At 44.0% G+C, this 72,089-nt stretch overlaps 1 long non-coding RNA gene across 1 annotated transcript; it reads left to right on the top strand.

The window, feature by feature from the left end:
• The first annotated feature begins 33,798 nt into the window (after positions 1–33,798).
• On the top strand, positions 33,799–71,503 carry LOC137379867 (uncharacterized). Its single transcript, XR_010976929.1, has 3 exons — positions 33,799–33,909; positions 57,349–57,442; positions 71,262–71,503. It is a non-coding gene; the product is annotated as an uncharacterized lncRNA (long non-coding RNA).
• Positions 71,504–72,089: the final 586 nt, after the last annotated feature.

The raw sequence follows: 72,089 nt of genomic DNA, 5'->3' as shown, positions 1-72,089 counted from the left end.
TTCCAGTTAAGTTCAGCACATATATTAATTTGGAACAACAATGCATGGGAGTGATTTCAAGGTTCTAATCTGATCCACAGGTGCAGATGGTGTATAAAACTACTCTAACTTCTCCTTCACACTTTCAGGATTCCCAGAAGTGTGGGAGTTTTGATTCTAAAAATAGGTTACACTAGAACAAATTAATATTTTTAATTTCTATAGGATTCCGTCCTAATGGCCATTTCTCTCTGTCTCTTACTCTCCCTTATAATGTTCTTCAGTAAATATGTCTGTGTCTTCACACAGTGAGAAAGTCAGGGATACTACTGGGAGATGGGGCTATCCCCATCTTCTTGAGCTCTGAAACCAGTCATGTTACATATTCTAAAATCATCTTCACAGTAGGGAGGATAAAAAGGTTTAAGTTCGAGGGAAAAACATTAAATTTCGCAAATATTTTACGATTGTTAAAGCAACATTTTCACTTAGCATAAGCCTGCTTGCAATGCGAAAAGACCAATTGACTTAAAACACCATCTGTGTTTTCTCTCGGAAGATGCTCAGTCTTACTCGGGTACAGTTCCAGTGGCACTGCCTGCCTTCCAGTACCTTGCCTAAATGGCTACTTTTCCCATGGGAGTCTTGACAGTGAATATTGGTAAGTTACAGCATTACATGTCTTTGGCAGCCTTCCATCTTGTGAGATGATAGTTTGCGTCTTGGTGGTCAAAACTGCTAAACATCACCTGGTGCGGCTCAGGGGCCTCACTCTGGCAATGACAATCTCTGCTGCATTTGCTGCAGATGAAGACAGTGGGATGAGAACGTGCAGGATTCGGTGGCCTCTGTTTTCTCTGGGCCCTCTCCCCAGCCAGTACAGCTTTCTGTTTTTCCTTACCTCTTCGAATGCCCCTCTAGTGATCACAGCTGTCAGCAACTGTCTCCCAATTGTCTGTGTCAATGATCGTCATCTGCATGTCTCGCTTGAAGGTGTAGGTCGTACCCAAAGACCGTCTGTATGGTGAACTGGCCACTGGTCATGACCTGCTGGACATCCATGCCTCCACTACAAGGACACTTGCATTGCATGCAAGCCAGGACATATCCCTACCTGGCTTTTCTGTACAAGTAATTCCCAACAAGAATCACTGGCTAACAGATAAGAAGAGGACTATTTTTCCTTCCCTAACCCAAAAGCACTGATGCCAGTTGTAGCTCCTACAATAACTCCTACCTTGGCTGTGGTCAGATAACTCAGCATATACCAGGATTATGATATTTGATCTGTATGGCTTTTTGCCTTTAAAGAAGCACAAAAAAATTGACACACAAAAAGACCGATTGATCCAATTAGCCTGTCCTATGTAGTGTGATGACCTATATATCACAATTGGCATGCAAGGAGAATATTATGAGTGAGAAAATGAACTGATGAATTGAACTGAAAATGGACATCTTTTGCTGCAAGACAAGATGGAGCAAGAGCTCAGGTGACCTGTCCTGTACTGCGAATACACATGGTAACTGTTGGAACCCTGAACAATACGTCATGTCTGGTCAATTATTGAAGAAAGCATTAGAAATGTAAATGGCCCATTCAATGTACATGGCTACCTCTCTCCCAACAAGTTGGGCTAACAATGACTTTGCAGACATGGTGACCCCAGACTCAAACTCAGAATAATGGGTGTCAAAAAACACCACTTTATTAAGATGGCACAGAGATGAGCAACATCCAAACCCATTGTTTAACAATGGTCACACCATCAAACACCATTCATTGGGATAGTTTCTTAGAACAGCACATTCTGGAGCCAACCAGAGAGCAGGCTATATTAGACCTGCTATTGTGCAACGAGATAGGATTAAATAATGACCTCACAGTGAAGGTGCCCCTAGGCAGCAGTGATCATAATATGATTGACTTTTACATTCAGTTTGAGGGAGAGAAGAGTGGGTCTAAGACTAGTATTTTAAACTTAAATAAGGGCAATTATGAGGGCATGAACACACAGCTAGCTTACGAGAACTGGAAAATTGGGTTAAGGGATAGGTCAATAGAAATGCAGTGGCAAATATTTAAGGGGATATTTCAGAATACACAGAATAGATACTTTCCAATGAGAAAGAAATATTCCAAGGGGAGGACCCACTGTCCGTGGTTAACTAAAAAAGTTAAAAATAGTATCAAACTTAAAGAAAAAGCACATAATTGCGCAAAGATGGGTGGCAGGTCAGAAGATAGGGCAGAATATGAAAAACAGCAAAGATTGACTAAAAGATTAATAATGAGGGAAAAATTAGAGTGCGAGAGAAAGCTGGCCAGAAATATAAAAACAGATAGTAAGAGTTTCTATAGATATTTTTTAAAAAGTTAACAAAGTGAGCATTGGTCCTATAGAAAGTGAGTCTAGAGAATTAATAATGGAAAATAAGGAGTTGGCAGATGAACAGGTATTATGCATCGGTCTTCACTATAGAAGATACAAATAACATCCCAGAAATAGCTGTAAATCAGGAAATGGAAGGGAAGGAGGAACTTGTTGGAGCTGCGGGCTGACAAGTCCCTGGGTACTGATGGAAGTTCATCCTAGGGTCTTAAAAGAAGTAGCTAGTGAGATAGAGATAGTTGATGCATTGGTTTTAATTTTCCAAAATCCCCTAGATTTGGGGAAGGTTCCATTCGACTGGAAAATCGTGAATGTAACTCCTTTATTCAAAATGGGAGGGAGGCAGAAAACAGGAAACTACATGCCAGTTAGCTTAACATCTGTCATAGGAAAATTGTTAGAAGCTATTATTATAGACGTTATAGCAGGGCACTTTGAAAAATTCAAGCTAATCAAGCAGAGTCAACATGGTTTTGTGAAAAGGAAATCATGTTTAACCAATTTACTGGAGTTCTTTGAAGAAGTAACAGGTGCTGTGGATAAAGAGGAACCAGTGAATGTACTGTACTTAGATTTCCAGAAGGCAATTGATAATGTGCCACATCAATGGTTGTTGCGGAAAATAAAAGCTCATGGTATAGGAGGTAACATATTGGCATGGATAGAAGATTGGTTAGCTAACAGGAAACAGAGAGTAGGCATAAATTGGCCATTTTCTGGTTGGCAAGATGTAACAAGCGGTATGCCACAGGGATCAGTGCTGGGGCCTCAACTTTTTACAATTTATATAGATGACTTGGATGAAGGAAGTGAAGGTTTGGTTGCTAAATTTACTGATGGCACAAAGATAGGTAAGAGAGTAAGTTGTGAAGAGAACATAAGGAGGATACAAAGGGATATAGATAGGTTAAATCCGAAGAAGGGTCACTGACCCGAAACGTTAACTCTGCTTCTCTTTCCACAGATGCTGCCAGACCTGCTGAGTGGTTCCAGCATTTCTTGTTTTTATTTCAGATTTCCAGCATCCGCAGTATTTTGCTTTGATACAGATAGGTTAGTGAGTGGGAAAAGATCTGGCAAATGGAGTTCTTCTTTCTTCTTCTTTGGCCTCCTTGTCTCGAGAGACAATGGGTAAGCGCCTAGAGGTGGTCAGTGGTTTGTGAAGCAGTTTGTGAAGCAACGCCTGGAGTGGCGATAAAGGCCAATTCTAGAATGACAGACTCTTCCACAGGCGCTGCAGATAAAATTGGCTGTCGGGGCTGTTACACAGTTGGTTCTCTCCTTGCGCTTCTATCTTTTATCCTGCCAGCAGATAAGTCTCTTCGACTTGCCACTCTTTAGCCCCACCTTTATGGCTGTCCGTCAGCTCTGGCGATCACTGGCAACTGACTCCCACGACTTGTGGTCAATGTCACAGGACTTCATGTCGCGTTTGCAGACGTCTTTAAAGCGGAGACATGGATGGCCGGTGGGTCTGATGCCAGTGACAAGCTCGCTGTACAATGTATCGTTGGGAATCCTGCCATCTTCCATGCGGCTCACATGGCCAAGCCACCTAAAGCGCCGCTGGCTCAGTAGGGTGAAAATGCTGAGGCTGTTGGCCACCTCGAGCACTTCTGCGTTGGAGATACGGTCCTGCCACCAGATGCCAAGGATTCTCCGGAGGCAGCGAAGATGGAATGAATTGAGACATCGCTCTTGGCTGACATACATTGTCAAGGCCTCGCTGCCGTAGAGCAAGGTACTGAGGACACAGGCTTGATACACTCAGACTTTCATGTTCCGTGTCAGTGCACCATTTTCCCACACCCGTTTGGCCAGTCTGGACATAGCAGCGGACGCCTTTCCCATGCGCTTGTTGATTTCTGCATTGAGAAGACAGGTTACTGGTGATAGTTGAGTCTAGGTAGGTGAACTCTTGAACCACTTCCAGAGCGTGGTCGCCGATATTGATGGATGGAGCATTTCTGACGTCCTGTCCCATGATGTTCGTTTTCTTGAGACTGATGGTTAGGCCAAATTTGTTGCAGGCAGCCGCAATCCTGTCAGTGAGTCTCTGCAGACACTTTTCTGTGTGGGATGTTAATGCAGCATCGTCAGCAAAAAGGAGTTTCCTGATGAGGACCTTCCGTACTTTGGTCTTCGCTCTTAGGAGGCAAGGTTGAACAACCTGCCATCTGATCTTGTGTGGAAGAAAATTCCTTCTTCTAAAGACTTGAAAGCATGTGAGAGCAGCAGGGAGAAGAAGATTCCAAACAGTGTAAGTGCGAGAACACAGCCCTGTTTCATGCCACTCAGGATAGGAAAGGAGTCTGATGAGGCACCGCTATGCTGAATTGTGCCTTTCTTATTGTCATGGAATGAGGTGATGATACTTAGTAGCTTTGGTGGACATCCGATCTTTGCTAGTAGTCTGAAGAGACCACGTCTGCTGACGAGATCAAAGGCTTTGGTGAGATCTATGAAAGCAACGTAGAGGGACATCTGTTGTTCACGGCATTTCTCCTGTAGCTGGCGAAGGGAGAACAGCATGTCAATGGTGGATCTCTCTGCTCGAAAGCCACACTGTGCCTCAGGGTAGACACGCTCGGCCAGCTTCTGGAGCCTGTTTAAAATGACGCAAGTGAAGACTTTCCCCACTATGCTGAGCAGGGAGATTCCACGGTAGTTGTTGCAGTCACCGCGGTCACTCTTGTTCTTATGATGATATTGGCATCGCGCATGTCCTGTGGTACTGCTCCCTCATCCCAGCACAGGCAAAGCAGTTCATGGAGTGCTGAGAGTATAGCAGGCTTGGCACTCTTGATTATTTCAGGGGTAATGCTGTCCTTTCCAGGGGCTATTCCACTGGCTAGAGAATCAATGGCATCACTGAGTTCCGATTTTGTTGGCTATACGTCCAGCTCATCTATGACTGGCAGAGACTGGACTGCATTGAGGGCGGTCTCAGTGACAACATTTTCTCTGGAGTACAGTCCTAGGTAGTGCTCCACCCAGCAGTCCATTTGCTTGCGTTGGTCAGTGATTGTGTCCCCTGATTTAGACTTTGGAGGGGCGGGGGGGGTGATCTTCTTGATGGTTGGCCCAAAAGCTCTCTTAATGCCATCATACATTCCTCTGATGGTTCCGATGTCGGAGGCCAGCTGAATATGACTGCATAGGTGTTGCCAGTAGTCATTTGCACAGCGCCTGGCTGTTCTTTCTGCAGCGCTTCTGACTATGTTAAGTGCGACGGATGTTAACTCACTTGGGGCTTTCTTTTTTTTTTATTCATTCATGGGATGTGGGCATCACTGGCCAGGCCAGCATTTATTGCCCATCCCTAATCACCCTTGAGAAGGTGGTGGTGAGCTACCTTCTTGAACCGCTGCAGTTCATGTGAGGTACGTACTCCCACAGTGCTGTTAGGAAGGGAGTTCCAGGATTTTGACCCAGCGACAGTGAAGGAACGGCGATATAGTTCCAAGTCAGGATCGTGTGTGACTTGGAGGGGAACTTGCAGGTGGTGATGTTCCCATGCATCTGCTGCTCTTGTCCTTCGAGGTGGTAGAGGTCGTGGGTTTGGAAGGTGCTGTCTAAGGAGCCTTGGTGCATTGCTGCAGTGCATCTTGTAGATGGTACACACTGCTGCCACTGTGCATCGGTGGTGGAGGGAGTGATTGTTTGTGCATGGTGTGCCAATCAAGTGGGCTGCTTTGTTCTGGATGGTGTCGAGCTTCTTGAGTGTTGTTGGAATTGCACCCATCCAGGCAAATGGAGAGTATTCCATCACACTCCTGACTTGTGCCTTGTAGATAGTGAACAGGCTTTGGGAGGTCAGGAGATGAGTTACTCTGACTTATTCCTAGCCTCTGACCTGCTCTTGTAGCCACGGTATTTATATGGCAACTCCAGTTCAGTTTCTGGTCAATGGTAGCCCCTAGGATGTTGATAGTGGGGGTTTCAGCGATGGTAATGCCATTGAATGTCGAGGGGACATGGTTAGATTCTGTCTTGTTGGAGATGGTCATTGCCTGGCACTTGTGTGGCGTGAATGTTACTTGCCACTTATCAGCCCAAGCCTGGATGCAGTCCAGGTCTTGCTGCATTTCCACACGAACTGCTTCAGTATTTGAGGAGTCACGAATGGTGCTGAACATTGTGCAATCATCAACGAACATCCCCACTTCTGACCTTATGATTGAAGGAAGGTCATTGATGAAGCAGCTGAAGATGGTTGGGCCTAGGACACTAGCCTGAGAAACTCCTGCAGTGATGTCCTGGAGCTCAGATGATTGACCTCCAACAACCACAACCATCTTCCTTTGTGCTCGGCATGACTCCAACCAGCAGAGAGTTTTCCCCCTGATTCCCATTGACTCCAGTTTTGCTAGGGCTCCTTGATGCCATACTCGGTCAAATGCTGCCTTGATGTCAAGGGCAGTCACTCTCACCTCACCTCTTGAGTTCAGCTCTTTTGTCCATGTTTGAACCAAGGCTGTAATGGGGTCAGGAGCTGAGTGACCCTGGCGGAACCAAAACTGAGCATCACTGAGCAGGTTATTGCTAAGTAAGTGCCACTTGACGACACTGTTGATGACACCTTCCATTACTTTACTGATGAGTGAGAGTAGACTGATGGGGCAGTAATTGGCCGGGTTGGACTTGTCCTGCTTTTTGTGTACAGGACATACCTGGGCAATTTTCCACATTGCAGGGTAGATGCCAGTAGCTGTACTGGAACAGCTTGGCTAGGGGTGCGGCAAGTTCTGGAGCACAGGTCTTCAGTACTATTGCCGGAATATTGTCAGGACCCATAGCCTTTGCAGTATCCAGTGCTTTCAGTCGTTTCTTGATATCACGCGGAGTGAATTGAATTGGCTGAAGTCTGGCATCTGTAATGCTGGGGACTTCAGGAGGGGGCCGAGATGGATCATCAACTTGGCACTTCTGGCTGAAGATTGTTGCAAATGATTCTGCCTTATCTTTCGCACTCATGTGCTGGGCTCCCCCATCATTGAGGATGGGGATATTTGTGCAGCCACCTCCTCCAGTTAGTTGTTTAATTGTCCACCACCATTCACGACCGGTCTGTGGCAGGACTGCAGAGCTTAGATCTGATCCATTGGTTATGGGATCGCTTAGCTCTGTCTATTGCATGCTGCTTATGCAGTTTGGCATGGAAGTAGTCCTGGGTTGTTGCTTTCCCAGGTTGACACCTCATTTTGAGGTATGCCTGGTGCTGCTCCTGGCATGCCCTCCTGCACTCTTCATTGAACCAGGGTTGGTCTGCTGGCTTGATGGTAATGGTAGAGTGGGGGATATGCCGGGCCATGAGGTTACAGATTGTGGTTGAGTACAATTCTGCTGCTGCTGCTGGCCCACAGTGCCTCATGGATGCCCAGTTTTCCACTGCTAGATCTGTTCGAAATCTATCCCATTTAGCATGGTGATAGTGCCACACAACACGATGGACGGTATCCTCAATGTGAAGGCGGGACTTCGTCTCCACAAGGACTGTGCAGTAGTCATTCCCACCAATACAATCACAGACAGAAGCATCTGCGGCAGGCAGATTGGTGAGGACAAGGTCAAGTATGTTTTTCCCTCGTGTTGGTTCCCCCACCACCTGTTGCAGACCCAGTCTAGCAGCTATGTCCTTTAGTACTCAGCCAGCTCGGTCAGTAGTGGTGCTACCAAGCCATTCATGGTGAAGGATATTGAAGTCCCCCACCCAGAGAACATTTTGTGCCCTTACCATCCTCTGTGCTTCCTCCAAGTGGTGTTCAACATGGAGGAGTACTGACTCATCAGTTGAGGGAGGGCAGTAGGTGGTAATGAGTAGGAGGTTACCTTGCCCATGTTTGACCTGATGCCATGAGGCTTCATGGGGTCCAGAGTCGATGTTGAGGTCTCCCAGGGCAATTCCCTCCCTGCTGTCGACCACTGTCCCGCCACCTCTGCTGGGTCTGTCCTGCCGGTGGGACAGGACATACTCAGGGATAGTGATTGCAGTGTCTGGGGCATTGTCTGTAAGGTATGATTCCGTGAGTATGACTATGTCAGGCTGTTGCTTGACTCGTCTGTGGGACAGCTCTCCCAACTTTGGCACAAGCCCCCAGATGTTAGTAAGGAGGACTTTGCAGGGTCGACAGGACTGGGTTTGCCATTGTCGTTTCCGGTGCCTAGGTCGATGCCGGGTGGTCCGTCTGGTTTCATTCCTTTTTATTGACTTCGTAGCGGTTCGGTCCAACTGAGTGGCTTGCTAGGCCATTTCAGAGGGCATGTAAGAGTCAACCACATTGCTGTGGGTCTGGAGTCACATGTAGGCCAGACCAGGTAAGGACAGCAGATTTCCTTCCCTAAAGGACATTAGTGAACCAAACGGGTTTTTACAACAATCGGCAATGGTTACATGGCCATCACTGGACTAGCTTTTAATTCCAGATTTATTAATTAAATTCAAATTCCACCTTCTGCTGTGGTGGGATTCGAACCCATGTCTACCAGATCATCAATACCCTGGGTCTCTGGGTTACTAGTCCAGTGATAATACCACTACACCACCACCTCCCTTAGCAGCTATGAAAGGTTCCAGCTCTTCAAAGTGAGATTGAAACCAGTCTGCATTCTGCTTCTCACGTTTGCCATAGGTGGTCATTGCTGAGTCATAGATAGCATCTCTGATGTGGGCCCACTTGGTCTCTGCATCCCCTGTAGGAGTGTCTTGAAGGGCTTTTTCAAGTGAATTTAGAAACTTATGTAACCGCTCTGGATAAGAAATTCTGTTAGTGTTGATGCGCGGGCGGCACTTCTGCTTGGAGTGATGCAGCTTCTTTGGTTTGAGTCTAACTTTGCTGCACACCAGGGAGTAGTCAGTGTCGCAGTCCGCACTATGGAAGCTGCGTGTGATTTGGACACTGGTTATAGAGGGTCGCCTTGTGACGATGAGGTCCAGCTGGTGCCAACGACGTGATCTTGGGTGCGTCCATGAAACCTGGTGACAGGGTTTAGTATGAAAGAATGAGTTGGTGATGCAGGGGTTGTGATAGGTACACAACTCAAGCAGTCTATGTCCATTCTCATTCATCCTTCCAATACCACAGCACCCAAGGCAGGAGGGCCATGAGTCATGATTGGCCCCAACCCTGGCGTTAAAGTCCCCCAGCAGGAATAAATGTTCAGTATTGGGAATGCTACTAATGATATTATGGAGTTCCTCATAGAACTGGTCTTTAACTTCAGGTGGGGAGCAGAGTGTTGGAGCATAGATGCTGAGTAGTTGTACCGGACCAGAGGCGGTGAGCAGTCGGATGGACAGTATGTGTTCCGAGCCATTTGAAGGTGGCTCTATCATGCTGAGCAAAGAGTTTCTGATGGTGAAGCCCACTCCATGCTGTCTTGGTTCTTCAGGATCCCTACCCTGCCAGAAGAAGGTGTAGTCTTGCTCTCTTAGTGATCCGCTCGCAGGGAGGCGAGTATAATGTGAAAATGTGAAATTGTCCATTTGGCAGGAAGAATACAATAGAAGCATATTATCTAAATGGTGAGAGATTGCAGAGCTCTGAGATGCAGAGGGATCTGAGTGTCCTAGTGTATGAATCACAAAAGGTTAGTATGCAGGTACAGCAAGTAATTAGGAAAACTAATAGAATGTTATTGTTTCTTTTGAGGGGAATTGAATCGAAGCATAGGGAGGTTATGCTTCAGTTATACAGGGCATTGGTGAGACCACATCTGGAGTACTCTGTACAGTATTGGTCTCCTTTTTTAAGGAAGGATGTAAACATGTTGGAAGCAGTTCAGAGAAAGTCTACTAGACTAATACCTGGAATGGGTGTGTTGTCTTACGAGGAAAGGTTGCACAGACTAGGCTTGTATCCCCTGGAAAGAGAAGCAGAGTTAACTTTTCAGGTCAGTGACCCTTCTTCGGAACCTTCTTCTTCCGAAGAAGGGTCACTGACCCGAAACGTTAACTCTGCTTCTCTTTCCACAGATGCTGCTAGACCTGCTGAGTGGTTCCAGCATTTCTTGTTTTTATTTCAGATTTCCAGCATCCGCAGTATTTTGCTTTTATTGTATTCCCTGGAGTTTAGAAGAGTAAGAGGCGACTTGATTGAAACATATAAGATCCTGAGGGGTCTTGACAGGGTGGATGTGGAAAGGATATTTCCTCTTGTGGGAAAATCAAGGACTAGGAGTCACTGTTTAAAAATAAGGGATCACCCATTTAAGACAGAGATGAGGAGAAATTTTTACTCTCAGAGGGTCATCAGTCTTTGGAACTCTCTTCCTCAAAAGGCGGTGGGAGCAGAGTCTTTTAATATTTTTAAGGCAGAGGTAGATAGATTCTTGATAGCAAGGGCATAAAAGGTTATCGGGGGTAGGTGGGAATGTGGAGTTGAGGTTACAATCAGATCAGCCATGATCTTGTTGAATGGCGGAGCAGGCTTGATGAGCCAGTTGGCCTACTCCTGCTCCTAATTCGTATGCTCCTATCGTCATGAAAATACAATGAGAGAGAAACTTGGGACACCCGACTGAAACCAAGGGCTGAATTTTATTAGCGTGCTGCACATCTCGGTGGCGCCCTTTGAAGTTGGCGGCCTGCCCGCACTGAGCAGCCACTGCAGAGCCCCCGCGATATTACGTGTGGGGGCTCATTTAAATGGAAGGGGCAGAGCGCCCGCTCCCAATGACGTAGAGGGAGCAGCTGCCGCATCCCCAGCAACAGCGTCCGGCGCCACCATGCAGGCACTGGCCCATTTTTAAAGAACTTCAAGCCCTTCAGGAGAGATTTAAATATTTAAAGGTTTGATAAAAATTTCAATAAAAGTTTAATTTAATTTTGAATCCCCTCTCCCACCACCACCACCCCCCCCACCACTGAGTACTCAATACATAAATTGATCTATCCCCCACAAAAAAACTTTTTGAAATTCCGTACCTTCCCCCCTGAATTTCAGCATCTTTGACCTTCAACACCTTCCCATCCTCCCCACAACCAATAGGAATAGTTTTCCCCACTCCCCCGCCCCACCCTGATAACTTTAGTCTTCCCCCTCCCTCACTTGTGTCTCGCCTCGGAACTCCAAGTTCCGAAGAACAAAGAACAAAGAACAAAGATAATTACAGCACAGGAACAGGCCCTTCGGCCCTCCAAGCCTGCGCCGATCCAGATCCTCTCTCTAAACATGTCGCCTATTTTCTAAGGTTCTGTATCTCTTTTCTTCCTGCCCATTCATGTATCTGTCTAGATACATCTTAAAAGACTCCATCGTGCCCGCATCTACCACCTCCGCTGGCAATGCGTTCCAGGTGCCCACCACCCTCTGCGTAAAGAACTTTCCACGCATATCCCCCCTAAACTTTTCCCCTTTCACTTTGAACTCGTGTCCTCTAGTAATTGAAACCCCCACTCTGGGAAAAAGCCTCTTGCTATCCACCCTGTCTATACCTCTCATGATTTTGTACACCTCAATCAGGTCCCCCCTCAACCTCCGTCTTTCTAATGAAAATAATCCTAATCTGCTCAACCTCTCTTCATAGCTAGCGCCCTCCATACCAGGCAACATCCTGGTGAACCTCCTCTGCACCCTCTCCAAAGCATCCACATCCTTTTGATAATGTGGCGACCAGAACTGTACGCAGTATTCCAAATGTGGCCGAACCAAAGTCCTATACAACTGTAACATGACCTGCCAACTCTTGTACTCAATGCCCCGTCCGATGAAGGAAAGCATGCCGTATGCCTTCTTGACCACTCTATTTACCTGCGTTGCCACCTTCAGGGAACAGTGGACCTGAACACCCAAATCTCTCTGGACATCAATTTTCCCCAGGACTTTTCCATTTACTGTATAGTTCACTCTTGAATTGGATCTTCCAAAATGCATCACCTCGCATTTGCCCTGATTGAACTCCATCTGCCATTTCTCTGCCCAACTCTCCAATCTATCTATATTCTGCTGTATTCTCTGACAGTCCCCTTCACTATCTGCTACTCCACCAATCTTAGTGTCGTCTGCAAATTTGCTAATCAGTCCACCTATACTTTCCTCCAAATCATTAATGTATATCACAAACAACAGTGGTCCCAGCACGGATCCCTGTGGAACACCACTGGTCACACGTCTCCATTTTGAGAAACTCCCTTCTACTGCTACTCTCTGTCTCCTGTTGCCCAGCCAGTTCTTTATCCATCTAGCTAGTACACCTTGGACCCCAAGCGCCTTCACTTTCTCCATCAGACTGCCATGGGGAACCTTATCAAACGCCTTACTGAAGTCCATGTATATGACATCGACAGCCCTTCCCTCATCAATCAACTTTGTCACTTCCTCAAAGAATTCTATTAAGTTGGTAAGACATGACCTTCCCTGCACAAAACCATGTTGCCTATCACTGATGAGCCCATTTTCTTCCAAATGGGAATAGATCCTATCCCTCAGTATCTTCTCCAGCAGCTTCCCTACCACTGACGTCAGGCTCACCGGTCTATAATTACCTGGATTATCCCTGCTACCCTTCTTAAACAAGGGGACAACATTAGCAATTCTCCAGTCCTCCGGGACCTCACCCGTGTTTAAGGATGCTGCAAAGATATCTGTTAAGGCCCCAGCTATTTCCTCTCTCGCTTCCCTCAGTAACCTGGGATAGATCCCATCCGGACCTGGGGACTTGTCCACCTTAATGCCCTTTAGAATACCCAACACTTCCTCCCTCCTTATGCCGACTTGACCTAGAGTAATCAAACATCTGTTCCTAACCTCAACATCCGTCATGTCCCTCTCCTCGGTGAATACCGATGCAAAGTACTCGTTTAGAATCTCACCCATTTTCTCTGAGTCCAAGCATAACATTCCTCCTTTGTCCTTTAGTGGGCCAATCCTTTCTCTAGTTACCCTCTTTCTCCTTATATATGAATAAAAGGCTTTGGGATTTTCCTTAACCCTGTTTGCTAAAGATATTTCATGACCCCTTTTAGCCCTCTTAATTCCTCGTTTCAGATTGGTCCTACATTCCCGATATTCTTTCAAAGCTTCGTCTTTCATCAGCCGCCTAGACCTTATGTATGCTTCCTTTTTCCTCTTAGCTAGTCTCACAATTTCACCTGTCATCCATGGTTCCCTAATCTTGCCATTTCTATCCCTCATTTTCACAGGAACATGTCTCTCCTGCACGCTAATCAACCTCTCTTTAAAAGCCTCCCACATATCACATGTGGATTTACCTTCAAACAGCTGCTCCCAATCTACATTTCCCAGCTCCTGCCGAATTTTGGTGTAGTTGGCCTTCCCCCAATTTAGCACTCTCCCTTTTGGACCACTCTCGTCTTTGTCCATGAGTATTTTAAAGCTTACGGAATTGTGATCACTATTCCCAAAGTAGTCCCCTACTGAAACTTCAACAACCTGGCCGGGCTCATTCCCCAACACCAGGTCCAGTATGGCCCCTTCCCGAGTTGGACTATTTACATACTGCTCTAGAAAACCCTCCTGGATGCTCCTTACAAATTCTGCTCCATCTGGACCTCTAACACTAAGCGAATCCCAGTCAATGTTGGGAAAATTAAAATCTCCTATCACCACCACCCTGTTGCTCCTACATCTTTCCATAATCTGTTTACATATTTGTACCTCTATCTCACGCTCGCTGTTGGGAGGCCTGTAGTACAGCCCCAACATTGTTACCGCACCCTTCCTATTTCTGAGTTCTGTCCATATTGCCTCACTGCTCGAGTCCTCCATAGTGCCCTCCTTCAGCACAGCTGTGATATCCTCTTTGACCAGTAATGCAACTCCTCCACCCCTTTTACCTCCCTCTCTATCCCGCCTGAAGCATCGATATCCTGGGATATTTAGTTGCCAATCATGCCCTTCCCTCAACCAAGTCTCAGTAATAGCAATAACATCATACTCCCAGGTACTAATCCAAGCCCTAAGTTCATCTGCCTTACCTACTACACTTCTTGCATTAAAACAAATGCACCTCAGACCACCAGTCCCTTTATATTCATCATCTGCTCCCTGCCTGCTCTTCCCCTTAGTCACACTGACTTCATTATCTAGTTCCTTACAGGCTTTTGTTACTACCTCCTTACTGTCAACTGACCTCAATTGGTTCCCATCCCCCTGCCACATTAGTTTAAACCCTCCCCAACAGCGTTAGCAAAAGCACCTCCAAGGACATTGGTTCCAGTCCGGCCCAGGTGTAGACCGTCCAATTTGTAATAGTCCCACCTCCCCCAGAACCGGTCCCAATGTCCCAAAAATCTGAACCCCTCCTTCCTGCACCATCTCTCAAGCCACGCATTCATCCTGACTATTCTTTCATTTTTACTCTGACTATCACGTGGCACTGGTAGTAATCCTGAGATTACTACCTTTGAGGTCCTACTTTTTAACTTGGCTCCTAACTCCCTAAACTCTGCATGTAGGACCTCATCCCATTTTTTACCTATATCATTAGTGCCTATGTGCACAATGACAACTGGCTGTTCACCCTCCCCCTTTAGAATGTTCTGCAGCCGATCTGAGACGTCCCTGACCCGTGCACCTGGGAGGCAACATACCATTCGGGAGCCTCGTTTTCGACCACAGAACCGCCTATCTACTCCCCTTACAATCGAATCCCCTACGACTATAGCCTTTCCACTCTTTTTCCCGCCCTTCGGAACAGCAGAGCCAGCCACGGTGCCATGGACCTGGCTACTGCTGCCTTCCCCTGGTGAGCCATCTCCCTCAACAGTATCCAAAACGGTATACTTGTTTTGGAGGGAGATGACCGCAGGGGACTCCTGCGCTGCCTTCCTGCTCTTTCTCTGCCTTTTGGTCACCCATTCCCTTTCTCCCTCAGCAATCCTAATCTGCGGTGTGACCAATTCACTAAACGTGCTATCCACGACCTCCTCAGCATCGCGCATGCTCCAAAGTGAGTCCATCCGCAGCTCGAGAGCCGTCATGCGGTCTAACAAGAGCTGCAGCTGGACACACTTACTGCACGTGAAGGAGTCAGGGTCATCAGCCATGTCCCTGAGCTCCCACATTGAGCAAGAGGAGCATGATACGGGTCTGAGATCTCCTGCCATTTTTAATCTTAAGTTTAAACTTAGTTAAATGAAAAAGGAACGAAAAGTTTTTACCAATCACAATAAAACCAGAGAAATCGAAAAAGCCTTACCTTATAAACACCCCACCGAGTCCTTTTTTTTGGTTAGAGGAGGAGGGCGGGTGGGAGACACTACAAGTGTGGTGTCTCGGGTTCAGAAACCGCCCAAGTATATAGTGTTTTACTTACCCAGCAGCCCCCTGGCCTCCGCCGAAAAACAAAAGGAAATTAAATTTACTTTCAAACGGACTTTCCCAGCTGCTCACTCGCTCACACGCTGCTCCCGAAAAAGCTGCTGCACTGAAAGAAAAAAAGCTGCTGCACTGAAAGGTGCGCAAGTTGTGGCCAGTGGCCGTAAAATCAGTGTGGGATGGCCACTAGCGACAGGTCGGTACATTTGCCTGCTTATTACCCTCATATGAATATTTTAATGAAGGCCCCGCCGCTTGGCAGCAGGGGGCCGCACCAAGGCATTGCCGCTGCCACTAATATCCTGCGGGGCCTTCTCGGCAGTGTGGTTTGTGGCGGGCCGCTCCCGCTAGCAGTTTACAGGCCTCCCTACCACAACCCACGCCGTCGAGAGGCTAGTAAAATCCAGCCCCAAGTCTCTGATGAGGAGTTTTTAATAAGAGACATTTTCTGTGCAGAAAGCCAGTAATCAGAAGGAATAGAGACCCAGACCAGCAAGAAGAAGCACCCTGCCAGAATACCATCTTTAAACTACTGTTACGACCAGGTGAAAGAGGTGTCCACGAGTCCCTTTGAGCCTTCAACTGGTCTTACTGTAACAGGATTTAATTTTAAACACACCGTGTTTTGAGCTCCCCCTTGGTGAATCCTTGTTCATTGCTTTCAATTATAAGGCAAAGAAATGAGCACAATAGACTTTCTTAGGTTTGAAGAAGAAAGGTGAAATTTTGTTAATCTTAAACTAAAAACTCTAATCCAGTTAATGCCTACGGATACACGCCGTGCCCCACACTAGCATGCACACATGATATGCACATGCAAATAGAGACAGAAAAGAGCAGAAGAAAAATAAAATAGAGAGATTTGAGGCAATCTCTGAAGAGGGGTTTTGTTACTGTGCTTCGAGCTCGCTGTAGTCCTTGCTTGTAGCTAGATCTTGCTTTTCATTGGGGCCCAGTATTCTTCTTAAACCTTGTTCACTGTCGGAGACTTTTCTCTCTTGGGGTTCATATGCCTTCAATGGGAGACAGTTTTCAGTTCCATGGGAAAGAGATGGAAGCAGACAGGAGAGGCTGCGGCAAGCTAGCCATGAGAAGTCTTGTCAGTCCAGGAGCGAACAGCTTTCTGAATTCCAACACTGTTTCTGCAATTTAAAACTCCCCTAGCTGGCCAGCAGGTGGTCACGTGACCGTGGTTTGACCAGGTCTCTTCTGTGTATTGGGACATCTTAGCAGTCAACTAGCTGCTCCACCTTCAACATCTGGTAATCAAAAGTCCACTGTGGATTGAATGTGTCAGGGCATGGTCTTCTGTCCCTTTTAAGCACTGACTGTAAATATGCAAATATCAAGGGTCTGGTGTTGCTTTCTTTTAAAAAGCAGGTTCTTTCTTTACTTCAGTAAAAGTTAAAAAAATTAATGGTCATGTGGCGAAACAAATATGCCTCATTCTTGGCAGGTGGGAGCCGACACTACCTCGAGGCAAGGACAAACGGTGACCTTGAAATTCCCGATTTGAGCAATTGTAACGGGATGTCTGCTATTTTATTGTAACTGAGATTTAACCAAAGAAGTTTGCAGCTAGGCATCCGTCCACTGGAAACTTTACACAGTTTGACATCAGAGAATCAGGAAAAAGGAGAAACAGGCCTTCACCATTTTTTTTAACTCTACTTCCCAGGGAAACAAACAAGGTTTCACAATGAACTCTTTGTTAACACCATCAGACCTGAATGCATGCTATCTTTTAATCTCTATCTTTTCTTGTGCATGTGCATTTGTGCGTGTGCATGTGAGTGTGTGTGTATATGTGGGTGAAATTGTGAATTTTCAGGTATTGTTTGATAAACATTTATCTTTCTTTAAACCTACGAGAAAACTGGTCATTTGTCTGTTTATTGACCATTAAAACGCTCAATGGTTAAAACACAATTCTAATAAAAACACACGGCCTTCGGTCAATTGAGAGGTGAAAAGTGGAAGTCATCCCTATCATTTCCCACCTGTCCGTAACACAAAATAGACATTCCATATCCACACAGAGCCGTACAATCTCCTTGGAGAAGTTAAAAACAAATCAAAGACCCAGGCCAATTAAGGGGGAAAAAAGTCTGGAAAATTTCTTTCCGAACCATTCAGGTGATCAAAACCACGAGATCACATTGACTCTGGTTTATATAACAAGAAAACTACCTCTTGTATGAGGTGTCTCCTCCTCACACAGAAACAGTTCCAGATCTACATTCACTGCAGGAGCCAAGAACCTGGTCCACAGGCCCACTATTCTTTGGGAGACGAGAAACCATCCACCAAACTAGTTCTTCCTTTACGTAACTTGTAAGTGTGACCACTGGTCCATGCTAAACAATCCAGGTGAAATAATTGATCCACATAAACACAAAGTCAAGTCTTTGTTATTTTATAAACCTCGGTCAAATCACTCATGAGTCTATGCTATTTAAAGTATAAAACACATCTCTTTGAGCCTATCTGGATAACTATGGTGCTTTAAACTAGGAATTAATCTAGTGGCCCTCCTCTACATCAATTCCAAAGCCTCAATATCCCCCATCATGTGAAGTGACCACAACTGGACACAGTATTCTAACTGAAACTGGCTGAGGTATAGAATACAAAAGCAGGGATGTAATGCTGGAACTGTATAAAACACTGGTTAGGCCACAGCTGGAGTATTGTGTACAGTTCTTGTCACCACGTTATAGGAAGGACATAATTGCTCTGGAGAGAGTACAGAGGAGATTTACAGGAATGTTGCCAGGGCTTGAAAGTTGCAGCTATGAGGAAAGACTGGATAGGCTAGGGTTGTTTTCCTTAGAACAGAGGAGGCTGAGGGGTGACTTAATTGAGGCGTCCAAAATTTTGAGGGGCCTAGATACAGTAGACAGGAAGGACCTGTTTCCCCTAGTGGAGAGGTAAATTACCAAGGGGCAAAGATTTAAGGTAGAAGAATTAAAGGGGACATGAGGAAAAACTTTTTTACCCAGAGGGTGGTGGGTGTCTGGAATTCACTACCAGGAATGGTGGTGGAGGCAGAAACCCTCAATTCTTTTAAAAGGTACCTGGACATGCACCTGAAGTGCTGTAAACTGCAAGGCTATGGATCAGGTGCTGGAAGGTGGGATTAAATTGGGCAGCTAATTTTTTTCCCCGGATAGCACGGACACGACGGACTGAATGGCCTCCTTCTGTGCCATAATTTTTCTATGGTTCTATGAAACCTAACCAAGGTTTTGAACAAGGACAAAATGGTATTCTTAGTTTTGTACTGAATTGTTCAGTGAATACAACCTAGAGTCCTGTTTGTTTTAGCTATAGCCTCATAGCATTGGCCATGAACCTTTAGACATTGGTGCACTGTAATACCTTGATCTTTCTCTTTCACTACTGACTTGAGTTCTGCTTCCTGTGGGGTATATGTATATTGAGCAATAGGTTTGCCCGCATACATCACTCTAACTATTCTATGTTACACAGAGGGGGCTAGAAATTTAGTTGTTCCAATTTTTAGCCACGGGGATCGTGATTAGTGACCTGTCCACGCCTGTTTAGATTGAGATGGGGAGTATGCAAATTTGGTGTACCCACTTCAGCAGCATGATTCTAACAACTGGATGAGCAGGCCTCGCGCTGCTGTCTTCTTCCTAATGCTGCCAGCTGCCTCTGCAGTGTTGATTCAAAAGCTGCCCCCGCGTGTGCCCTTCTCCTCACAGAACACTGCACTGGAAGCGGCTGCTGGTGGAGGGCATCCAACAAAAGTGGCGCTAGGCCTCTGTACCATGCAGCACAAGTTTGTACCCAATGTATCAAATACAGGCTTATTCCCCCAACACATTACGATCTGTGGCAAGAGGAAAACAATTTACGCAGCAAGTTGTTATGACCTGGAATGCACTGCCTGAAAGAGTGATGGAAACAGATTCAATAATAACTTTCAAAAGGGAATTAGATAAATATTTCAAGTAGAAAAATCTTGCAGAGCTATGAGGAGACAGCAGAGTGGTGCAACTAAAGGTACAGCTCTTTAAAAGAGTTGGCACAGACATGAAGGGCCAAATAGCCTCCTTCTGTTCTGTATCATTCTATGGTTCTTTGATTTTATGATGCTAGTATATGTTGTATTTTAATTAAGATATGTGCTAGTGTTACGACTTGAGAGATCCACAAACTTGCAAATCATTCCCCCAACATCTACACCTAGGTTACTAGCACATATTGGGAGGATGCAAATTTTAAATTTGAGGCATTGGGTGAATTAAGAGCCAATGTAAATCAGCAAGGATAATGCAGATGGGTAAATGGGACATAAAGGGCAGAATCTTGCCACCTCGTCCCTGCTGGAACGGCAGGACCATTTTCGGGTCTGGAATCCGACTTTCTGGATAGTGTGCATGGCAGTTGTTCTTTACCAGAGAAAAACAATTGTCATTCCACCTCAGGGTTCCCCAATAATTAGGGACGGCGGACGGATGATAAGTCAAATCAGTCAAAGGAAGAATTTCAATTTAAAGGTACCCTGGCATGTGTCAGATAAGCTCACCAGCACTTAACCTTTTCAGGCTGCAGCAACCACAGAAATGGAGAGGAGACTTGGGAAGGCTGCCCTCTCGCTCTTAGCTGGAGGTCCTGCTGCAGGATCTGAGAGACTGCATTGAGGGGAGCCCAAGAATGGCAGAAAGAGGACAATTTTTCCAGCCAAGCAGACATGGACCAAGTGGCCAAGGAAGTGAGCAGCAGAGGTGTGGTCCCTCCAATCTGCAGACAGTGCACCAATAGGATTTAGGACCTCAGGAGGGCAGGGAAGGTGAGTGACAAAACACTTTCTGCTGCCAACCCCAACACTGACTTTCCCAGCATTCTCCTGCACAGGACAACACACCTTGCAGCTGCACTCATTCCTGTCTCTCCAGGCATGTCATATACCCATTTGAGCAGCCAACATTCACACTCAACATCTGCCTAATGCCCTCTCACACCCATGCCTCAAAGTCACCCTCCACAAATTGTGTCCTTCCCTCCTCTCCACAGAAGCCATTATGATCACTCATATCTCTGCTTTCTCTCCTTGCAGAAGAAAGCACACAACTTGGCAAGAGGCAGAGACCCAGGGGGCATGGTCCTCCAGTGACAGGCACCATCTTGGCCATTGGGTAATGTGTGCCCACTTGCTCCACTGGGATACTGGTCTTGTTCCAGGAGGCTGCAAATGTCAGTAGTGACCTCCTAAAACAGCATGAGTCTCCTGAAGTACTGGTGCTCAGACATGTTGAAAGAGCTGATCGTCTGCTGTAGACCCTGTGTTGGGGGTCTCCCCTCCTTCCAGCCAGATCTCAATGTCCATCCCATCTGCCCTGTGGAGGTGCATGTGGCTGAGGAGAAGACAGCTGATGATGCTGCTGTTGTTTGTCCTGTTGCTGCTGGAGCTGTTGACAGTGATGTGGCCTCTGGTCTTGACTCTCAGCGGAGGTGGAAGGTGGAGTTGCACAAGCTGCGCCATGCCCTGCTGAAGACTGAGAGCAGAAAAGTGCAGCTGAACGTGAATGAAGTGGAGGACAGCTGAAGTGTCTTCCAAGAAGTTGGCAATTGCCTGTCAAGCAGTGATAGCACTTTCCCGGAGAAGAAGTGCTGTGAACAGCAGTCTCTCAATAGCCATGGCTGGAGGTCTTCAGTGTAACTGATCAAAGTCTCCTTTTTTTTCATTCATTCATGGGATGTAGGTGTCACTGGCCAGGCCAGCATTTATTGCCCATCCCGAATTGCCCTTGAGAAGGTGGTGGTGAGCTGCCTTCTTGAACCGCTGCAGTCCATTTGGGGTAAGTATACCCACAGTGCTGTTAGGAAGGGAGTTCCAGGATTTTGACCCAGCGACAGTGAAGGAACGGCGATATAGTTCCAAGTCAGGATGGTGTGTGACTTGGAGGGGAACTTGCAGGTGGTGGTGTTCCCATGCATTTGCTGCCCTTGTCCTTCTAGTTGGTAGAGGTTGCGGGTTTGGAAGGTACTGTCTACGGAACCTTGGTGCATTGCTGCAGTGCATCTTGGAGATGGTACACACTGCTGCCACTGTGCGTCGGTGGTGGAGGGAGTGAATGTTTGTGCATGGTGTGCCAATCAAGTGGGCTGCTTTGTTCTGGATGGTGTCGAGCTTCTTGAGTGTTGTTGGAGCTGCACCCATCCAGGCAAGTGGAGAGTATTCCATCACACTCCTGACTTGTGCCTTGTAGATGGTGGACAGGCTTTGGGGAGTCAGGAGGTGAGTTACTCGCCTCAGGATTCCCAGCCTCTGACCTGCTCTTGTAGCCACTGTATTTATATGGCTACTCCAGTTCAGTTTCTGGTCAATGGTAGCCCCTAGGATGTTGATAGTGGGGGATTGAGCGATGGTAATGCCGTTGAATGTCAAGGGGAGATGGTTAGATTCTGTCTTGTTGGAGATGGTCATTGCCTGGCACTTGTGTGGCGCGAATGTTAATTGCCACTTATCAGCCCAAGCCTGGATATTGTCCAGGTCTTGCTGCATTTCTTCACAGACTGTTTCAGTATCTGAGGAGTCACGAATGGTGCTGAACATTGTGCAATCATCAGCGAACAACCCCACTTCTGACCTTATGATTGAAGGAAGGTCTATGATGAAGCAGCTGAAGATGGTTGGGCCTAGGACACTACTCTGAGGAACTCCTGCAGTGATGACCTGGAGCTCAGATGATTGACCTCTAACAACCACAACCATCTTCCTTTGCGCTCGGCATGACTCCAGCCAACGGAGGGTTTTCCCCCTGATTCCCATTGACCTCAGTTTTGCTAGGGCTCCTTGATGCCATACTCGGTCAAATGCTGCCTTGATGTCAAGGGCAGTCACTCTCACCTCACCTCTTGAGTTCAGCTCTTTTGTCCATGTTTGAACCAAGGCTGTAATGAGGTCAGGAGCTGAGTGGCCCTGGCGGAACCCAAACTGAGCGTCACTGAGCAGGTTATTGCTAAGCAAGTGCTGCTTGATGGCACTGTTGATGACACCTTCCATCAGTTTACTGATGATAGAGAGTAGGCTGATGGGGCGGTAATTGGCCGGGTTGGACCTGTCCTGCTTTTTGTGTTTAGGACATAACTGGGCAATGTTCCACATTGCAGGGTAGATGCCAGTGTTGTAGCTGTACTGGAACAGCTTGGCTAGGGGTGCGGCAAGTTCTGGAGCACAGGTCTTCAGTACTATTGCCGGAATATTGTCAGGGTCCATAGCTTTTGCAGTATCCAGTGCCTTCAGTCGTTTCTTGATATCACGCGGAGTGAATTGAATTGGCTGAAGTCTGGCATCTGTGATGCTGGGGACTTCAGGAGGAGGCCGAGATGGATCATCAACTCGGCACTCCTAGCTGAAGATAGTTGCAAATGCTTCAGCCTTATCTTTCGCACTGATGTGCTGGGCTCCCCCATCATTGAAGATGGGGATATTTGTGGAGCCACCTCCTCCAGTTAGTTGTTTAATTGTCCACCACCATTCAGGCTGGATGTGGCAGGACTGCAGAGCTTAGATCTGATCTGTTGGTTATGGGATCGCTTAGCTCTGTCTATCGCATGCTGCTTACGCAGTTTGGCATGCAAGTAGTCCTGGGTTGTAGCTTCACCAGGTTGACACCTCATTTTGAGGTATGCCTGGTGCTGCTCCTGGCATGCCCTCCTGCACTCTTCATTGAACCAGGGTTGGTCTCCTGGCTTGATGGTAATGGTAGAGTGGGGGATATGCCGGGCCATGAGGTTACAGATTGTGGTTGAGTACAATTCTGCTGCTGCTGAAGGCACACAGCGCCTCATGGATGCCCAGTTTAGCATTGTTAGGTCGGTTCGAAATCTATCCCATTTAGCACGGTGGTAGTGCCACACAACACGACGGACGGTATCCTCAATGTGAAGGCAGAACATCGTCTCCACAAGGACTGTGCTGTGGTCACTTCTACCAATACTGTCATGGACAGAAGCATTTGCGGCAGGCAGATTGGTGAGGACGGGGTCAAGTATGTTTTTCCCTCGTGTTGGTTCCCTCACCACCTGCCGCAGACTCAGTCTAGCAGCTATGTCTTTGAGGACTCGGCCAGCTCGGTCAGTAGTGGTGCTACCGAGCCACTCTTGGTGATGGACATTGAAGTCCCCCACCCAGAGTACATTTTGTGCCCTTGCCACCCTCAGTGCTTTCTCCAAGTGGTGTTCAACATGGAGGAGTACTGAGTCATCAGCTGAAGGAGGGCAGTAGGTGGTAATCAGTAGGAGGTTACCTTGCCCACGTTTGGCCTGATGCCATGAGACTTCATGGGGTCCGGAGTCGATGTTGAGGACTCCCAGGGCAATTCCCTCCCTATTGTATACCACTGTGCCGCCACCTCTGCTGGGTCTGTCTTGCCGGTGGGACAGGACATACCCGGGGATGGTGATGGCAGTGTCTGGGACATTGTCTGTAAGGTATGATTCCGTGAGTATGACTATGTCAGGCTGTTGCTTGACTAGTCTGTGGGACAGCTCTCCCAACTTTGACACAAGCCCCAAGATGTTAGTAAGGAGGACTTTGCAGGGTCGACAGGGCTGCGTTTGCCGTTGTCGTTTCTGGTGCCTAGGTCGATGCCGGGTGGTCCGTCCGGTTTCATTCCTTTTTATTGACTTCATAGTGGTTCGGTACAATTGAGTGGCTTGCTAGGCCATTTCAGAGGGCATGTAAGAGTTAACCACATTGCTGTGGGTCTGGAGTCACATGTAGGCCAGACCAGGTAAGGACAGCAGATTTCCTTCCCTAAAGGACATTAGTGAACCAGATGGGTTTTTACAACAATCGACAATGGTTTCATAGCCATCATTAGACTGGCTTTTTTTAATTCCAGATTTATTAATTAAATTCAAATTCCACCTTCTGCTGTGGTGGGATTTGAACCCATGTCCCCAGGGAAATACCCTGGGTCTCTGGGTTACTAGTCCAGTGATAATACCACACCGCCACCGCCTACCCCCCGCCAGTTTCAGTGAGGAAGCATTTCCTGCTGTGGAATCACCTCGGTGACCCTAGTGAATTGCTGACAGGTTGGGAAACAGGTTCCATGACTGGGAAATCTAGGATTCAGGCTGAAGCAGCTCATAATTGGTTTCTTAAAAACATCGACTTCTTAATTACTCACTTATCAGATCCAAGCGGGTTCCCCACCTTCCTTCAATCCTGCCCCATTGAAAGCCAGAAGACGGTGTCGCAGCCCCAGGACATTGCTGCAGAAGTTCCTCAGGGTCTTGTCCTAGGCCCAATCATTTTCAGCTGCTTCATCAATGACCTTGCCTCCATCAGAAGGTTAGAAGTGGGGATTTTCGCTGAGGATAGCACGATGTTCAGTACCATTCACAACTCCTCAGAAAATGAAGCAGTCAGTGTCCATATGCAGCAGGATCGGGACATTATTCAGGCTTGGGCTGATAAGTGGCAAGTAATATGTGCCACACAAGTGCCAGGCAATAACCATCTCCCTTTGACATACAATGGCATTACCATCGATGAAACCACCACGATCAACATCCTGGGGGTTACCATTGACCAGAAACTGAACTGGAGCAGCCACATAAATACTGTAACTACAAGAGCAGTTTAGAGGCTGGGAATTCTGTGGCAAGTAATTCACCTCCTGACTTCCTGTTACAAACAGGTGAGAAAGAGGTCTAGGGCTCCCTTTCAGCCTTCACCTGGTCTTACTGTAACAGGGTTTATTTTTAAACACACTGTGTTTTTAGCTCCCCCTTGGTGAATCCTTGTTCAGCGCTTTTCAATTATAAAGTAAAGAAACAGGCTTTCTTAGGTTTAAAGAAGAAAGGTGAAATTTTATTCAACATAAACTTTAATTCGGTTAATGCCTACTGATATATGACGCGCCATGCTGGCATGCATACGAGATACACAGATGCAGATAGGGACAGAAAGAGCAGAAGAAAATTAAAGTGGAAAAGTTTCAGGCACTCTGTAAAGAGGGTTTTTTTTGTTCTTGTGCTTTGAGCTCACTGAAGAGTCCTTGATTGTCGGTAGATCTTGCATTTCGTTGGGGCCCAGTATTCTTCTTAAACCATGTTCACTGTAGGAGACTTTTCTCTCTTGGTGTTCATGTGTCTTCAATGGGTTTTGGAGTTCCGTAAGAAAGAGATGAGAGCAGACAGGACAGGAGAGGAGGTCTTTTCAATCCAGGAGCAAAGAGCTTTCTGCCAGTTCAAACACTGTCTCTCCAATTTAAAACTCTCAGTTCAAACTCTGCAACAGCCAGTCATGTGACTAAGCTGGTCTATTCTGTGTATTGTATTGGTGCAGAGGATAGCTCCTTTGTACAACGCTGTCTGTTCATATGCAAAAATATCTTTCCAGCCAGGGGCCTGGCAACCTCTTGTAATAGGCCTTCTCTTCTTCCCAGTAACAATTTGAAATTTAATGTCCATGTGGTGAAATTAATGTGCCTCATTCTTGGCAGGTGGGGGCCTGCATGACACCTCCACACCAAGGGGAATAAAATGTGATTTTTAAAAAGGTGCATTTCATTAAAAGGGTGGAGAGAAAATATAAGATACAGAAAACCATGCATTTCTCTCATTCATTTCCATTCATTCATAAATCCTAAAGCTTATTAAAACTGGACTTTCTTGGTGACAGTGCTGCTTTAATATCCCCTTTTTGACATCCCAGTAACCATGTGGTTCATTGGGGATGTTTTTCTTCAGTTTGCCCATTGCCATGACTGCCTAGGGTCTTCGTTTCTGTTGAGGGCTGCCAAGGGGGGGGGGGGGGGGGGCGGGGAAATTAGATTTAATTAGCACTAAGTTTTTTCCAAGAGAATCAGTTGTGGGCGGGTCTATCCTGAACTCTCTTTCAGTGCTTTGCTGAGTCATGCAAAGGCTTTTGACTTCAGAGGATGGGTATTTCCCTTGGGGGAGGATTTTTTGTTAATCTCCCCTTTGTTCTCTGGGACATTCCTGCCTGCAGGTAGTTGTGCAGACTCTGCCGCAGTCCCCTGCGGCACTTCGACTAGGTGAGGCATCACCATCACGAATTCTCTGTCCTCGAGAGGTCTTTCTTTGTCTCCACAGGTTCCTGTAAATGCTGTTAGCAACTCTGGTGCGGTGCTTCCAGAGTCTGCATTTACATAGGAGGATGTGGGGTCTATCTTTTCAAATTTTTTGGGGTTGGATGACCGGGCAGTAGGGATTTTCATCCGGGATTCCTCCTGGACTTCCTTTAACCTGCCCGCTTGGTCACATTATCCACTTCCTTGTCTAAAAGTTTGCCAGCCTTGTGACTGCCTGTCCCCTTTTGTTCTCGGTGGGGGTCCCTTAAAGTTCACCAGCCCTCTGCTGGAGGGTCCTTCTAATTCCAGTACAGGACTCAGGGGTGCAGGTTTCACTGTAGGTTGGGGTTTCCCCTCAACCCGGCACATGTGGCAATTCTTGCAGTACTCCACCACATCTTTGTGGAGTTTTGGCCAGTCAGTTTGGCTGTCTTATGCGTGCTTCAGTCTTTCGTATACCAGCATGTACAGCCACTGTATTCTCTTGGGCCCTTCTTAATATTTCTCACTGGTACCTCTGCGGCACCACTAACTGGTGAACTACTGTCCACTCCTTGCTCTTAGGTCTGTGAGGAGAACTCCATTTCCTCATCAGTACCTCATTCTTTAAATAGTGGCAATCAGGCACTCCCTCTGCTCCACTTTCATACTGGGCAGCCTGTGCTAACTCTCACAATACTGGGTCAGCTCGCTGAGCCTCAGCTAGGGAAAATCCATTTAATTCATTCCCTGGGGCTCCTAACTTTCCAAAGAAAGTCTCAGACAGACAGACCTGGTCATCTGCCTGCAGTGCCAATTCAGTCTCCTCTGGGGGAGCTGGCTTGATTATGGCCTGGTCCACTACACATTCAGGGGTCCGTCTCCTGCCACTGCCCTGTCTCTCTGACCTCCTGCAGCCTTTCTTTCACTACTGGGGGGGCTACCACCTTCGCCCCCGCCAGATCATTACATAGGGACAGGTCAACCACATCCACAGGCAAACTAGGGACAATCCCTACAGTCACCAGTCCCGAAACTAGGTCGCACTCCAAGTGCACCCAGTGTACAGGTACAGGTACAGGCATACACTACCCTTCAATTCCATTCATCACCATTTTGGTGTTCACTGCACTCTCTGGGGGAAAGATCAGGCCTTTTCCTAGTTAAAGGGATCTAGTGGCCCCTGTGCCCCTGAGAAACACTATGGATTTGATGCCCCATTCGAGAGGTATGGGGTTACTTTCCCTTCAAACACAAAACCCTGATAACCCTCAGGAATCCTATTAAATTTTCCTGCACTTGCAGCTGTAAGCTTCCTGGGTTGCACCCTTACTGCAGTTAAAGCCATAGCTTGTTCTCCTGTGCTTTCCGTCAGGTTCCTGTCTTCACTGAGCAGGTGTGCCCTGATTAACCCTACCGGTTTTCCCTTTAGTTTCCAGCAGTCAGCTTTTAAATGTCCTGCTTTATTACAATGGAAGCACACAGGTCTCTGGTCTCAATCTTGTGCACAGCACCTTCCTTTTTGGCTGGTGGAGGGCCACCTGTGTCTCCTGCTTTCCTTTCTCTCCCAGGGCTGTCTGGGCAGATATCACCTTCCCACCATCTGTCCTTTTCGGATTTGTGGGGGTGATCAGGAAAGGTTCTCCCCTAGGAAACTGACTCATAAATTAAAGCAAACTCATTGGGCAGAACGGCCGCTTACCAGGCTCTCTGAACCAGCTGCTCCTCTACATGGGTCTTTATGGAGAGTGGGAGAGATTCTTTAAATTCCTCTAACAGAATTACTTCTCTGAGATTCCCATAGCTGAGCTGTACTTTAAGAGCCCTCAGCCACCGGTCAAAAGCCAGCTGCTTACTTCTTTCAAACTCCAGATAAGTTTGATCAGCTTGCTTCTTGAGGGTTCTAAACTTTTGGCGATAGGCTTCGGTTACTAATTCATATGCCCCGAGGATAGCATTTTTGTCAGTTCATAATTTGATAAACTCTCATCTGGCAACAGGGAATAAACCTCATGGGCTTTTCCAGTTATCTTGCTTTGTAGCAAAAGAGACCAGGTCTCCGCTGGCCATTTTAGCTGCCTTGCCAATTTCTCAAAAGACACAAAAATGCCTCCACATCTTCCTCATTGAATTTTGGAATTAGTTGAGCAAGTTTTAGCAATTTTATACCCAGCCCTGAAGTATGCTCCTCCATATTGGCCGTGCTTTCACTGGGGTTACTTTGTTGCCTCCTAGTTAACTCATGCCACCTTAGCTCTCTTTCTTCGCATTCTTTCTGGAATATTCTTTCTCTCTCTCTTGTTCCTCCTGCTGTCTTTCAGTTTCTCTTTCTCTTTTCCTGTCTTCTAATTCAAGTTTCCTTTGTTCCAATTGTATCTTTGCTAGCAGTACCCTGTCTGGGTCTGCTTCTAACACTTCCTAAGCTTCTTCAGATTCAAGGGAAAAATGGTTGGTCACTAGCCTTAGGAGTTCAGATTTCCTAGCCTTGCCATATACAGTGATCCCACACTGCTCAGCCATTTTCCTCAACTCCTCCATAGACAGTGCTTTTAACTTATCCCAAGTTACTTCACCCTGGTTTGGAGAGCTACTAGCTTCAGTTGCAGACATGTTAGCATTTAATCACACACAACCACAAGAAAACCTGTATTAAAATCTTGCTTTCTTTTGATTGGGAACAATTTGGCTTCCCACTTCCAATTTCTCTCATGTGTCTGTGGGTCAATTATGGATGCTAGCTGCCACATATCTGTTATGACCAGGTGAGAAAGAGGTCTAGGGTTCCCTTTCAGCCTTCACCTGGTCTTACTGTAACAGGGTATTATTTTTAAACACACAGTGTTTTTAGCTCCCCCTTGGTGAATCCTTGTTCAGCGCTTTTCAATTATAAGATATAGAAACATATACAAACAGGCTTTCTTAGGTTTAATGAAGAAAAGTGAGATTTATTAAAGCTTAAACTGTAATTCGGTTAACGCCTACAGATACACGACATGCCCATGCTAGCATGCATATGAGATACACACATGCAGGTAGGGACAGAAAGAGCAGAAGACGAATAAAGTGGAAATGTTTCAGGCACTCTGTAAAGAGGGTTTTTTGTTACTGTGCTTCGAGCTTGCTGTAGAGTCCTTGATTGTCGGTGGATCTTGCGTTTTGTTGGGGCTCAGTATTCTTCTTAAACCTTGTTCACTGTAGGAGAATATACTCTCTTGGGGTTCATGTGTCTTCAATTGAGTTCCGTGAGAAAGAGATGAGAGCAGACAGGACAGGAGAGGAGAGGAGGTCTTTTCAATCCAGGAGCAAAGACCTTTCTGCCAATTCAAACACTGTCTCTCTAATTTAAAACTCTCAGTTCAAACTCTGCAACAGCCAGTTAGTCATGTGAGTAAACTGGTCTGATCACGTCTGTTCTGTGTATTGTATTGGAGCAGGGGATAGCTCCTTTTTTCCAACACTGGCAACCCCTTGTAACAGGCCTTCTCTTCTTCCCAGTCACAATTTGAAATTTAATGTCTATGTGGCAAAATTAATATGCCTCATTCTTGGCAGGTGGGGGCCTGCATGACACTCCCCAAAGCCTGTCCATCATCTACAAGACAGAAGTCAGGAGTGTGATGGAATACTCTCCACTTGCCTGGATGAGTGCAGCTCCTACAACACTCAGGAAGCTCGACACCAACCAGGCCAAAGCAGCCTGCTTGATTGGCACCCTATCCACCTCTTAAACATTCACTCCCTCCACCAACGACGCAAAGTCGCAGCAGTGTGTACCATCTACAAGATGTATGGCAGCAACTCACCATGCCTCCTTCGACAGCACCTTCCAAACCCACAAACTCTTCCATCTAGAAGGACAAGGACAGCAGATGTATGGGAACACCACCACCATACCACCACCTGCAAGTTCCCCTCCAAGACACACACCATCCTGACTTGGAACTATATCGCCGTTCCTTCACTGCTGCTGGATCAAAATCCTGGAACTACCTCCCTAACAGCACTGTGGGTGTACTCACACCAGATGGACTGCAGCGGTTAAAGAAAGTAGCTCACCATTATCTTCTCAAGGGCAATTAGGGATGGGCAAGAAATGCTGGCTTTGCCAGCGATGCCCACATCCCATGAAAGAATAAAGAGTGTGGGATCATGTCGGGATCTTGACCCGACATCAATTTTTGGGACTTTCTCACCCTGCTGGCCATTGAACCCGCATTCAACGAGCTGGGAAAATTCAGCCCAACGTCTGCAAATTTGTTCAAGCACAAGGGTTTGAAATCTTTTTATTTAAGTTTCAATTAGATGACCTCTCACATATGGGTGGGCTTGAAACTAGATCATTGGCTTCGTTAAATCCAAATGGCATGCTAAAAATCTGAATAAATATGAATTTTTAGGTTTATTCTTTAATCTTTACATGTTGGTCATGTTCCTAGTCTATTTATTTCTTTCAGTTTAAAGTCCAAAATAACTGATTTTTATTAATTTTCTCTGAATTTTATGATTTTTGAGCTCTATTTACCAATTTGATCCAATTTTAGTTGCTAAAATAACTGAAAGACACTCGAAAAAAAAACTTTAACGTGTTCTGATGAAAGGTCTCAGACCTGAAATGTTAACTCTGTTTCACTCTCCACAGATGCTGGCAGACCTTCTGAGTATTTCCAACACTTTCTGTTTTTATTTCAGATTTCCAGCATCTGCAGTATTTTGCTTTTTAAAATTTATTTATTTTTTTTTTTATTTAGAGATACAGCACTGAAACAGGCCCCTCGGCCCACCGAGTCTGTGCCGACCAACAACCACCCACTTATACTAACCCTACAGTAATCCCATATTCCCTATCACCTACCTACACTAGGGGCAATTTACAACGGCCAGTTTACCTATCACCTGCAAGTCTTTGGCTGTGGGAGGAAACCGGAGCACCCGGCGAAAACCCACGCGGTCACAGGGAGAACTTGCAAACTCCGCACAGGCAGCACCCAGAATCGAACCCGGGTCCCTGGAGCTGTGAGGCTGTGGTGCTAACCACTGCGCCGACTTTTATGGTCTTTGCTGCAATCAATACCATTGCTTTCAGAGATTCACCGAATGCAATCCCCAAAATACTGGTAAAAAATTCTCATAAAATCCCAAATAATTAAACAGGAATCTGATTGACTTAAATATGGTCAGCCAATGGTTATGATGATAATATTAAATACCCATTAATTTGAAGTCAATTAATAAATCTGGAATTAAAAAGCTAGTCTAACGATGACAATGAAACCATTGTCGATTGTTGTAAAAACCCATCTAGTTCACTAATATCCTTTCGGGAAGGAAATCTGCCGTCCTTAACTGGTCTGGCCTATATGTGACTCCAGACCCACAGCAATGTGGTTTCAGTGCTGTATCTCTAAACTAAATAAACTAAACTATTAAATACCCTCTGAAATGGTCTAGCAAGACCCTCGGATCAAGGCCAATTAGGGATGGGCAATAAATGCTGGCCTAGCCAGTGACACCCACATCCTGTGAACAGATAAAAAAAAAGTGAGGGAATGGTGGAGTGAGAGGAGCCAGCCACAGCCCTGCTCAGGGAGAAAAGCTCCTCAAATCATAAAATAAAAGCAAAATACTGTGAATGCTGGAAATCTGAAATAAAAACACAATGTGCTGGAAATACTCAACAGGTCTGGCAGATCTGTGGGGTGAGGGACAGAGCTAGTGTTTCGGGTCCATGACCTTTCATCAGAACAAGCAAAGGTTAAAAACATAATAGGTTTTGAGCAAGTGAAAAGAGAGAGGAAGAACAAAGGGGAAGGTCTGTGATAGGACAAACACTGGGAGGGAAATGGAAAGCAATTCAGGTGAACAAGGTAAAAGAGACAAATGTAAATTCCAGTTGGAAAGAAGAGCAGAACTTCTACAACATGGTTGTCCAACATATGGCCAGGATCTGGCCCACCAAAGGTCTCCATCCGGCCGCGGATGTAAAGTGTACCCGGGCCATTCCTCATTCTCGCCAGGGGTCCGTGACTGGAGATGAGCAATTTTCCACTGGCATCTTCTTGCAGACCGGCTTTAAAAAAAAAGAAGTTAGTTTCACAGCTAACAGTGGGAACAGCTATTTTTAAAAAGCCTGCCGGAAAACCCCTAATCTGTCCGAAGTTGGGAAACGGCTGTTCCTGCTCCCAGCAGCTGTCAGCTGTGAAACTGACTTATGACTTTTTTTTAAAAAACTGATCAACCATCTGCTGAGCATTCCCGCTCTCTGCAACTGTCAGAGAAAGAGAGGGGGGCAGAGAGAGAGAGAGGGGGCAGAGAGAGAGGGGGGGTGGACAGAGAAAAAGAGGGAGAGGGAAAGAGAGCGAGGAGGGGACAGACAGAGAAAGAAAGAAAGGGGGACAGAGAGAGAGGGGTCAGGGAGAGAGAGGGGGCAGAGAGAGAGAGGAGGGTCAGAGAGAGAGAGAGGGAGCAGAGAGAGAGGGAGAGAGAGAGATCAGGATCACTCCTCACAGAATGACATCGATCCAGAATACTCTGCATCACTACAAGTGTGCGGGCAAACACTGACTACTCGTCCAAGCAAATAATGTCAGGTATCTCACTAAATCAGTGTCCAACATAGTGAAGAGAAATAAAAACAGAAAGTGCTGGAAATAGTCAGCAAGTCTAGCAGCATCTGTGGGGAGAGAAGCAGAGTTAACGTTTCAGGTAGGGCCTGCTGAGTATTTCCAGCACTTTTTGTTTTTTTATTTCAGACTTCCAGCATCTGCAGTATTTTGCTTTTATTATAGTGAAGAGAAAGTAAGTTAATAAATTAATCTTCTCATTTAAAGCTTCTTCACAAAAATGTACAATTGTTGCTATTTTGATTAATAGTAAGATACATTGTTATTACCTTTATCTTTCCAAAATTGTCTCACCGCCCCCGATTTAAGACAATAATTGTAATGTGGCCCGCACACGAAAAGATTGGACAAGTTCCATAAGGTAGGCATTCCTGGAAAGGCACTGGCAATGCTGGACTGTGGCCACGCCCACTGGGACTGGCCAGCGCACGCAGCCCCGGGCCGGCCCGGCCCATGACGTCATACGGTACCCACAGTTCAGTGCGAAGACAAGCCTGAATCATGGCCGAGAAGAAGGCGCCGGTTGATTTGGGGCTGTTGGAGGAGGACGATGAGTTCGAGGAGTTTCCAGCAGAAGGTGAGCAGTCTACACGCCATGTCCCTGCGTTGGACGGACATTTCCTCCTGGTCCTTTCTATCCAGCCCCCATCCCGGGCTGTGGCCTAGTCTGTACGTCAATCAGGCCGGTGCGGGGGGGGAGAGGGGAATGCGTGTGCTCGGAGCCCGGGTGACCTGGGGAGGGCGCGGGGGAACTGGGGGGTGCCGGGGCCGGACGGTGTCTCAGTCGTAGCGCCCGGATCCGGGTAACCGGTGCTGCGGGCATGAACCTTCTGTCGATTTCGCCAGTACATAGACAGGGCGGACAGCACATGAACTTCTGAGTTATAGTTGTCAGTTTAGGTACTTTCAAAAGCTACTTCAGACACGATGTGCCTGAAATTTATTATGTGAATGGTGTTTATACTGGATTTTAATTTTTAAAATAATGAGGAAAACACTGTACACTTAGTTATCTTTTTGTCTAGAGCTTGTTATTCTCTCCTAAAGTTATGTCTTTACTTGAAGTTGCCCTCCAGGGCTGAGCCAAATTAGTCAGAGCTTGGAATGTGAGTAGTAAACTATTTGGCTATGTGGTTCATCACTATTGTATGTGATTTTGTTCTTATTGGATATATACCTCCCAGTGAGGGAATCTGAGCAGATTGTTTCCCCTGTTTTCCCTAGCCAACAACAACTTGGATTTGTATAATGTATTTCCAAGGTATTTCAGCGAGAGTATATATCTAAAGGCTAGTTGAAAAAATGAGTTTTAAGCCCTTTAGGAATGAGGTGATGAGCAACAAGGGATTGGGGTTTTAGGGGAACTGAGTCACGTGACAATCCTCCACAGTAACATGAAGGGAAAGGAGATGGCCTGAGTTAGCAAAATAAAGAACGTGAGCTAGAAAATCGGCTGGAAAAGGTTGAAGGTGGGGCCAAGCCATAGAAGGACTTGTGAAAGATTTTGAATTCGATAGGAGCTTATGGAAGTCAATCTGCATGACTGAGCCTTAGTGGAGAAAAAACGCAAAATTTGAAAGATGCTGGACGTCTGAAACAAAACTCAAATGCTGGAAACACAAGTAAGGCATCTATGGCGATAACAGACAATCTCAAGTTTTAAGTCTGGATGCGTCATGAGAGCTGTGCAGTGGAGGACAGAATATGAAGAGTGTTGACTTAGATAAGTTGCAGTTTGTGTACAGTGGAGTTTTGGCAGAGGGCATTGGAAAACTTGAGTCTGAAGACTGGGCACGTGGGCAAGGGTTTCACCACCACTGGGGATGACAGTGGCAATATTGTGGCTGTTGGTGATTCTAGGAAGCCAAGGCCAATTATAACACCCTTACTAGCACCCAGACTGAGTTAGCTAACTGGGCTTGGATTGAGGATTGAACGTGGGATCTTGCTGGCCTATTTGCAGCTATTTGTTAAATACATTTATAGAGTTGTCGAGCTGCATTTCTGGTATTGATTTCGAAACGCAGTAAGCTAAATGACTCCTATATTGCTGCTTTAAAGCAGACATGTAGTGGGAGGACAGCAGGTTGTTTGCATTGAGATTTGTAACTACTGAAATGGTAGTTTCTTTCAGGTGTTATCAAAACACTTCTATAAATAGCATTTGCCTATATTGAAAATTGATAGTTCAACAGCTGATTAGTTTGAGTTATGAAAATGTTTTGCCTCAGTATTTACCAGGGAGACGAATAAGATGGGCACGCCATTAGAAGAGATCAAATCATTTAGGATAGAATGGGGGAAGAGAAATGATAAGCTAATCAAACTTACAGGATAAAAGACCTGGTCTGGATGGGTCGTGTTCGCACATGTTAATGTGAGGGAAGAGCTAGCAGAGTCATTTTAAAAAAAATATATTATCATTAGAAAAGAGAATAGTGCTGGAGGACAGCTAATTCTTCCTATATTTTAAAAAAGCTATAGAACAAGTCCAGGGAAATATTGGCCCATTAGCTTAATGTCCGTGGTAGGAAAGGTAGTGGAATTTTTGGTTGAAGGTATAATTGAAAGACATTGAGAAACTGAAAATGGTAATACAATGGATTTAAAAAGAGGTCATACTTGATCAACCTTATTGAATTTTTGAAGAAGTAACGGAAGAAAAGAGTGATATATTTGGATTTTCAAAAGGCCTTCGATAAGATACCACATTGTAGAGGCATGACTAAAGTCAGAGCATGTGGAGTCCAGACAGGTAGTAGAATGGATAGCAAACTGGCTACAAAACAAAGTAGGGGTAAGGGTAACTACTCAGACTGAAATGGTGGAAAGTGGTGTTCCACAAGAATCATTGCTGGGACCATGGTTCACAATTTACATTACCAATTTGGACTTGGAAATCGGAAGTACAATTTCAAAATTTGCAGACACCAAATTCAGGTTGTAATTAATGTAAAGATTGCAACAAAATGCAGGACAGCATAATGAGCTTGCACGATGAGTATTGAAATTCATTTGTCAATTACACATAGATAAGCAGGAGGTGATGCATTTTGGTGGGAAGAAGAGAGGCTACAATCTTCTAATCTTATTCTTCGATTATTCGCTCTGAACAGGCTTCAGAAGCTGGCCGAGCGCGTCTACCCTGAGAGGCTACAACTGCGCAGATAATTAGTCTAAATAGGGTAGAGGAGAAAAGGGATTGATCTGGGTTTACAGAAACGCAAATCGCTAAAAGTAGCGATGGAGGTTAATAAGGCCTTTTTTTTCAAAAAGCAAATTAAGCACTTTAAGAGGGATAGAATTGAATTGCAGAAAAGTTATGTTAAACTTGTCCACAACCTTGGTTAGTCTGCACTTGGACTACTGTGCACAGCTCTGGTCTCCCTATTTAAAAAAAGGTAGAAGAAGCACTGAGGGTAGCAAGGGCACAGAATATATTCTGGGTGGGGGACTTCAATGTCCATCACCAAGAGTGGCTCGGTAGCACCACTACTGACATTTCTGTCAGAGGAGAAAACCTACTTGACCTTGTGCTGACAAATCTACCTGCTGCAGATGGATCTATCCCTTACTGTTTTGTTAGAAGTGACTGTGACATAGTTTTTGTGGAGACCAAGTACCTACTTTGCACTGAGGCTAACCTTCTTTGTGTTGTGTGGTACTTCTTTTCTTTTGGGCCTCCTTATCTCGAGAGACAATGGATACGCGCCTGGAGGTGGTCAGTGGTTTGTGAAGCAGCGCCTGGAGTGGCTATAAAGGCCAATTCTGGAGTGACAGGCTCTTCCACAGGTGCTGCAGAGAAATTTGTTTGTTGGGGCTGTTGCACAGTTGGCTCTCCCCTTGCGCCTCTGTCTTTTTTCCTGCCAACTACTAAGTCTCTTCGACTCGCCACAATTTAGCCCTGTCTTTATGGCTGCCCGCCAGCTCTGGCGAATGCTGGCAACTGACTCCCACGACTTGTGATCAATGTCACACGATTTCATGTCGCGTTTGCAGACGTCTTTATAACGGAGACATGGGCGGCCGGTGGGTCTGATACCAGTGGCGAGCTCGCTGTACAATGTGTCTTTGTTGATCCTGCCATCTTCCATGCGGCTCACATGGCCAAGCCATCTCAAGCGCCGCTGACTCAGTAGTGTGTATAAGCTGGGGATGTTGGCCGCTTCAAGGACTTCTGTGTTGGAGATATAGTCCTGCCACCTGATGCCAAGTATTCTCCGAAGGCAGCGAAGATGGAATGAATTGAGACGTCGCTCTTGGCTGGCATACGTTGTCCAGGCCTCGCTGCCGTAGAGCAAGGTACTGAGGACACAGGCCTGATACACTCGGACTTTTGTGTTCCGTGTCAGTGCGCCATTTTCCCACACTCTCTTGGCCAGTCTGAACATAGCAGTGGAAGCCTTACCCATGCGCTTGTTGATTTCTGCATCTAGAGACAGGTTACTGGTGATAGTTGAGCCTAGGTAGGTGAACTCTTGAACCACTTCCAGAGCGTGGTCGCCAATATTGATGGATGGAGCATTTCTGACATCCTGCCCCATGATGTTCGTTTTCTTGAGGCTGATGGTTAGGCCAAATTCATTGCAGGCAGACGCAAACCTGTCGATGAGACTCTGCAGGCATTCTTCAGTGTGAGATGTTAAAGCAGCATCGTCAGCAAAGAGGAGTTCTCTGATGAGGACTTTCCGTACTTTGGACTTCGCTCTTAGACGGGCAAGGTTGAACAACCTGCCCCCTGATCTTGTGTGGAGGAAAATTCCTTCTTCAGAGGATTTGAACGCATGTGAAAGCAGCAGGGAGAAGAAAATCCCAAAAAGTGTGGGTGCGAGAACACAGCCCTGTTTCACACCACTCAGGATAGGAAAGGGCTCTGATGAGGAGCCACCATGTTGAATTGTGCCTTTCATATTGTCATGGAATGAGGTGATGATACTTAGTAGCTTTGGTGGACATCCGATCTTTTCTAGTAGTCTGAAGAGACCACGTCTGCTGACGAGGTCAAAGGCTTTGGTGAGATCAATGAAAGCAATGTAGAGGGGCATCTGTTGTTCACGGCATTTCTCCTGTATCTGACGAAGGGAGAACAGCATGTCAATAGTCGATCTCTCTGCACGAAAGCCACACTGTGCCTCAGGGTAGACGCGCTCGGCCAGCTTCTGGAGCCTGTTCAGAGCGACTCGAGCAAAGACTTTCCCCACTACGCTGAGCAGGGAGATTCCACGGTAGTTGTTGCAGTCACCGCGGTCACCTTTGTTTTTATAGAGGGTGATGATGTTGGCATCGCGCATGTCCTGGGGTACTGCTCCCTCGTCCCAGCACAGGCATAGCAGTTCATGTAGTGCTGAGAGTATAGCAGGCTTGGCACTCTTGATTATTTCAGGGGTAATGCTGTCCTTCCCAGGGGCTTTTCCGCTGGCTAGGGAATCAATGGCATCACTGAGTTCCGATTTGGTTGGCTGTATGTCCAGCTCATCCATGACTGGTAGAGGCTGGGCTGCATTGAGGGCAGTCTCAGTGACAGCATTCTCCCTGGAGTACAGTTCTAGGTAGTGCTCAACCCAGCGGTCCATCTGTTTGCGTTGGTCAGTGATTATGTCCCCCGATTTAGATTTGAGGGGGGTGATCTTCTTGATGGTTGGCCCAAGAGCTCTCTTCATGCCATCATACATTCCTCTGATGTTTCCGGTGTCTGAGGCCAGCTGAATATGACTGCATAGGTGTTGCCAGTAGTCGTTTGCGCAACGCCTAGCTGTTCTTTGTGCAGTACTTCTGGCTGCTTTAAGTGCTGCGGATGTTAAATCGCTGGGGGCTTTCTTGTAGTTCAAAAGTGCAATGCGCTTAGCGGCTATGACAGGTTCCAGCTCTTCATTATGAGATTGAAACCAGTCTGCATTTCTCTTCGCACTTTTGCCGTAGGTGGTCAAAGCTGACTCATAGATGGCGTCTCTGATGTGGGCCCACTTGGTCTCAGCATCCCCTGTGGGAGTGTTTTGAAGGGCTGTTACAAGTGAATTTAGAAATTTTTGTAACAGCTGTGGGTGAGAAATTCTGCTCGTGTTGATGCGCGGGTGGCCCTTCTGCTTGGAATGATGCAACTTCTTTGGTCTGAGTCTAACCTTGCTGCACACCAGGGAGTGGTCGGTGTCGCAGTCCGCACTGTGGAAGCTGCGTGTGATTTGAACACTGTTTAAGGCGGCTCGCCTTGTGACAATGAGGTCTAGCTGGTGCCAACGACGTGATCTTGGGTGCCTCCATGAAACCTGGTGACAGGGTTTAGTGTGAAAGAACGAGTTGGTGATGCAGAGGTTATGATAGGTACACAACTCAAGCAGTCTCTGCCCATTCTCATTCATCCTTCCAACGCCATAGCGCCCAAGGCAGGAGGGCCATGAGTCATGGTCGGCCCCAACCCTGGCATTAAAGTCCCCCAGCAGGAATAGGTGTTCGGTGTTGGGGATGCTGCTAATGATGTTATGGAGTTGTTCATAGAACTGGTCTTTAGCTTCAGGTGCGGAACAGAGTGTTGGAGCATAGATGCTGAGTAGGTGTACTGGACCAGAGGTGGTGAGCAGTCGGATGGACAGTATGCGTTCCGAGCCATTTGAGGGAGGCTCTATCATGCTGAGCAAGGAGTTTCTGATGGCGAAGCCCACTCCATGCTGTCTTGGTTCTTCAGGATCCCTGCCCTGCCAGAAGAAGGTGTAGTCTTGCTCTGCTAGAGAGCCACTCGCGGGGAGGCGAGTCTCCTGAAGTGCTGCAATGTCCACATTGAGTCTACTGAGCTCGTTGTTAATGATGGCGGTCTTCCGAGAATCGTTGATTTGTGTAAGGTCTTCCGACAGGCCAGGACACATAGTTCTGACGTTCCAGCTTGCAAAGCGAAGGGCTGGTACCTTCTTTCCTTTTTTCATGTTGTTTGGTGCGGTGTATCAGTCCACCTTTCGGGCAATGACCCTGAGCTCCAAGCACCCATTGAAGCAGGCAGACTGTGGCGGGACAGAACCTTATTGACCGGGGGCTGCCCGGTTTGAGGCGGGCGGTAGCTGTCCAGTGAGGTGCAATGACCTCTCCCACCGACAAAGGCAACCCGTGGCGCCCAGTTTCTACGCCAATTTATCTGGACTTATAACCCGTAACTGCTGCCTTCCGTGTTGTTTCAGTCGCTGTGAGGCAACTATGGAGTGACCTCTCCATGGCGCATGCCTGGGCAAATTTATGGAGGTTGAGAGTTGCCCAGTCGTCAAAACCCCCCTCTCGGCCTTTCTGGTGGGGTCCAAAGGAGTGCAGGACACGACGTTTGGCACCAGTATGGCTGCAGGAACTGCCGGAAACATGCCAAAGGTGACACATGACCGCCTACGGGGTTCCGCTCCGGATTTTCTGTTAGGGTTTACTCCCTTAGCCTTGGTCTCTCCCGAGACGCCCACAAGGCAGTGGGGTTGTTGGGGCCCCTACACAGGTGTAGGATGGTGCCGGTGGGAGGAGGGGATGCAAGGGGGAGGGGTAGAGGGAGGGGGTGGGGGGGGGGGTGCAGGGGAAGGGGGTGCGGGGTGAAGATGGTGCGAGGGGGGGGCGGGCTGGGACGGGGTTGTGAGGGGGTGAGCTGAGAGGGTGGAGCAGGGAAGGGGACGGGGGTGGGGGGGGTGGTGGAAGGGGGGTAAAGTGGGGGGGAGGGGGGGTGGAATCTGGTGCAGGTAATAAGCCATTTCCTCAGTGCCCACCATCGACGTCCGGAAAGCTCATCCACGTCCTTCGGGAGGTGAAGCATCATTTGGCAGACTTAGAGGTGATTACATTTGTTAAGGGTTTTTTTTTTTGCAGTGGTTTAAATAAAGGCATGCAGCATTGCCGACAGTGCGCTGCAGATGCTCTCCGAGCCATCTCCCGCGGGCGCTTTGAAGTTGCGGCCGGGGGGGGCCGTTCGTGGATGTTTTGGGTGTTCGGGGCACCTTTTCACAGGACTTCTCTCGGGTCCCGCAGCTCCTTCTTCACCTCAATGGACTTAGCGCATGCCGTGGCTGCAGACACTCTGGACTGTGAAGACAGCAGGATCGGAGATTAAAGTATCGGCAGCTGTTCTCGTCAGTTTCATCCGGATCAATTTCATTGAGAAAACAAAGAGCAGGTGTGGCTGGGGGAGGGCAGTGGGCCCAGGTAACATACACTAAACTAACTGTTAACTTTTAGATAGGGCTAAAATGAACTGATTTAAAGAGCCAGGGGAGTTTAAACAGTTTAAGAGGGCAGATTGGGGGAGAAAACGTTAGGGATGGGAGCAGATGGCCATGGATAGAGTTGAACAGCAAGGGAGCTTCCTAGGGAGCTTCCAGCCCAGGAGCCATCTTGAAAGTATCATGGTACTTCTTTTTTTTTTTTTCTTTTGGGCCTCCTTATCTCGAGAGACAATACTACCACCGTGCTAAATGGGATAGATGAAGAATAGATTTCGCAGCTCAAAACTTGGAATTCATGAGTTGCTGTGCAGCAGCAGAATTATATTTGATCACAACCTGTAACCTCATGTCCTAACATATCCGTCCCTCTGCCTTTATCATTAAGCCATGGGACCAGTCTGAGTTCAATGAGAGTAGGAGAGCATGCCGGGAGCAGCACCAGTCATATCTTAAAAATAATCTAATGAAGCTACAACACAGGACGACATGCGTGCTAAACAGCAGAAGCAGCATGTGAGAGACAGCTAAGCGATCCCACAACCAACAGATCTGATCAAAGCTCTGCAGTCCTGCCACATCCAGACGTGAATGGTGGTGGACAGTTAAACAACTAACAGGCAGAGGAAGCTCCACAAACATCCCCATCCATATTGGCAGAGCCCAGCATGTGCGTGCAAAAGACAACGCTGAAGCATTTGCATCCATCTTCAGCCAGAAGTGCCAAATGGATTGATCACTGCCTCCTCCTGAGGTCCCCAGCATCAAAGCTGCCAATCTTCAGCCAGCTCGTTTTCCTCCATGTGATATCAAGGAACAGCTGAGCACACTGCATACAGCAAAGGCTGTAGGCCCCAACAACATCTCGGTTGTAATGCTGAAGACTTGTGCTCTAGAACTAGCTGCCCTGCCCCCCCACCCCCGCCATGCTGTTTCAATACAGCTACAACACTGGCATATGCCTGACAAAATGGAAAATTGCCCAGGTATGTCCTGTCTACAAGAAGCAGAATAAGTCCAATAGGGCCCATTAGTCTACATTAAATCATCAAAGGATGATGTCATCGACATGCTATTAAGAGGCACTCACTCACCAATAACCACACTGATGCTCAGTTTGTTCTCAGGACAGTTGGTTCCAGACATCATTACAGTCTTGGTTCAAACATGGGCAAAAGAGCTGAATTCTAGAGGAGAGTAGAGAGTAATTGCTATTGACATTAAGGCAGTATTTGACAGTGTGTATTGAGGAGCCCTAGTAAAATTGAAGTTGATGGGAATTTGGGGGAAAACTCCAATGGCTGGAGTCATAACTCGCACAAAGGAAGATGATTGTCTTTGTTGGGGACCACTCATCTCAGCCTGAGGACATTGCTGCAGGAGTTCCTTAAGGCAGTATCCTAAGCCCAAACATCTGCAGCTGCTTCATCAAGGGCCTGCACACTATCTCAAAGTCAGAAGTGGGCAAGTTTGCAAAGTGTTCAGTACCATTTGCAACTTCTCAGATTATGAAGCAGTCTGTGCTGCATACTGCAAGACCTGGATGACATTCAGGCTTGGACTGCTAAGTGGCAAGTAACATTCACACCATACAAATGGCAGACAATGGCCATTTCCAACAAGAGGGAGTCTAACTACTTTTCCTTGACATTCAACTCACTACCATTGCTGAATCCTCCACCATCTACATCCTGAGGGGTCACCATTGACCAAAAACTTAACTGGACCAGCCATATAAATCCTGTGGTTACAAGAGCAGGTCAGAGGCTGGGAATTCTAACTCACCTCATGACTCCCCAAAGCCTGTCCATCTACAAGGCACAAGTGTGATGGAGTACTCTCCACTTGACTGAGTGCAGTTCCAACAACACTCTAGAAGCTCTTCTCCCATTCAGGACAAAGCAGCCTCTTGATTGGCACTCCATCCACCACCTTAAACATTCACTCCCTCCACCACTGGCCCACCATGGCTACAGTGTATATCATCTACAAGATGCACTGCAGCTACTCACCAAGCCTCCTTCGGTGCCTTCCAAACCTGTGACTTCTTGCCTAGAAGGATAAGGGCAGCAGATACATGGGAACGCCACCACCTGAAAGTTCTCCTCCCAAGTTACACACAATCCTGACTTGAAAATATCATTGTTCCTTCACTCGCTGTCAGTGGGTCAAAAGCTTGGAACTCCCTCCCTAACAGCACTGTGGATGTTAACACACCACATGGACTACAGCAGTTCAAGGGCATTGAAGTGTGGGCAATAAATGCTGGTCTTGCCAGAAACACCCACATCCCATGAGCGTGTTTTTAAAAAAAAAAAAAATTCACAAGGGCGATACCAGAACTGAAAAGTAACTCCTGAAAGACTGAACATGTTTGGGGCGCTTTTCTCTATAAAGGAGAAAGCTGAGGGGTGATATAATAGAGGCCTTTAGGTTAAGGAAAGGGTTTGATGGGGTCGAAGTGGAGAAAATGTTTCCACTTTTGACTGAATCAAAATTGAAGGTCATAAAAGATGGTCACTGCCTCCAGTAGTGAATTCGGGAGAAACATCTTTACCCTGGGAGTGGGTTAGAATGTGGAACTTGCTACCACAAAGAGTAGTTGCAAATATTATAGGTGCCTTTAACGGTAATCTAGATAAGCATATAAGGGAGAAAGGAATAGAAGTGGGTGCTGATAGGCTTAGATTGGGGTCGGCAACTCGTGGTTCCAGAGCCGCATGTGGCTCCTCAGCGTCTCCTTTGTGGCTCCCAAACACTATCGGCTGGTTCTCATTTTTATGCAAAATCTAAATATTGACTAGAAAGTAACACTATTAAGTTTAGATCTTATGCTGTTGGGCTTAAAAAAATAGCATCTTTCAGTTTTTTTTGGAAAATATGACTTCACTGACGAGTTTAAAGTAGTGTTTCGTTTATTTAAAAAGTACTATAAAAACAAAGATGAAAACTATTTATTGATTTATTCAAGGAGAAAATTGATTTGCTAATTTTCATTTTATTTGGTCTTGCTCCAAACCGTTTGCATTTTAGCCAGATTTCTTAAAGGCTGTTCAGGTAAAAATGATTGCCGACCCATGTCATAGGCGAAGGGTGAGAGGAAGCTTGTGTGGTGCATAGACCAGTTGGGCTGAATGGCCTGTTTCTGTGCTGTAAGCTGGAATAACTATTGCAAGTTATGATTATCCCAGTGATTTATCTTGATATCTTGAGTGTAAATATTTTTTTACCTGAATCTTGAAATTGAAATCTTTGTCATTATGGTGTCATTATCATATGCTCATCATTTCTGCTAGTCTGTCTTCACATCGTGGCTGAAAATCTGGAAATGCCATTTATGTGCGTGAGTGAAGGTGGCCCAGCAAATCATGAATGATGTGAAGAAATTGACATTTCAGTAATTGCTGTGCCATTGCTAATTACTTATTTGAGTTCAGTGATGAAATAACTTGTCCCATGGAAATATGTAGGCATAGAAGTCAGTGGAATGCTATATATTATGGTCAAGATCCAAAAGTTGTTCCTTTGCATCAATAAGACCTGGAAGTGTAAAGAATTTAACATAGGAGCTATAGTTGCACTTTCTATAAAGCTGGCACTGATCTTCACTTCTTGCAATCTTTAAATAGCATCTAATATTTAATGAATCGACATTTTCATGGTATAACAACAAATAAATTATTTTGACTGAGCATCATCCACTGGATTCATGCTAAATTTTTGACCCTGCAGGTGATGCAGTTTTGATTTGTCTAATGCCTATGTATGAACAAAAACCTAAATTAGATGTTAATCCCATCCATTATGAATATAAATATCTGCCCTAGTCACTTATAGGAAAATGCGATTTTTGCACTTATCCCTTAGTGAGAAGGACTCCATGCCTTGAGTGGAAATCAATGACCTGAGTATGTAAATAGTACCTGAAATTGACCTCTGCTGCAGAAACTTGAACATCATGCGTTATAAGTGTTGTGGATAGTGTTACACTATCTTGGATATAAATGTGGTTAGATTTTTGTATGGATTTTATTTTAACATTGTTTATGTATCTTTTTAGAAAATTAGCTGTAAGATATTGATATTGCCTGCCTTGCACAAATGCATCAGACTGAGAACATGTTGCCAGATTTTATGTATTTAGATAGTAATTTCTTAAAATGCTCAAGTATACTTTAAATGCATGCTGTTTTGAAATTGCAGTTTACAAGAACTTGTATTGATGGCTTTAAAAACAGGAGTCAGCTGTGAATAACAAGGAATACTTTACTACAGCCCAACACATTTTATATTCCCTGTGTAGATGAATTCTTCCGTCAACTGTATAATCCTTGAGTCTGCAAATATGCTGCTGTTATGGCTGCTATAGAAGTTTAAAACACAGGAGGCAACCATTATGTCTGTCTTTTTGCGAAAGTAATTCATTTTAATTGAGGTAAATGTGAGCCACTCCTGTGTTTGAATTCTGGGTCTCTGTATTAATGAAAATCAGTCGCACTGAGGGGTTGGAGTTTAAAATGGGAAGCAACAAATGAATACTGTTATGAAATTGGATTAAAAATCCAGTCAACTATAAATAAATACAGAAAATGCTAGAAATATTCAAATCAGGCAGTATCTGTAGAGAATGGAAAAAGGTTAGGTTGACATTTCAGATCTATAGCCCTTTGTCAGTATTGGAGATGTTACTGATGAACAGCCTATAAGGAGGAATCAAGCAAGGGAAAAGGGGAATTGAGAATTTATTTAACTGACCAAATATATAAGAATAGAAAAAGAATATGTATAGTGATTAAATGGGAACAGGTGGTGATTAAATGACAGTGGAAACACTAGACAAAAGTGACTTAAGGAAAATTAGAGATATAACATTTATCAATGAGACCTAATGAATGTGAATGGTTATAACAATAACAAAGATGGAGGGAAGCTTGGAAAAGCAGGCTCCAGTGGCCCAGGAACGAGGTGGAAGAAAACGCCTGGTAAAGCCTAGAGGTAGAACACACCTCACTGATCATGTATTCCATCCTAGGCATCAACCCACACCCTCCCAATACCTGGATATACTCAACTCATCTACATTACCAGCCCCTGCTGTCAGAGAGAAAATAGGAGCTCTGGATAAGGTGTTAGTCAGTGTTTAGGCCAAAGGGGGGCAAAGTACCTAGTTCAAAGTTGAGGTGATGTTACTCAGGCTTGCGTTGAACTATATTTGAACAGTGTAGATGGCCAAGAACAGATGAGAATGGGATGGAGAATTAAGGTAGCAGTCTCAGAATTACTGTTGTGGACAGTATTATGTAGAGTTACATAGAATGTATAGCACAGAAATGAGCTATTCAGCCACTGGTCAATGGCAATGTTTATGCTCTATACAAGCCTCCTTCCACTCCTCTTCTAACTCCATAGGAGCAGGAGTAAGCTGTTTAACCAGGTTTAAGGAAGAATATTTTATTTTCATCTAAATGTGTTCACATATTCAAGGAAGGCCGGGAAGGTCTCCTGATGTCTTTAACCGAAAGATGAGATTGCATTAGAGAAGGTACAGAGGAGATTTACGAGGATGTTGCCCGGACTGGGGAATATTAGTTGAGGAAAAATTAGATAGGCTATGATTGTTATCTTTTGGAACAGAGGAGGCTAAGGGGAGAATCTAATTGAAGTGTATAAAATTGATGGGTCTAACTAAAGTGGATAGGAAGGCCATATTCCCCTTGGTTGAGGGAACTCTAACCAGGGGGCATAGATTTAGGGCAAAAGGTAGGTTTAGAGTGGATTTGAGAGGATTCTTTCACCTAGAGGGTGATGGGGATCTGGAACTCACTGCCTGAAAGGTTGGTAGAGGCAGAAACCCTCAACATTTAAAAAGTACTTGCATACACGCTTGATGTGCTGTAACCTACAAGGCTACAGAACAAGAACTGGAAAGTGGGATTAAGCTGAATGGTTCCTTGTCTGCCGGCGTGGACACGGTGGGTCGAATGGCCTCCTTCCGTGCTGTAAACTTCTATGATTCTAGAAACAAATACCACCAAAACAGACTGAACTTGCCTTTTCTCTCCTTGCTGTTGTGGGGCCCTACTGTGCACAAGTTGGCTATTGTATTTGCCTAATAAGTGATTTGAGATTCAAAAGTAATTTGCTAGTTATGAAGCACCTAAGGGCATCAAAAATATTGCTGAAAATAGAGACATGTCGAAGCTTTTCGTCTTGCACTCATCAGGACAATCAGCAAGAATATCGGTGTAAGGTAAAACAACAACTTTATATTGTATGAGAAGAGTGCTGATTTTGGCAATGCCTCTACCAATCAGCACTCTTCTCATGCAGTATAAAGTTGTTTTCCCTTACATTGGTATTCTTGCGGATTGTCCTGATAAGTGCAAGGCGAAAAGCTTCGACAACATGTCTCTATTTTCAGCAACACTCAAGCTCTGTACTACCAAACGACATAATAAAAAGTGCTATATAAATGTCAATTTGTTCTTGCTGAGTGTCCTATGACCATTTAATATGCCTTCCAGTGTTCTGGAATTCATTCACATTGTGAAGTAAATTTTAGCGTATAGGAGCAGCTCAAAACTGCACATAGTTTTTTTTTCAAATCTTTTGACAATGGACCTCACTTGATGTCAGGGAGAACTCATACAGATGGTTGTGCTGTTCAACTTTGGCCAGTAAAATTTCCAAGGTTAAAAGTAATTCATGCAGTTGAATGAGTCATCTTTTAAGTGTAGTTTTAAATGCTTAAGTTTACATTCGTTGCAATTCTGTTAATCATCTTGCATTGGTACGCTGCAAAACCTGCTTTGCACTGATGCAAGATGTGCAATATTGTGGTATTACCACCTCATATTTTGGAAGCCAAGGACTGTGGGGAAATTTAAGATAAGTTTGCATTTATCTTTATCCCTAAATGTGGTGAGCAGCAAAGTTAGTCCAATAAAACAACTTATTTTGACTGAGTGTATATGAATAGAACTACCGAACAGTTAAACTTTCAGTAGCCAACCAGTCAGCCACAGCAAAGAATTGGGTCTGGTACTCTGTCAAATATTTGGGAACCAATCTAGTCTCCTCAAATCCAGTAATGGATTCATTGGCAGAATTCTACAGTAACACTCCAATGAAATAACCATAGTCTACTGTTGTATAATCAGCTTTTTTTATTTAAATATATATAGCAATTTGTGCCCCAAGGAAATGTTTCCTTTATGTTCATATTAATGTGGCTCATTAAATTGGCATCCTGTACTCATAAATTTCAATTGATGTCCATATGTCCTATAAAGGGCAAATAGTTGTATTTTTGGCAGTTTTTTCCTAATTTGTTTGCAGCACTTCAAAATTTCCTGAGTGCTTTACCTTTTAAACATTGAATTTATATCTCAGTCTCATTTTGCAAGATAGAATATTGGAGTTTCTGTTTAAAACTATTCACTTCAGTGCAGAGTCCACTTTATTTTTGTTACTGTCTACCATAGTTTGGGTATGTTATTTTTACTCCAGCAAAAATTTGTGTCCTGTGCATTAAGCAGTGTGTGGATAAAGCTACTGCTTTGTGTTTTCAAAGACTTTTCATATTCCTGCCTTTCTTGAAAGATTTTGTTTTTTATTGCATTCATTCATTCATTCGGAAGGAACACTGCCAAATTGGTTCAGTTCTTTTGGAACAAAACTGTCCATTAATTCTTTTAATCTTCTCTCCTAAGGATGCTGACTCATACTGGGGATGTGGCTCCATGTGTGCTGATTGTCCACAGGTGCTTCAGCCAAGTGTCTAATCTTTACATATGTGCTTACACAACCCATATTGGCAGATTATTTAATTATGGAACGCAGCAAAACCAAATCCAATTGTATCTTTGCTGATGTCCACGTAAGGATATGTTCCAGCATAGGCCGTTGGGTTGCAGCCAAGATTAATAACTCTGGCTGATTCCTTTTTGGGCGAATGCAGGTTAATTAAGGAAAACCAACACTGATTTGTTAAGGGCAAATCATGTTTAACTAACTTGCTGTAGTTTTTTTGCTGAAGTAATAGAGAGGGTTGATGAGGGTAATGCTGTTGATGTGGTGTACATGGACTTCCAAAAGGCATTTGATAAAGTGCCACACAACAGACTTGTGAGCAAACTTGTAGCTGATGGAGTAAAAAGGACAGTAGCACCATGGATATGAAATTGGCTGAGTGACAGTAAAAAGAGTAGTGGTTAATGGATGTTTTTTGGATTGGAGGAAGGTTTGTAGTGGAGTTCCCCAGAGATTGGTGTAGGGACCCTTGCTCTTCATGATGAAAGGTCACTGACCTGAAACGTTAACTCTGCTTCTCGCTCCACAGATGCTGCCAAACCTGCTGAGTATTTCCAGCATTTCTTGTCTTTATTTCTGATTTCCAGCATCTGCAGTATTTTGTTTTTATTTTGGTGTTCCATCACAGTCTTGATTTATGCCTTTATAGATGGTGGTCAGGCTTTGGGAAGTCGGGAGTTGAGTTACTCGCCACAGAATTCCCAGCCACAATATTTATATGGCTGGTCCAGTTAGGTTTCTGGTCAGTGGTAACCCCAGGATGTTGATGGGGGAATTCAATGATGGTAATGCCATTGAACATCAAGGGGAAATGGTTAGATTCTCTCGAGATTGATCATTGCCCAGCCTTTCTGTGTTGCGAATGTTTCTTGCCACTTATCAGGCCAAGCCTAAATGTTGTCTATGGCTTGCTGCATGCAGGCATGGACTGTTTATGTATGAGAAGTTACAGTGCTACTGTACACTGCAGTCATCAGCAAACATCCCCACTTCAGACCTTTATGATGGAGGGAAGGTCATTGATGAAGCAGCTGAAGATGGTTGTGCTTAGGACACTACCCTGAGGAACTTGTGCTGAGATGATCGACCTCCAACAACTACAACCATCTTCCTTTGTGCTATGTATGACTCCAACCAGTGGAGAGCTTTCCCCCTGGTTCCCATTGACTTCAATTTTGCTAGGGCTCCTTGATGCCACATTCAGTCAAATGTTGCCTTGATATCAAGGGCAATTACTCTCACTTCACCTCTTGAATTCATCTCGTAACAGCCTTGGTTCAAATATGGACTAATGAGGTTTGAAACTGAGTGGCCCCGGGCGAAACCAAAACTGAGCGTTGGTGAGCAGTTTACTGCTGAGCAAGTGCCACTTGATAGCACTGGCAACAACATCTTGCATCACTTTGCTGATTACTGAGATTAGACTGGGGCAGTAATTGGCTGGATTGGAGTTGCCCTGTTTTTTGTGGGCAGGACATCCTGGGCAATTTTCCGCATTGTCAGGTAGGTGCCAGTGCTGTAGCTGTACTTTAATACCTTGGATAGAGTGCAGCTAGTTCTGGAGGGCTAGTCTTCAGTACTATTGCCGGAATGTTGTCGGGGCCTATAGCCTTTACTGTATCCAGTGCCTTAAGCCATTACTTTATCACGTGGAGTGAATCGAATTGGCTGAAGACTGGCATCTGTGATGCTGGGGACCTCAGGAGGAGGCCTAAATGGATTATGCACTCGTCACTTCTGGCTGAAGATGGATGCAAATACCTTGTCTTTTCCACTGACATGCTGGACTCTCCCATTATCGAGGATGGGGATGTTTGTGGAGCCGCCTCCTCCAGTTAGTTTAATTGACCACCACCATTCGCGATTGGAAGTGGCAGGACTCTAGAGCTTTGAACTGATCTGTTGGTTGTGGGATCGCTTTGCTCTATCCTTCTGCTATTTAGCATGAACGTAGTCCTGTGTTGTGGCTTCACCAGGTTGGCACCTCATTTTTAGGTATGCTGGTGCTGTTCCTGGCATGCTCTCCTGCACTGCTCTTTGAACCAAGGTTGATCCCACTGGCTTGATTGTAATGGTAGAGTGTGGGGTATGCTGGGCCATGAGGTTACAGATTGTGGTTGAATACAATTCTGCTAATGGTCCACAGCATATCATGGATGTCCAGGTTTGAGCTGCTAGGTCTGTTCTAAATTATCCCATTTAGCCTGGTGGTAGTGTGTCACAACATGATAGAGGGTACCCTCAGTGTAAAGATAGGCCTTCATCTCTATAAGGACTGTGCAGTGGTCGTGCCTACCAGTGCTGTCATGGACAGATGCTTCTGTGACAAGTAGATTTCTGTGGATGAGGTCAAGTAGATTTTTTCCTCTTGCTTCTCTCACCACCTGCTGCAGGCCCAGTCTGTCAGCTATGCCTTTCAGGATGTAGCCAGTTAGATCAGTAATGGTGCTACCAAGTCATTCCTGGTGATGGACATTGAAACCCTCCATCCAGAGTACATTCTGTAACCTTCCTTCTCTTGATGCTTCTTCAAAGTGTTCAACATGGAGTACTGATTCATCAGCTGAGGGAGGGTGATAGTTGATAATCAGCAGGAAGTTTTCTTGCCCATGTTTGACCTGATATCATGAAACTTCATGGGGTGCAGAGTCAATGTTGCAGATTCCCAGGGCCACTCCCTCCTGACTGTATACCACTATGCTGCCACAGCTGGGAAAGGACATTTCCAGAGATGGTGATGGAGGAGTCTGGGACATTGGCTGTAAGGTATGTTTCAGTGGGTAAGACTGCCAAGCTATTGCTTGACTTTTCTGTGGGACAGCCCTCCCAATTCTGGCACAAGTTCCCAGACGTCAATGAGGAGGACTTTTCTGGGTTGACTGGGCAGGCTGTGTCCTTGTTGTTCCCAGTGCTTAGGTTGATGCCGGCTGGTCTGTCTGCTTTTGTTCTTCGACTTTTCTGTAGGTTTGATGCAACTGAGTGCATTGCTAGGCAATTTCAGAGGGCAGTTAAGAGTCAACTACATTGCTGTGCGTTTGGAGCCGCATGTAGGCCAAACTGCAAATTTCTATTCCTAAAGGACATTAGTGAACCAGATAGGTTTTTACAGCAATCTGGTGGTTTCATGGTTACCATTACTGAGACTAACTTTTTATTCCAGATTAATTAATTGAATTTAAATTCCACCAGCTACCATGGTGGGATTTGAAATTGTCTTTCCGGAGCATTCATCTGGGCCTCTAGATTACTAGTCCAGTGACACCACTATGGTGCCATTCCTGCAAACTACTTTGACCCATCACCTCTGTCAAGCCAGGACAAAATTACAAGCAGTATCCTCTGACTGTGACTATGATCATGGTGTGTTGGCCTTCCTTGACCTCTGCAATGTTTGATATGCTGCACCATGACATACATCCCAATTCTTGTGAAGTCATAGTCATTTACGGCACAGAAAGTGGCTATTCGGCCCATCGAGTCCAGGGCAGCTCTCCACAAAGTTATGTAGTCAGTCTCAGCCACCATAGCCCTGCAAGTCTTTTTCTCAGCTGGCCATCCAACTTCCTCCCTGAAGCCTTTCCTTCATCAACATTCTTTGTTACATCATCAAAAAAATTCAATTCGATTATTCAAGCATGATCTGCCCTTTACAAATCCATGCTTCCTTCTTGTCTCCAATTCCATGGAATTACCCTCGGGTAGTTCAACTATGTATTCGAACATGGCCAGCATACGTCAACAAAGGTTTCTTTTACTGTTCCAACATGGTCACCTCTGGAGTCCCAAAAGGTCTTATCTCTGGCCCTGCTCCTCTACATGTTATTCCCCAGCAACAACATCTCAAGGACAGGGTCAGTTTCCATATGTATGTTAGTTATTTCTATGTCTACCTCTCCACCTGTGTAAACAGTGATCACCACTACCTGAGTGTTATCCTTGCCTTTGCCATCTCTAGGCTGCATTTTTCTGATGTCGTCCTTTCTGCCGTCTGCTCTCCAAACTTCACAAACTCCACCTTGTCCAAAGCACAAATACCTGAAATCCGAAATAAAAACAAAGTGCTGGAAATGCTCTGCAGGTCTAGCAGCACCTGCGGAGAGAGAAAGGGTTAACTTTTCAGGTCTGTGATCTTACGTCAGAACTGAAACGACAACCCTTTCTCTTTTCACAGATGCTGCCGGACCTGAATGTTTCCAGCATTTTCTGCTTTCATTTAATTCCTGTATCCTGCCTTGCCCACCTGTCACCCCGCCTTGCTGACCAATACTACCTCACAGTCCCCAAACAATTTGTTTCTTGTCCTCATTCCATACTCCTGCTCCTATTTTGTTTTTACAGCTTCAGTGTTGTATTCATCTCACACCTTTCAGTCCCCTAATTCTGGCCTTTTGTGTGGTATTTGCCTCACTATTTGTGCTGTAAGACTTATAGGCACCTTTCCCAACTCTCAAAACTGCTCCCTAAATCATTGTACTCTTTCCATTTTAAAATTGCTCAAAATCCATCTTTTCACCCAGTCTTTTGGTCACTCCTAATCTCCCCCTTCTTGCTGTTTCCTCTTTTATGCTTGCCAATTTTATGTAGCATTACATAGAATGGCTTGTTCTGTGCTGTACATTCAGTCCATCTGGTCCATGCTGGTGTTTATGCTGCCCACAAGCTGCCTTCCACTGCTCTTTGCCTATCAGCATAATATATTCCTTTCTCCTTTGTGTTTATCTAGCTTCTGCTTACATGCACCTCTGCTATTCACCTGAGCTACTCCTTGTGATAACGAGATCACATGCTAACCACTCTGGATGGATTTAATTTGTTTCCTCCAGAGATGCTGGGATCTTTTCTCCAATGATCCAATTTGCCATGCAGTTGGACGTCTGAATCACGTGCACATGTCCTGGTGTTGGACTCAAATCCAGGACCTTGTGACTAAGAACTGTGGCACAGGGCGGCACAGTGGCTAGCACCGCACAGCTCCAGTGCCCGGGGTTCGGTTCTGGGTACTGCCTGTGCAGAGTTTGCAAGTTCTCCCTGTGACCGCGTGGGTTTCCTCCCACATGCCAAAGACTTGCGGGTTGATAAGTAAATTGGCCATTGTAAAAAAAAAAAAAATTGCCCCTAGTGTAAGTAGGTGGAGGAGAATTGAGGGAAGGTGGGGATCTGAAAGGAAAAAATGGGACTAATGTAGGATTAGTATAAATGGATGATTGATAGTCGGTGTGGACTCGGTGGGCCTGTTTCGGTTCTGTGACTCTGACTCTAACTAAAAGTACTATTAAGGAAGAAAGCTAACATGCTAAGGGACCATTAGTCCAAGGCAAAACAGCATATTTAAAATAGGTTTAACAATTTAGCTGGGTATGGGTCGAAAGCGGGAACAGGCTACTGAGTTGGATGATCAGCAATGATCATAATGAATGGCGGAGCAGGCTCGAAGGGCCGAAAGGCCTACTCCTGCACCTATTTTCTATGTTTCTATATATTGTCCAATTCTGGGCACATTTGGAAGAACTTGAAATCTCTGGCCTTCCAAGCCCCTTAAGTTTTTTGTTTCATTGAGATCACCTCCCATTCTTCTAAACTCTAGAACATACTGATAGGCCTAGTCTACTCAATTTCTGCTCATAGGACAATCCCCTCTTTCTAGTAATCTAGTCTAGTGAGTCTTCATTGCACCTCCTGTACGACAAATATATCCTTTAGGTAAGGAGACCAAAACTTCTCAATACCCCTGGTGCTATCTGAAAGCCTTATACATCAGACTACTTTACTCATATTTCAATCCTTTTGTAATAAAGACTAATATACCATTTGCCTTAATTGCTTGCTGTACTTGCCTGTTGACTTTGATTCATGTGCATGGGCGCCCCCTGCTCCCTCTGAATGCTAACATTTCCCAGTCTCCATTTAAATAATCTGCTTTTCTATTTTTCCTAATAAAGTGGATAAGTTCAAATTTCTCCATTACTATATTCGATTTGCCGCCATTCTTGTTCAATCACTTAACCTGCCTTTTGCAGCCTCTTTGCATCATCCTTATAGCTTTCTTTCCCACCTAAATTTTTTATCTTCAAACTTGGATGCATTGCACTCAATCCTCTCACCTAAGTCATTGATATAGATTGTAAATAACTGAGGCCCAAGTACTGATCCTTGTGGTACCCCACAAGTTAGTGTGCCAACCTGAAAATGACCTATTTATTCCTATTTTGTTGTCTGTCAAGCAATCCTCAATCCATGCTAACATCTTGCCTCTAATCCCATGGATCCTAATTTGTGTAATCATCTCTTGTGTGGCACCTTATTGAATGCTTTTGAAAATCCAAATTTAATGCCCTCTTAACCCTTCCAGTTACAACCTCTTAAAAACTAACAAATTTGTTCACCATGATTTCCCTTTCATAAATCCACATGGACTGTCCAATCATAAGATTTTCTAAGTGCACTGTTATCACCTCCCTAATAGAACTAGTTGCAACAGTAACTGCACTTTGAAAGTACTCCAATGGTTTTAAAGCACTTTGGGCAATACCCTGTCCTCTTCCCACAACACCTTTCCATGCCAGCACAGGAGATGCAACACTTGCCTTTTTACCACCTCTCCTCAACATCCAGGCCCCAAACACTCCTTCCAGGTGAAACTGCGATTTACGTGTACTTCTCTCAATTTAGTATACTGCCTTTGCTGCTCCCAATGCGGTCTGCTCTACAGTGTGGACTGCCTCGCGAAACATCTCTGTTCAGTCCGCAATCGTGACCCCGAGCTTTCAGTGGCCTGCCATTTTAATTCGCGACCTTACTCTCCTGCTGATATCTCTGTTCTCCGCCTACTGTGGTGTTCCAATGTAGCTCAGTGGAAGCTCTACGAACATACAAACAAGGAGAGGAGTAAGCAATTTGGCCCCTTGAGCCTGCCTACCATTTGATAAGATCATGGCTGATCTAATTGTGGCCTCAACTCTACTGTTCTGTCTACCCCCTATACCCTTTGACTCTTTTGTCAATCAAGAATCTGTCTAACAGCCTTAAAAATATTCAATGACCTGCCTCTGATGCTTTCTGGGGAAGAGAATTCCACAGCCTAACAACCCTCAAAGAAAAAATTTCTCCTCATCTCTATAGGAGACCCCTTATTTTTAAACTGTGCCTCCTGGTTCTAGTCTGTCTCATAAGGGGATATCCTCTCAGCATCCAGGGGCAGCACCTTATCTTTCAATTAGCCACTTTACAGCCTTCTGTTCTCAACACTGAGTTCAACAATTTCAGACCGTAATCTCTGCCTCCCATTTTGTTTCCTTTTCTTTGCATGTTTAGGTCTCAATCTTGTCCAAAAGCAAAACCAGAGACGATGACAGCTGTTCATTACTCTGACATTCACATTTCTGGACACAACTTTGGTCTCTTGTTCCATTATTGCTCCCTTTGGCTCTGCCCCACCAACTCTTTTGTCATTTAATGTCTTCCATCTTCTGCCCCATCACAGACTTTGTTCTTTTTCCACCCACCCCCATTTGTCCTACTTAAGATCTATTATATTTCTAACTTTTCCCAGTTCTGATGGGTCATTGACCTGAAACGTTAACTTTTTTAAATTATATAAATGCAAGTTCACACTCTCTTTACCTTCTTTCATTTAATTTATATTACTTTGCTGTTTGCATTTAGTAATTGATGATGGATAAAGGCTGTCTTAACTCTGCAATTGGTTAAGCTAATGAGCTGAGACTTACAGAACAAAAGTTGCGAGCTTGATCGTCTATGGTAAATTAGCTATTCTTCGAAGGGTTGGCAAAGGGTAAAATTGACCAGGATCTGATGTGGTTCTGTCAGGCTCGGGTTGGGTTTCAGTTGTAGACCCGAGCTGGCCTTCAGAAAGTAGTGCTTTTTTTTTGTATATAAATTTTTTTATGTTCTGGTACTGATAGGTGAATGAGGTATAAACATTATCTTTCATTTGAAAGTGATTAAGAAAAATATTCACATGAACACCCAAGCAAAATTAACTTTATTTTTCTTGACGTTTTTTTGTGTAGGCTGGACTGGTTTAGATGAAGATGAAGACGCCCATGTCTGGGAAGACAACTGGGATGATGACAACGTAGAGGATGATTTTTCTAACCAGTTAAGGTAAAGCTCACTATTTAGTTTCTTGGCAGTAAATCAGAAAGTTATACAGGCAGAAGGAATTGCTCGGTCAATCACTAATGAAAGACCCCAGTATGTTGCATATATAAACTGAAGTTAACCTATAGTTTTGAATAATGCAGGAGAAATAGTGACCTGCTAGCAAGGGAGTATCTTGAAAATAGTGACCATAGACTGAAGACTAAAAAGCTTTCCTCAAGTAAAAAGCCATGCATCGATTTGAAAGCATGGATAAATATAAGAATTTGATTAGGGAGACTAAAAAACTGGTCAACAGAGCCAAAACACATGACCACAGCAGGATTGCTGAGAGCATAAAACACAATATGAAAAGTAAATTCATAGCAAATGAGCAGCTACAGCTTCAAAGGGGTAGTTTTATATTAAGTAACAAAGGAATGGCATAGAATTAATGTTTTCTACATGAATTATTTATCCCTTCAGCAAAACCATCAGTCTTCCTTTTGGAGTATAATTTCTAGGGAGGTAAAAGTTTCTAAGAAAAATAGATGGAACTGAGTTATATCTACAACAAAGGAAGATGGTTGTGGGCCAATAATCACAGCCCTAGGATATCAATGCAGGGGTTTCTCAGGGAAGTGTACTCAAATCCGCCATCTTTATTTGCTTTGTCAATGACCTTCATTTTGTCATAAGGTGAGGAGTGAGGCTTTTTGCTGACAATGCTGCAGAATTCAGCTCCATTCACAGCAGCTCTGATAATGAAACAACAGCCAGTGTCAACCTACAGTAGGTTTGGGCTGACAAGTAGCAGGTAAAATTTATGCCTCGTGTCAGGTAATGACTTTCTCAAACAAGAGAAAGCTCAACCATCTCCTGACCTTAATCAGCAACACCATTGCTAAGTCCCCCACCATCAACATCTTGATGGTCACTATTAGCTGGAAGCTTAACGAGACTAGCCATACGAACATACGAATTAGGAGCAGAAGTAGGCCACTCGGCACCTCGAGCCTGCTCCGCCATTCAATAAGTTCATGGCTGAACTGATTTCTCCACATTACCACCTACCCCCGATAACCTTTCACCCCCTTGCTTATCAAGAATCTATCTACCTCTGGCTTAAACATATTCAAAGACTGCTTCCACCACCTTTTGAGGAAGAGAGTTCCAAAGACTCACCACCCTCAGAGACAAAATTTCTCCTCATCTTTGTCTTAAATGGCGGCCCCTTATTTTTTAAACAGTGACCCCTGATTCTAGATTCTCCCACAAGGGGAAACATCCTTTCTACATCCCACCCTGTCAAGACCCCTCAGGATCTTATGTTTCAATCAAGTCACCTCTTGCTCTTCTAAATTCCAGCGGATACAAGCCTAGCCTGTCCAGTCTTTCCTCATATGATAGCCTGTCCATTCCAGGTATCAGTCTAGTAAACCACCTTTGAACTACTTCCAACGCATTTGCATCCTTGCTTAAATAAGGAGACCAATACTGTACACCGTAGTCCAGATGTGGTCTTGCCAATACCCTGTATAGCTGAAGCATAGCCTCCCTACTTTTGTATTCAATTCCCCTCACGATAAAAGATAACATTCTATTAGCTTTCCTAATTACTTGCTGTACCTTCATACTAACCTTTTGCGATTCATGCAGTAGGACACCCAGATCCCTCTGCATCTCAGAGCTCTGCAATCTCTCTCCATTTAGATAATATGCTTTTTATTCTTCCTGCCAAAATGGACAACTTTGCATTTTCCCACATTATACTCCATCTGCTTGATTTTTGCCCACTCATTTAACCTATCTATATCCCTTTGTAGCCTCCTTATGTCCTCTTCACAACCTACTTTCCTCCCTATCTTTGTGTCATCAGCAAATTTAGCAATACCATATCAATACTGTGGTTATAAAAGCAGGAAGAGGCTGGGTAGTCTGTGATAAATGGCTCACCACCTGACCCCTCATAGCCTTTCCATCATCTGTAAGGCTCGAGTTCGGAGTGTTGGAAGTCTCCCCTCCTGCCTAGGTCGCTGCATCTGCAACAACACTCAGCGCAGAACCAAGCTGATTGCTTTATCGGTGCGCTGGCCACTGTATTCAATACACACCACTGCTATTGTACTGTGGCTACAATTTACACGTTCTACAGGATGTATTGCAGCAATTCGCCAAGGTTACTTCAACAGCACCTCAGTGCCCTGCAACTTGTACCACTGCAAAAGTGAGAACAATAACATTGTGTGAACTCTTATAACCTCCAGACTCTCTTCCGAGTCACATGTATTCCTAACTTAAATGTCTTTTGCCATTTCTTCATTGTCACTGGGTCAATATCCTGGAATTCTCTACTAATATTGTGGGAGTACCAGCAGCAGAAGGACATCTCCGGATTAGCTGTAAATATGGCCTTGCCAGCATTGTACAGATCCCAAGACCAGCTTTAAAAAAAAAACTGACACTGCTCAAAAGGACTTGAAGGGAGCCAAGGCCTCTGAGTCCAAATGGATTGCATTGCAGAGTACTTAGAGTACTGATGAAATGGAATATGTTTTACTGAACATCTGTGAGGAGCTGTTGGAAATGGTGCTTAAGGATTGGAGATGAGGAAATGTGACAAGTTTATAAAATGGGTAGAGGTAACTAGGGTTGGTTGACCTGACATTATGTGGTATGTACTGGATAGCATTCTGTGGGCAGCACTCTGGTGATAGTAAAGCAGCTGCTGATTTTCTCTTCCACTGCAGTCTAAGGAAAGGAAAATCAGGCATGTTGCAAGTTAGACAGCCAATTCACATCAACAGTTATTCGCCCAGCAATATTGTTGAATTTACTCCCATATTTTTGTGAGGCACAGTTGGAGCTGAATTTTAAAGCGCGTAACTCTGGATTGAAATCTGCTGCCAACAACAATCCTGAGTGGCTGTTTCCTGAGTTTCAGACCCAAAGTGATTAGTCTCCAGGAGTTGTGGATGTTGTGATGAAATATCTCCTGTTGAGTTGCAGACTGCTTTGCCTATTTTAATCTAAAAGGGAAGGAGACTTTACACTGAAACATTTCCTACAGCATGAATGCAGTTCAGTTTGAGAGTAAATGCGCCTTTATCTAAAATATTAATTTTGCAACTTGTGTTTTTCATCTTTATATCTTCTAATTGCAGTTAGAAAGCATTAGTTTTACAAAGTTATGTTCAATATTGCATTCTAGACACTTGGAAAATTTAAAATTATTAAAGGTGTGACCTGTATTGAGAATTTTGTACTGGTGTGCTGTTTAAGATTGCCAAATCATACCAGGCACTTGCACCTCCGCCCGCCACCCCCCCCCACCTCCCCCCCCCCCCCCCCCCCCCCCCCACTATCCCATTGGCTTTGTGCTATTTTAAAGAAGTATTAAAATAATGTATTATGAATCAAAACCTATTCTTGTATCCTGTAACATTGTCGAAACCTCTGCTTCAAATAAAAGTCTGAGTTTCTTGGGCCAATAAGTTAGTGATCTGGCAATATTTAAAGTTTCAGTTGAGAAACTAATTTAAGCTTTAGGTATATCAGCTTCTATAAAATAATTTTGCCTCGTATTTTGACAGAGGCCCTGAAATTATGCTGTGGGCTGTTAACATTCGAATGCTTAATACATTCATCGGGTGTTCCTCTCCAAAATTTAATGCATTTACTCACCAATTTTCAATGTGTTGACACCTCTGCTAAAATAGTGGGCCAAGAAATTTCAAACCCACTAAGTGTCCAATAGCATTAGTTTCAGATAGAGTGCAGGTAGCTAGTTGTGAAGTTGATTTTTGCATTGTTTTGAACAATTTTCCTTTAATGGGGTATAACCTGATCTCTCAAATTATATGTAGAATTCACATGATTAGGTTTATGCAAAGAAAGGATATAGTGAAAATAAAATTTAGCATCTGGCTACTTTATCACATCTTGTGTGTATTTGTGGAAGAAAGTGCTGAATAATGTAGACCTGAGAAATTTGATTGGAGTATTTAGTTAACATTTTTTGTTGTGACTACTTTGGTGCACTGATGTACTGCCTTGTGTGGTACACATTCTTTGTATGTGGTTCCTCACACAGCAAATTCCTAACCTCCCAAGGATAAAGCTCACAGTCAACCTTCTGTGCTCATTTTCTAACATGAAAGGTAGAGATTGGATTGGCTGCCAGCATTAGTTTTTAAATGATTTTCAGCACAGGGAAGGGAACTGCTAGTAATGTAGCAAACTTGCATTTGAGATTCGCATTTTTGGAAGACTAGCTATAATAATTCAGAAAAGTTTTAAGCTCCTTGTCCCTTTTTCCCCATTAGTTTTTAATTAGGAAAAGCTGTATGTGATTCAAAACAGTGGAACAAAATTTTTTTTAGAAACTAGGGATTTCAGTTTATGAATACTCCAAAGTTAATGCTTAAACTAGATTGACATTCTAAAGTATAGCAAAATCTTCATAATGCAGTCATGACTCGGACTTGATAGCAACCAGCTAGGGATAAAGCTATTGGCCTTTATTGCAAGGGGATTGGAGTACTAGAATAAAGAGGTCTTGCTGCGCTTGTACAGGGCTTTGGTGAGACCGCACCTGGAGTAGTGTGTGCAGTTTTGGTCTCCATATTTAAGGATATACTTGCATTGGAGGCAGTACAGCCATGGTTCACTAGATTGGTCCCTGGGATAAGAGTGCTGTCCTATGATAGGCTAAGTAAATTGGGTCAATAGTCTCTGGAATTTAGAAGAATGAGAGGTGATCTCATTGAAACATACAAGATTCAGTAGAGGTTTGACAGGGTAGACACTGAGGTTGTTTGCTCTGGCTGGGGGATCACGAACACGGGCACAGTCTCTGGATAAGGAGTCGATTATTTAGGACTCGTGAAGAGAAATGTTTTCACTGAGTTATGAATCTTTGGCATTGTCTATCCCAGAGGGTTGTGGATGTTTCATCGTTGAATATATTTAAGGCTGAGATGGACAGATTTTTGGGGTCTCGGGAATCCAGGGATATGGAAATGGGCAGGAAAATGGAGTTGTAGCCGAAGTTCAGCCATGATAATAAATGGCAGAACAGGCTCGAGACTGTATGGTCTACTGCTATTTTATGAAACCATGTTATGATCACGTGAGGAGGGGTTGAAGGGCTTCCTTTTTCCTCTCCATGTTAGATCACAACAGGGTTTAATTCTTAAAGTGGATGTACTGACCAATTCAGTAGGTGTTTGATTACTTATCATAACCAGAACCAATCGGACTTTTCTTGAGTTAACAAAGGAAGAGGTTAACTTTATTGAACCTAAACTGAACTAATATAATAATGTGCCAACTTTCTCTCACTCTCACACTAGAGGTTTACACACACACAGAGATTACAGAGTGGGGAAAGGTAGATTGGTTGAGTTAGAGTTCATAAAAAGGTGTACAGTCTGTGGAGTTTGGAGATTTGGCTGGCTTCTAGCTGAATTCAGTGGTCCTGAGGCTTTTAGTTTGAAAATGTAGATGACTGGTTCGGTGAGTCTCTTGGAGGTAACGATGCAAATGATTTCCTCCAATGGGGTTTCGATTCTAGCTGCAGTATGCAAAGGTGGTCAGTCAACAAGCAGGATTTGAAAGCTTTCAAGCTGGAATGGAGAGGGGGGGTGGTGGGGGGGGAAGCCAATTAGGGTCTGCTCATGTCAGAATCCAGTTGCTTCTCTGCTGCAGAGAAAATACCAGCTTAAAACCATAGATGGAGAAGGGCGTCTCTCAGTGATTCAAACATAAGCAGTTGGCAGTATTTCTTGCTAAAAGAACAAACAGTTCCCTTACACTTCCTTGGTACTTGCTGGGGAATTTGCAGACATTTTGTGTCCCTCCTCGTAGTCCTTTGCGATGTAGGATACAGTGTTTTAAATTAGGTGATCATCTTAAGCTGCAATCAGTCAACCTGTTTTAAATGTTTTTACATTTCTTCAAAAAAAAAAAATTCAGATCTCTAGTCAGTGGAGCAAATTGTCATTCAACAAAACACATTGGCGTAACAGATCACATTTTGCTCAATTGGTTTAGCTGCAAAGAAAAAGTACTTATTTCTGTGGCTTCAGTACATCTTGTTTTTAAAATGGCTAGTGTTTTTAAAGCAGCAAACAGCCTTATAATTTTGCCAACTTGAGTGCCCAGAAATGGGAAGAAGAACTTTAAACTCTGCTCAATATTTTTGGAAGGTATTTCATTTTTGGGATTTCTTATCCTGTAGATTTTTTGGTGTTGCTGGTTCAGACTACTCTTGAATGAGTCCTAGGCCCCTGTGGTCAAGAGAGGATGTTTTCACTTGGCTAGGTAAATTCATAGTGTGAATAAACAGAGAACCCTGTTCAATTTATTTCAGCAACTGGTTTTATCCTGTGCCTTCCTGTGATTCTCTTTGTCCCTGTCTTTGAAAAGCAACAGAATAACGCAGCACCAGACTTACACTGTTGAACAAATCATTTACCAGTTTAAAAAAAAAGGAAATATTAGTAACAGCACACATTTTACAGCAGTTGACTTTAGCTATCGCCTCGTGTATTGTTAAATAATAGTTTACAACTGCCATGTCAGTTGATGCAAGTAATGTTGGGGTTCTTGTTCCTTTCTTGCCATCTGCAGAATTTACTTGGTCTATCTCTCATCAAAGTCTACAAAGAGCCTCCCTGCTTTGAACAATGAGTTGATACATTATTTTTTTAAAAACAGACTTAGTCAAATGTAAAGAAAATCTAACATATTTGAGCAAATTCCACGAGGTGTTTGTATTTGAATTAAATAGCATGCCCACTACCACCACCCCCCCCCCCCCCCCACTCCCCAACTACCACCACTACTACCCCTGCCATGGACATCAACAGACAAACTGATCAAAATCTCAAGTTCCAAAGAAGGGTCACTGACCTGAAACGTTAACTCTGCTTCTCTTTCCACAGATGCTGCCAGACCTGCTGAGTATTTCCAGCATTTCTTGTTTTTATTTCAGATTTCCAGCATCTGCAGTATTTTGCTTTTATTTTAGTGAACAAAATCTCTAATAGTTGTATCAATTTAAGTTGGAACATGGTTTCCGTTAGTAAATCTGTCTCTTAACTCCTTTATGTACATTGACAGAATTAAAGACAAAATACCATGTTAAATCTAGGAAAAAGCTTAATTTTATCACCAGCATGTGATTTCTTTAATGGATGGTTCATTATACATAGAATATTTGAAGGAAAAACATGTTCTTAAAGTAGACATGGAGCATGTAACAGTATAGCAAAAATTGATAATGTAACCTTAACGTGCCATCAGTCTGATCATGTACTGTTGCTATGAGAATAAAATTAAACGTGCATTTCAATTATAGCGTCTATCAGTTGACAAGAAATAATGCAATTCTGTAATTTTTGTTTCCTGTTTGATTCTGAAGCAAGATTCAGATGATCACTAATATCATGGGAGTGACTAGTTATTGTACTGTAAAACTTCTATACTTTTTTTTTTAGAATTATGTCTTTGTATAGATTCTGCATGCTTCTGTATTCAAGTTTAAATTTGGAGATTTAGCAGTCTGCCAAATGATGAACTTTTAGAATTCATTGGAGATGGAACAAAGGGACGTTTTGTGTCCACAGCATACACATTTGACTGATCACTATACAGATGAGTGTAACGAGGTTGTAGGTTTGGCATATCCTGTTGAATGTAAGAGGGAGTCTTTACAATTGCACGTGTATCCCTTTTTTAGGCTGGTAATATTTATCAAATGGGTTTATTGGGACTAGACAACTGTTGGAGATGCAAACAAAAGGGGTAAATCAGTACATAATTTGCATCATGTTATGGGATCACCAAATGCCAAGCAATCTAGATGTTTGCTTAAAATTAGATGACTCTTCTACTCAAACTTGAAAATATTGACTGAAAGGCTGGACGAGATAGCATTTTTAAAAAAGTATAGTGGAACTCTATTTGGACTTTTGGCAATACTCCACATGAAAGATTTCTAATTAAGCTATAAACTGCAAGAATCCTTGGGTAGAAAATGGGACTAAGTAAGCTCTGTAGGAAACCAGATTAGAGAGATGCAGTGTTAGGCTAGAGGAGGTGTTCACTGCAGTGTCACGTGGGTCAGATCTTGCATCTAACAATAGGGGTCTTGGATTCTGAAAAGAACTAAGATTGTCAGAGCAGTGAAGGAGGAGCATGTGGTTAAAGAATTGCAGAAAGATTCAGATCAGTTCTGCAATTGGACAGCCAAATAGCAAATTAAATTTGGCACTGACAAATGCACAATACTTTATGTAGGCAAGAAGTGTTGTAAATGGAAAGAAATTAGCACAAACAGACTTGCAAAGTGACTTGGGATCGCCAGAACAGTTGAATATAGAACTTATATTTAAGGCTTTACAATATGCTGGTCAGAGCACAGTTGAGTTCTGTGTTCAGTTTTGGTTACCTATGTTGCAAAGACATATTTGTGTTACAGAAAAGAGCACCAAGACTGCTCCCAAGTGTAAATCCATGAGGAGCACAAAGACTATTTAGTCGAGAATGGTTAAGTGGGGGCCTCCATTGAAGTATATAAATTAATAAATGGTGTAGATAAACTTAAATATCAATTCAAAGCACACTATAGGACCAGAAGGCAAGTGGAAATTGGAAAGTAAATTTAAAATGGATTATCAAGAAGAACTGAGTAATCCACCAGACAGTAGTAAATACAAACGCATTCAGAATTTTCAAAATTTACTTGGATGCTGAAAAATTTAGGATACCAGAGGGATGAGCTTCAACCTTTTTTCACCCCTGACATGTTACTAAATAGTCAGAACAGTTCCGAAATATAAAGGCAGAAGGATCCAGAGGACACTGATTTAAGGAGATTGGCAAAAGAAGCAACAGCAACGTGAGAAACTCTTTTACGCAGCAGGTGATTCAGATCTGGCATGCACTTGCTGAGTGTGCTGGAGGCAAATTCAGTCGAGGCCTTCAAAAGAGAATTTGCAAATCTGAAAAGAAAATATTTGCAGGGCTATGGGGAAAAGGTGGGGGTGTTGGACTAGTTGAGTTACTCTTGCAGGGAGCTGGCGCGCACACAGTGGGCTGAATGGTGGCCTTCCATGCTGTATCCATTCTGATTCTATAAGTGGCTACAATTTAGAAGTCAGAAATTAGGATCGAAGTGAAGACATTTACCTAGGTAATCATGACAAAGAAGGTGTATGATATGTATTGCCAATTTTAGGTTCCACGTAAAAGGATTTGGTTTTATTTGGTGCTCGAGAATTATTGAGGATTATTTGTAAACTTGCATTGAATGCTCTGGTCATCCTGGATTTTGTAAAAATGCTTTTTGGATGATGAGATCTTTTTCTATTGTTAAAAAAAAGTGAAACTCACTTCTTAATCAATGGCAGACAATGAAGACTTCATTTACTACTGGACCAGTGGTCGGGGTATAAGGGAACTAATTAAAAACTGAGATGGCACTGTTACTGCATTGTCTGAGGTGCTGTCTCAGATGTGTTGTTTCTGTATGGTAAATAACTACTGATGACTAGGCATTTGTTATTGTCTGTCTTTGCACTGAGCCACACTGGTTTAAGCCTTTAAACTGTTCAGTTTTAATCGAAATCACATGTAGAGTAGACATAATGTATAACTAAATGCTATGTTATACAAAGCTTAAGTTGTATTTTGTAGAATTCAAGGCGGGCTGAAAACCACACTACTGACTTGACTCCCTCATTATTGTAAATTATATACTTGGGATTCCATCTTTTAAATGGCAGCATTGATGTAATAAATGGTGTTAAGCTGAACCAATGTTTGTGTTTCTTAAAAGATGTGCATTGATCGTCACATGAATTTTAACAGTATTAGTAAACTGACTCTTTATCTAGTTTCTTCTCTTCAGATGTTAATTGTGACTGCTGCATCAGCTTAATGGTATCACAGAAAGCAGAATGATCAAATTTTGATTTTCTGATATAGTGGAGCACATTTAAGTGCATGTCAGTTAAATGCAAATACTTTTTCAGAATCCGGATTCTTTTGGCATGCCTCTGTTAGTGACCTTTGTGTGGTACTTCCATTTTTACATATAGGCTTGGAAGTAATACCTGTTAGTATGGAGCCTTTCAGATAGCAAATTTGTGCGACTAGTATCCCACATTTACAATGCCAAATCTAGGTAACTCATCCTGATGGAATTGGCGACCCATCTTTTGCAATGTTGAAAAAACTGGACTTGTCTAAACTATTGAGTGCAGATAATACAGAACTTGGCAAAGTAGATAATGATGAGGATAATTATAGGCTTCAGGATGATAGACAGGGTGGTGAAATGGGCAGAAGCATGGCAGATGGAGTTCAATGCAGAGAAATGTGAAGTGATGCACTTTGGAAATACTAATCTGGAAAGGCAGCATACCATTATATTGCACAATTTTGAAACTGTAGATAAGCAGAGAGACCTTGATGTCCCTATGCATAAATCCTTAAAGGTGGCATGGCAAGTTGATAAGGTGGTTAAAAAAGTATCTAGGTTACTTATGGTTTATAAATAGAGGAATAATATCTAAAAGCAAAGAGAATGATAGAATTATATAAGTCATTGGTTAGCACTCAGCTGGAGTATTATTGACAATTCTGGGCACCACAATTCAAGAAAGATATAAAGGTGTAGAATGGGGTCCAGAGCAGGTTTACCAGAATGTTACCAGGGATGAGGGACTTCAGTTATGAGGAGAGCTTGGAAAAGTTGGGCTATTCTCCTTGGAACATAGATTAAGAGGTGACCTAACAGAGGTTTAAAGTAAATAGAGAAAAAGTATTCCCTCTAGTGAGTGGGTCAATAACCAGAGGTCATAGATTCAAAATAATTGTCAAAAGATCTAAAGTGAAGATGAGAATTTTTTCAGTTGTCATGATCTGGAACACTACCTGAAAAGATGGTGGAAACTAATTCCATAAATGATTTCAAAAGAGAATTGGACGGGTACTTGTTGAGGAGCTTGCAGGGTTATGGGGAAAAAAGCAGGGATGTTGGGACTAAGTATGATTGCTCTTCCAAAGACAGCATAGGCTTGATGGGCCAAATGGCCTCATTCTGTGCTGTAAGTTTCTATAATATAAAAGTGCTTCCATTTTCCAATCACTAGAAACTCTGAAAGCAAAGTATTTAACCAGGTGTGTGGTAAATGGATCGCAGTATATTGAGCATAATCCCAACTGTTTAAGATAGATTCAGTAATATGCGTTCCACTTACTGGCACTTCAAAATTTGTACTAATGAATGTGTCATGGAGAGGCCACAACATAAATCTTGCCATACAAAATATTTTTCAATTAAAGAAACTTGAATGTAAAATTATCATGCATATTTGTCAAATTGCAAAAAAGGTCCAGATTAAAAACAAGAAACGTTTTATGTTTAGGAAAAGTTACCTGTTCTTAAGAGAAATTTGTTTTTATATAACTAATACAAAATAACTTTTCGAACCATGAAATTCTAGAATTGTACAGCACAGGAGGCCATTCAGCCTATACCAGCTTTGAAGGAGCTATCCAATTAGTCCCATAACCCTGCAGTTTTTTTCTCCTTCACATATTTATCCAATTTTCTTTTGAAAGTTACTATTGAATTTACTTCCGCTACACTCTCCAGGTAGTTCTTTCCAGATTACAACTAGACCTTGAATGTTAGTCAGCTAAATTATCATTTTAAAAATGTATTGAAAAAATCTGAGTATTCTATAATTAGAATTCACACCATTACAAGCACCTTATCACCATGCCTCATGTCCCATTATGTCACCTACAATAATACAAGCATAAACAGCAATATGGTAAATGAACAGACTATTTATTTTTGGTTGTTGATTAAGGGAGGAATGTTGATCAGGATACCTAGATCTTCAAATAGTCTTTAAAACAACAGAGCAAGCAAACGAGACTTCTGTTTAATGTCTCATCTGAAAAGTTGCCCTTAATGCTGTACTGAAATGTCAGTCAAGAGTTTGTTCAACTGAATTGTGCATTTAGGAATTTAATGCATGTGTACTTGAACTTTGTGCATTTGGTTTAAAATGGCAAGATGTAAAGCAGAGTTAAAGTGATTTTTGATTGAGCGCTATAGTTGGCTTACTGAATGGTAGATGTTCGTAATACGCATATGAATTCAGTATGTGAACCCCTCGCCCTAAAAATATCACTTCACACTTGTCTGCATTAAATTTCATATGATGTGTCTGCCCATTTCACCAGTCTGTCTGCCCTCCTGAAGTCTGCTAATCCTCTTCACTGGCGACATTTCCAACTTTTCTATCATCTGCAAACTTTTAAAATGTGTCCCCGTACCCAATTCTAGGTCATTAATATATCAAAAAAGGCAGTGGTTGTAAAACAACTCCTGGAGGACACCACTATATGCATCCCTTCAGTCTGAAAAATAACTGTTCGCTATGCTTTTTATTTTGTATTCATGTGGCCACTTCCCCTTAATCCCACTGACTTTATTTTGCAACAAATATATTATGTGGTACTTTTCTCAAACACGATAACTGTCAGATCATCCACATAATTCCTGATAGACTTCACTATCTTTCAACCCCAGAATCAATTAGCTCAGCTGCTGCTGTTTGATTCACTACCATCCCAGATAGAATTGGAACTGCACATGGCATCAGGATTTCCAACTCAAGTTCTTGGTACCATGTATAAATTATTTGTCATGATCAACATCAAGAAATGTTTCTATTGTGCATCAATTTACAGTACCAGTACCATTTTCCAATCCTACCCACTAATCCATAGCTATTTGTCAGCTTAGGTTACATACACTGATGATAACTGTTACCTTTCTCAACAAATACCAAGTTATATTTTGTGCAAACACTTCCTTACTCCGTATCCACAGTTATTTTCGAACAGAAGTTTATCAGGTCTCCCTACCAGTGTGGGCAATGAAATCTTACCTTTCTTCAGAAATCAGTCTCAATTTCTGGGGTCCTTTTTTTATTTTTCCACGTGTCCACTCTTGGCACCCAAACCGCTCCATCCAAATGATTCTCATCAATTTCCACAGCATTTTCCTCAGACTTGAATACTATTTTTGCATCTTTAAATATTATAAAACTCACATTATGCCTATGGCTGAAACTGCTGTGCATTCTTCATCTCATAAAACTCAACCTGTGAGCTCTGTCAGTTTCCCTAAAAGTCCCTCTAAATGCTTTATTTCTCTGGGTTGAAGTACATTCTTTTATGCCCTAGGGATCTCTGCCTTAGAATGTAATAGATTGGCAAAAACAAAACATTTCTTGGGGAAACTTCCCTAACTGCTCTGGCTCTCATTCCCAAAATTAGCCAGTTGAGCAAGAAGTATGTGATTGTACTCCATGAATAGATGAGAAGTGGCTGAGATTTATTAACTTTAAGGGAATATTGTAGCTTCTATATAACACATTAGTATAACAAACCACATTTATCTGTGATTTTCAAATAGCTGCCATTGAAATAACGGAGCTAATCCTTTTATGGGCACAAACCCTCAAACTCTTGGCTAAATCAATTAAGTCCTTAGGACAACTCCGCAGCCCATGAAAATCTGGACTGTAGAATTATTCATACCTGAAAGAGAAGTTTAGAGAACTATTTTTATTTTTAGCCTGGGTACTACCTTGTGTATTACTATGGGTTACTAATGGGAAAAATGACTCTCCAGGAGGAGTTATTTTGGAGGAAGGGAATAGAACCAGAAGATTGTCTGAATTTGCTATTTACTCTGGATCATGTGTTCTCTTGACAAGGTAAATAAGGTATTTCAACCTTCTTTTTCCAGAGCTGAATTAGAAAAATTTGGATACAAGATGGAAACCTCATAGCTGGAATGATGCTGCAGGATATGAATACCTGGAGCATGTAGAATGAAGAATTCTGCGTGAATGTTTAAAATGGTGTTGTGGCACGCCAACACTGGAAGCAAGAAACAATGAAATGTAGCTCAACATTCTGTTGCAAAGGAGGATGCAACTTTTTGTGAATTTTCCTTTTATTTTCATAAAATAAATTCTTTAAGTGTAATGTGGTCTGTATTTGTTTCCCTCGCTCTCATTCTGATGGTCACATTCACTGCAAAACACTCTGCTGAGTATAGCGGTAGACAAAAGCCCTACGCTGCAAGAACCAATTGTACAGATTTCACCTAATCTACAATTTTTGAGTTGATTCACATAACCAAAGTTTGGTTTTGAGGGCACCCTGGTAGGATTTGTGCCTCTTTATATATGAACTCTAAATCAGATCAGACAATTAAAATGGCAGTGCAAAAGAAATTCTTATGGTGTATTTTATTTTAAAATGTGATATTGAGTTGAAATATTTAGGTCAGCTCGGCCAAGTGGAATGTATATCCTGCAGTATGTGGAACGTCATGGATGCACCACGTGTCCTAGACTAACACATCTGCAGGAAGTGTCAGTGGCTGCAAAAGCTTGAGCTCCATTTTCAGAACTTGAGCGGTGGCTGGAGTCACTGTTGTCACGAGGCAGAGGACTATGTGGATAACATGTTTAAGAACATGGTCACACTGCAGGTTAGGAGCCTGCAGGCAGAGGGGGAATGGGTCACTGCCAGGTAGTCTAGGAGAACCAGGCAGACAGTCTAGGAG

Source organism: Heterodontus francisci, chromosome 2 (assembly GCF_036365525.1).
Source record: "Heterodontus francisci isolate sHetFra1 chromosome 2, sHetFra1.hap1, whole genome shotgun sequence".
NCBI lineage: Eukaryota > Metazoa > Chordata > Chondrichthyes > Heterodontiformes > Heterodontidae > Heterodontus > Heterodontus francisci.
This window is presented reverse-complemented; position numbering and strand designations above follow the sequence as displayed.